Consider the following 72,089-nt stretch of genomic DNA (forward strand, 5'->3'; position numbering starts at 1 on the left):
GGGCAAAATGTAAAGCAACGCGGCCCAAAGTGGCTGCCACTTTGCCATCTTGTGCTTTCCCGAACCCATTTGAAGATACCGTTTTTTAGTAATAGTAATAGTAGTAAAGTTGGAAGGGACCTTGGAGGTCATCTAGTCCAACCCCCTGCTCGGGCAGGAAACCCTACACCATTTCAGACAAATGGCTGTCCAGTCTCTTCTTAAAAACTTCCAGTGTTGGAGCATTTACTGCTTCTGGAGGCAAGCTGTTCCACTGATTAATTGTTCTCACTGTCAGGAAGTTTCTCCTTAGTTCTAGGTTGCTTCTCTCCTTGATTAGTTTCCACCCGTTGCTTCTTGTCCTGCCTTCACTAAAAACTAAGCCCCCAGAAGTTGTGAATGCTCCAACACTGGAAGTTTTTAAGAAGAGACTGGACAACCATTTGTCTGAAATAGTATAGGGTTTCCTGCCCGAGCAGGGGATTGGGCTTAAGGCCTCCAAGGTCCCTTCCAACTCTTTTATTATTATTATTATTATTATTATTATTATTATTATTATTATTATTATTATTATTATTGTTGTTGTTGTTGTTGTTGTTGTTGTTATTATTCAATGAAGATATGGGTGCATATTAACATGACTACATTAAGAAAAATGTGTATTTTAACTAAGAAAACCTTCACATAGTCCTACCGCAAGTTCTCTTGCATTTCTGCTGAGTCTTGGTCCAAGGGTCCCTCTGCCTCCTGAAGCTTGTAACAAGCAGGTAGAATGCCTTGAATTAACTGTGGATCAGGTAACAATACCATATGGGTCACCTTGGTACATTGTGCAAGCATCCATTTAGCAATTCTCTTCTGTTGCAAAGTTGGTCTGTTGCTTAAGGCACCAGGCTACAAAGCGGGAGATGGTGAGTTCTAGTTGCACCTTAGGAATGAAAAGCCAGCTGGGTAACTTTGGGCAAATCACCAGGGGACTGAGAGTTCTAGTCCCACCTAAGCCAGGAAAGCCAACTATGTGACTTTGGCCCAGTCCCTCTCTCTCAGTCCACCCACTTTGTTGCTGTGGGGGGGGGGGGAATAGGAAGGAGTATGATGTGTGTTCACTGCCTTGAGCTATTTATAAAAATGATAAAGGCAGGAGATGATAGATAGATAGATAGATAGATAGATAGATAGATAGATAGATAGATAGATAGATAATTAATTAATAGATGATTGATGGATGATAGATTCGGTAGATGATAGACTGATAGATGATTGATAGATGATAGACGGGTGATGGATTATAGATGATAGGTAGACAGATAGGTGATAGAAATCAAACAGATGATTGATGATGATAAATAGATGGATGATAAAAATAGATTGATAGATAGATGGATGATAGAGATAGACAGACAGACAGACAATAGACAGACAGGTAGATAGTGTGGGCAGGCACCTGTTGAATAGCACCTGCAGCAGGAAGGCCCAAGAAGCGCAGAAGGACCAGGGGAAATATAAAAAGGCCACCCTCCATCGGCCACAAGGCGGGCAAACCATCGTCCTGCACGTCGGCTAGACTTCCGCCCTCCAGGCGCGTGGGACTACAACTCCCATCGTGCCCACCCAGCCCGCCTGCCTGCCTTCCCGCCTTCTTGGGGCGGGAGCTGGCGGGTCCCAGCCCCGCGAGGGGAGGCGCGGCCACCAGAGGCGGCTCCGGACGGCGGCTGGCCTCGTCAGGGCCCGCCCGCCTTCCCTCCTCCTCTTTCGCCCGCCGCGGCCGCCTGCCATTGGGAGCTGCGCCCAGGCAGCCGCTCTTGCTCCGCCGCCGCCGCCGCGCCGCCATCATGAGCTTCTTGTTGTAAGTGCCCGAGACGCGTCCGGCGGAACCGCCTCGGGCTCCGGCAGCCTCGCCGGCGGGGAACAACCCTGAGCCTGGCCGGCCGGGCCCTCAGCAGTAGGCAGCCCGAGGCGCCTCCGCCCGTGGCCGAGGAAGGCGTGAGGGGAGCGGGCGGGCTTCGGGGCAGAAGCGGCCGGAAAGCTCGGTGGGGCCGCCGGCGAGGCACTTCTCTCCCTTCGGCCTGGCCCTTTCCTCCGGCTGGCTTCCTCGGCCCGGTCCTTCCTTCCTTCCTCCCTCCCTCCGTTTCCAATTCTTTCTCCTTCCTTCCTTCCTTCCTTCCTTCCTTCCTTCCTTCCTTCCTTCCTTCCCTTCCTTCCTCCTTTTCCAATTGTTTCTCCTCCCTCTCTCCTTTTCCAATTCTTTCTCCTTCCTTCCTTTCTCCTTTTCCAATACTTTCTCCTTCCTTCCTTCCTTCCTTCCTTCCTTCCTTCCTTCCTTCCTTTCTTTCCTTCCTTTTCCAATTCTTTCTTCTTCCTTCCTTCCTTCCTTCCTCCCTTCCTTTCTCCCTCTCTTTCAAGGCCAGCTGCTTCTTCCGGTCCAGCTTGATTTCCGGAGGGGAAAAAAGCACTTTTATAAAACGTATATTATTTATTTGGGGAAGGGGGGAGAAGGAAGTGGGGTGCCTTGGCTGGCCTTTCTCTCCCCCCATAAATGGCTACCATTGAGGGCCAGGATATTGGGGAGCGGGATCTCCGGGCCCGTAATGGGGAGAATGGGGATTTAGAGGTCCATCCTTATGTGGAAACAGGGCTGGGGGGTGAGTTGCCTTCCCCCACCACCACCAAGGTCTGCTTTGAAAAAGTTTTACGTGTTTTTCTTTCCCAGAAAGCCACTCAAGTAAAATTTGGGTGGGTGGGAGAGAATAGTCCTTATTTTGGGGTGTTCTGTGATCCATATGGTGGTGGGGGAGTGTATGCGGGTGTGGGTGTGTGTGAAGGGTCTTGTGTCAACTGGAGCTGGGTAGCCGATAAATCTAAATAAATGAACTCCCTGCAGTTAAATTGGGGCAGGATAATGGTTCAGCACGCCCCCCCACTTTATGTCTTTGCTTCCCTCTGTCCCCCTTCCCCATCTCTGCTTGACAGCAGCTGGGTGGCTCCCCAGGGGTCTCCTTTTGCAGCCATAAAATGGAATGGCATCTCCCACCCTTGTCAAGGGGTCCTGTAATCAATCATCCTTTCTTTACAAGAGTCTTTTCAGCCACCCTGGTGGCTTTTTTTTTTTTTCTGGGTTCATCCGATGAAGCGACGGAGATGCCCAATTTAGAAACGTTTTGTGTACATGTGCATTGTTTGGGTTTTTTGCCCTTTGAAATCCAGATTGGCAGCTTCACCCAGTTGGTGCTGTGATATAGAGATGGCCTTCCTCCCCCTTTCACATATTGGCTGTTGATGGCAGCTGTGCGGGTTGCACTGTTCTGGTTTTTCTTAATGATCTTTGACAAATTCTGGCTGGTTTTTCTTAATGATCTTTGACAAATTCTGGCTGTAGAGAGAAGCAAGTTTATGATCGAGTTAAAAAGATAATCCTTTAAAAAATATGTATCTAAATTTAGAAGACAGTTGTGTGGTTCTTAATAGCTCGATGGGCCTTTCTAGAATATCTAGAGGAAATGCACTGTGCAGCTTTCCTTTACAGTAATATAATGTACGTCCTCAGAATTTTGTATTTTGCTTCAGATTGCAGTGGAACAGACATGGTTTTTTACACTGATTTTTTTTTATTGTTTGGGAGAGTAAATTTTACAACCGTGCTAATAAAAATGATGTCCCTACTTCCACTATTGACCTTTGAGAACTGCTGGGAGAACATCTATTAAAGATTGTTACATCCTTTGTGAGGAGTTATATATGTTGCCTTGAACTCATGAATAAATTTTTAACAATAAATAACAGTCCTTACTAAATTCTCTGATGTTAACTTTTGAGGAAGCAGCGTTTATAAATACGGTTTTACTCCTAAAATAGCACACAAGGAACAACAAATTATGAATTTTATTAAACCTATGGAATAATAAATATCTCAGGGGTATGATCCATATTTATTAAATCAATTTTTCTAACAGTATTGGTATCAGTTCCAAAATTCAAAAAGTTGGCTCTATTAATTTGGAGATGTTTTTATGCCCAGTCATGACTAGCACATACATATGTGCAGCCTTTTTTTTTTTTTTCAATTTGGTTTTCTAGTTCAAAAGCAGAAACTAAAGCTCTACAGGACTGGAGACATTGTAATTGTGATAAAAGATATTAGTTAAACGAATTACCATTTAAAGCAGTGGTTCTCAACCTGTGGGTCGGGACCCCATTTGGGGTCGAACGACCATTTCACGGGGGTCGCCAAACAAGGCTGTCCGCCATTTTTTCCCCCTTTTCTTTGGCCAAGCCCCTGGCACCCGGTGATTATAAGTGGTTGGGGGTCACCACAACATGGGGAACTGTATTATGGGGTCGCGGCATTAGAAAGGTTGAGAACCACTGATTTAAAGGGTAAATACCAAGGGATATCCTGGGGCCTTCAAGGCTTAACAATTCTTAGCACTTTATTGAAGACCAAGACTGAGTTAGTGAAAACTGATGGCAACATGGCTATGGAGATAGTATTGAACTGTTGTTATCCTGGCTAATTGTGAGAACGGAAGTATTGCAGTCTGACCACATTTGATCACTGCAAGCTGAAAAATGTAACTTGTGCAACAGTTCTTGACTTACCACCATTCATTTTGTGGTCCTTTGAAGTTATAATTATATTTTTAAAAAGTGACATGTGTTCTTATGACTATTGCAGCATCCCCATAGTCAGGTGATCACAATTTAGGATGGTTGCTGCATCCTGGGGCTAGTTCAGGGGCAGGCAACCTTGGCTCTTTTATGACTCGTGGACTTCAACTCCCAGAATTCCTGACCAGCCATGCTGAGGGGAAAGGGAGAGGTTTTCAAGCTGAGCTATGCTGGCTCAGGAATTCTGGGAGTTGAAGTCCACGAGTCATAAAGCGACCTAGACATAGGCCAGAGGTAGGCAACCTTGGTTCTTTTATGACTCGTGGACTTCAACTCCCAGAATTCCTGAGCCAGCCTAGCTCAACTTGGAAACTCTCCCTTTCCCCTCAGCATGGCTGGCTCAGGAATTCTGGGAGTTGAAGTTCACAAGTCATAAAAGGGCCAAGGTTGCCTAACTTTGGGCTAATTGATTACCTTCTGGCCTTCCTAGCCAGCTTCCAATAAGAGTCAATAGGGAAAGCTAGATTCACTTAACAACCACATGTGTCACTGAACAACTGTTGTGATTTGCTTAACAACCAATGGGAAAAATGCTCTTAAAATTGGATGCAAATTACTTTGATTAGCAGCGGGAATTCTGATCCCAATTGTAGCAGTACGTTGAGGACTACAGGTAGTCCTCAATTTACGACCACAAATGATCCCAAAATTTCTGCTACTAAGTGAGACATTTGTTAAGTGAATTTTGCCCCATTTTGCGACTTTTCTTGCCACAGTTGTTAAATGAATCACCACAGTTGGTAAGTCAGTAACACAGTTGTTAAGTGAATCTGGCTTCCCCCATTGACTTTGCTTGTCGGAAAGTCACAAAAGTCGCAAAAGGGATCACATGACCCCGGGACACTGCACCGGTCATAAATATGAGTCAGTTGACAAGCATTTGAATTTTGATCACGTGACCATGTGGGTGCTGTAGCAGTCATAACTATGGAAAACGGTCGCAAGTCACTTTTTTCAGTGCCGTTATAACTTTGAACAGTCACTAAATGAACTGTTGTAAGTCGAGGACTCCCTGTACTTCTATTCTCAACTGTGGAGCCAGTCCTTTCTCACCTGTTTTCCCTAACGTTACTATCATCTTGTGCTTTCTGGTTAGCGGAAGTATAAATCTACACACAGCTAGATTTGGTTACTGTGGCTAAAGTAGGTGACCCAGCTTTTGTTTCTACTGGCAGTTCTACAAGGGATCTCCTGATTTGCCTACTCTGACGAGTCCTAGTAATAAGATGAATAGTGTATATTGATCCCCGTTTTTAATATTGTTCCATACAATATTAAAAACAAGGAGACTATACTCTGACATGTGCAGATTGATTGCTTGTAAAACTGTTGTTCCCAGACAGGGAAGCACATGCCAAACCCTTGGCTATGTGCTGTGCACTAGTATTATTTCCCTGTTGTTTTATTTTGCTTGCTCAAACCCACACAAGAGAAACAAGCAAAGATCAGATAGATGAAAGCAACCTCGTGGCCTTGTGAACTCTGTCCCTTTTCCACGTGGGGTGAAATTGAAGCCATATTCAAAAGGTGTGGAGCATGTAGCCCAGGGCTGCTATGCTGCTTTCACCCTCCTGATAAAAAAAACAGCAAAATTGCTGTCTGGTACTTCTTTTTGGCCCCTAAGTCTCAACACCTGGAAATTGCAAGAAACTTTTGATGTCTTAGGACTGACAATAGAAATGTAATAAGCAGATAAACCTGGAATTAAGGATGAGGGGAATGCAGCTTTTCTCTATTTGTTTTGGGCTCTTAACAAATAGGAGATGCAAACATGCAATTCATGTGTGTGTGTGTGTGTGTGTGTGTGTTTTCTGAGGTTTTCGCGGGTGTTTGTATGTAGGTCTTTGGTTCGGGTTTTCTCCCGCGTAAAATTGGAAGTGTCTTGGTGATGTTTCGACGAAGTCCCATTCGTCATCTTCAGGCTGGTGTTTTCAGCTTCGTGCTCCTCGAAGCACGAAGCTGAAAACACCAGCCTGAAGATGACGAATGGGACTTCGTCGAAACGTCGCCAAGACACTTCCAATTTTACACGGAGAAAATCCGAACAACCAAAGACCTACATATATATATATGTAGGTCTTTGGTTGTTCGGGTTTTCTCCCACGTCAAATTGGAAGTGTCTTGGCGACGTTTCGACGAAGTCTCATTCGTCATCTTCAGGCTGGTGTTTTCGGCTTCGTGCTTCTAGGAGCAATGTGTGATCATAGAATGTGTGATCCTAGAAGTACAAAGCCGAAAACACCAGCCTGAAGATGACGGATGAGACTTCGTCAAAACATCGCCAAGACACTTCCAATTTGATGTGAGAGAAAACCCGAATAACCAAAGACCTACATACACACACCCGCGAAAACCTCAGAAATATATATATATTCAGGTGTTTTAAGTTAATTTCTGTTGTGGCAATTAGAGTTGGTGCTGGAAATTAAACATCTTGAATTAACAAGAGAAAAGCTGTGTTCTTGTTCTCCAGTAGAGAGAACAGGAATTCCCAAGTATTTTAGACAAATTACGGCATATGGCATATACATGCCCAGTTTATTTCTTTCTGATCTCTGGAGTTGGTGTGGCTGGTTTGTACACCAGAATTGTGGGTTGTGTGCTCATAAGATTCTGGATGGTTAGACAGTCATGAATATTTTACTGGAAATCTGAGACCGAATCTTCAAGTTGGCAGTGTTTTTTTAAAAGAACAAATTGCTGCATAGTGACAAAAACCCACCCTGCAATTCCCAGGAAGATGTTAAAGATAGTTCTTGTGGGCGTAGTAGCATATGGCAACACACCACTGCTTTTATTTGGATTATTTAAATCGCCTAAGAAAGAATGCTTGAGGGGGGGAGGGGGAACATGCTGTTGAAATTTTATTTTCTCAGTTCCTCTTGATTTAGCTGAGTTAGAGTCAATTACAAAATTGCCAGCAGAATTGTTTATTTGCAGAAAAAAATCATATTTAAAAAATAAAGTATGCTTCTTATCCAAGATTTTTGCTCTCATAGCACCTGTGTTGTTTTATATCCTTCATTTAGGAAATGAAGAACGCCCCCTCAGCATTTTCAAACTATCTGTTAGAGGTCTTATCCCTAATTCTTTTTCTAGATTTCATAAACCAAAATTGTTTGCATAATAGAATTTAGAAACGGTGTCCTTATGTAGCACACACATACACATACAAACACAAATATACAGACAAAAGTTTTAGGCAGTAACTGAACATATGAGAATCTTAAAATTAGTCCAGATTCATCTCCTGGTAAGACTTGCATGTTATCCCAAATTCATAAAAATCCAGGTATATTTCCTTCCTTCTAGCTACAAAAAAATCTATTTGGTGGATTTTCTATATATACAAAACACAGTTTAAAAAAAAAACCTCCCTCCATATGCCTTGATAGAACAGCAGCAGCTTGTATGTGTCCTTCTGAAAAATAGAAGTATGACGGCATCAATAAACAATCAAACAACAATTACATGATAGCACTCGTTATCAGTTGTAACTTTATGATCTGGACAAAGGACAGAGAAAGGTTCCAACAATGTCTACCCGTCAAAGAAATAAATATTGCATAAGATGCATTGGTTAATCACATTTAGCAGTATGGAAGATCTTATTCTCCGATGTCTTCCTTACCATTGAGAACATCAGAATGAATTATTTTAATAGCAAATTCATTGGCTGCTTCTATGTCAGACACGTCAAACACAAGGCCCGGGGGCCGGATGCGGCCTGTGAAGTGGTTTCATATGGCCCGTGAAGTCATCCTGGAAACAGTGAGGGAACAGCCCCCGTTGCCTTGGCCATGGCCCAGGCTGGCCGGAGCCAATGTACAATTTTGTGGTGGCCATCTTGGCACTTTCCCTGGTCCCACCCCCCCTTCTGCCAGAGACCCTCAGATCTGTCCCACTCCTGCCCAGGCCCCCACAGGCCTCCTTGATGCGAATGATGTAGAACTGGCCACGCCCACCCAGTAGGCCACACCCACTCCATCCACACCCACCCAGTAGGCTGCACCCACTCTGGCCACACACACACCCCCCAGGGCAACCGCAATGCTGATGTGGCCCTCAGTGAAATTGAGTTTGACACCCCTGTTCTAAGTTAAAAGTAAAAAACCTTCCTACGGCAAACAGAGAAATATGAGGTATGCTCGGCAAATAACTTAAGACACATCTGATTTTATTAAAAATATTTTTTGAAAAACAAATTTTGGCCAAGTATTTGTGATATCCAAATTTATTATAAGAGAACGAGTTTGTTATAGTAGATAAGGTACCAGACTAGAAGCCAGGAGACCGAGAGTTGTATTCCTGTTTTAGGCATGAAAGCTGCCTTAGTGACTTTGGGTCAATCACTAGGAGGTTGTGAGTTCTAGTCCCGTCTTAGCCATGAAAGCCAGCTTTGCAAATTAGGGCTAGTCCCTCTTTCTCAGCCCAACTCCACTGTACAGGGATGTGGGAAACCAGGAGGAGGACGGAGTTCGTTTGTTGCCTTGAGTTATTTAAAATATTTATAAATTTATAATGCCACCCATCTTGCTTTGAAGCAATTATGGGCAGCTTATACCAGGGGTGTCAAACTCAATTTCATTGAGGGCCGCATCAGCATTGTGGTTGCCCTTGGGGGGGCGGGTGGGTGTGGCCAGGGTGGGTGCGGCCTACTGGGTGGGCGTGGATGGAGTGGATGTGGCCTACTGGGTAGGCATGGCCAGCTCTACATCGTTCGCGTCAAGGGTGCCTAGGGGGGGCCCTGGGCAGGAGTGGGACAGATCTGAGGGTCTCTGGCAGAAGGGGGTGGGACTGGGGCAAGCGCCAAAGCATGGTGCATTTCTTCATTCCTCAGAAAGGGTGACACCTCCCCAGCATGCACCCAGGGGGCGGGGCTGACGCAGCAGGGGCTGGTTCCTCACTGTTTCCAGATGGCCTTGTGTAGCTAAGACTGAATGCGTTTCAGCATAGATGGCCACCACAAAATTGTACATTGGCTCCCGGCCGGCCTGGGCCAGGGCCAAGGCAGCGGGGGCCGTTCCCTCACTGTTTCCAGGATGGCTTCGCGGGGCACATGAAACCACTTCGTGGGCCGCATCCAGCCCCCGGGCCTTGTGTTTGACATGTCTGGCTTATATGGTAGCATAGAATTTTTTAAAAATCTGCAATCTAAAAGGCTCTGGTTCACTCAACCCACTTTTCTGAATACCGTAAAAGAGAAATTAATTAAGGTTTATTTCATTAAAAGGTAAATGGAGTCATTCACACAGTTTTGTACTAGAGCTTGGCAATAAAGCACAACTTTCCAGGTTTTATTTAGCATTTGGCTTTATAGTGCTTGGCAAAAGATTCTTTGACATAGCGGGGCTAGATTAGAATTTTCATCCCAGATAAGAATGACGCTTTAAGCAAAACAGACTGCGCTGGGTGATCAAAAAAGCCAGTTTTCATAAATAGGACGTTCCAGAGTTTAAGCTCGTTTTTTTTCTAAAGGCTGGTACGGTCCCGTTGAGCTTCTGTGTAGGCTAACATTTCAGAATAAGAACCACATCGTGCATTTTTTTGATAGCTGACTAAGCTGGGTAACCAAAATAACTTCTCATTGCTTGAAGCTATGTTAAATTTCTAGAACAACTGTCCTATCTTACACATCTCTGAGAAAGGAAGGGCTTATTTGGGTGCTCATGTTATGACTACAAAGGACACACAGACGTCCCTGAATCAAGCTAATAGGATGCCTGCTAGACATTATTTACACTAAACAAAGGTCAAGTTTGAAGATTGGAGATCTGCTTACTGTTTATCTTGAGAAAGTATTTCCCTACCAAGGTCAACACTAATTTTGTTGAATATAAGAAACTCACCTTGTTCCCCTCACCTCCTCCTTCCGCAAGAGAAAGCTGCATGCAGAATCAAGACTTAGCATATCAGCTTAGTGGAAGAAGGTAACATTCAGCTTAGTTATTTCTTCCCTACATTTTTAAAATCCAAAAAGCAATGGTAAAGATTCTCTTATGTTGGCGCGATGAGAGGTAATGTAGTGGTATGGTTAAGATGTTGAGTTAAATCAAGAAGCCCAGGTTCAAGCTGTGGAAAGTTGCTGGATGATTTTTGGTTAGAGATTCGTAGCACACTCAACTTCAATTAGTTGGTATTCGGGGATACTGATAATGTAATAATAATAATAATAATAATAATAATAATAATAATAATAATAATATGAAGAAGAAGAGAAGGAGAAGGAGAAGGAGAAGGAGAAGGAGAAGGAGAAGGAGAAGGAGAAGAAGAAGAAGAAGAAGAAAGAAGAAGAAGAAGAAGAAGAAGAAGAAGAAGAAGAAGAAAGAAGAAGAAGAGAAGAAGAAGAAGAAGAAGAAGAAGAAGAAGAAGAAGAGAAGAAGTTGGAAGGGACCTTGGAGGTCATCTAGTCCAACCCCCTGCTCAGGCAGGAAACCCTATACCATTTCAGACAAATGGCTGTCCAGTCTCTTCTTAAAAACTTCCAGTGTTGGAGCATTCACTGCTTCTGGAGGCAGGTTGCTCCACTGGTTAATTGTTCTAACTGTCAGGAAGTTTCTCCTTAGTTCTAGGTTGCTTCTCTCCTTGATTAGTTTCCATCCGTTGCTTCTTGTCCTGCCTTCAGGCGCTTTGGAGAATAGCTTGACTCCCTCTTCTTTGTGGCAGCCCCTGAGATATTGGAAGACACACTAAGAGTGATCTCCATGAAATACACATCAGCCTCCTGGAAAACCCATCAACCCACCCATCCATCCCCCCATCCATCCATGACACTTGAATGTCTCCTGGAATTTTCTGAGTGAATTTATTTGAGCCTCAAGGAATCTATTTTGGTATCTTTTCAGTTTGCATCACATCACCAGCAGTCCTGGAGACTACAGATAGTCCTCCAGATAGTCCTTTCATTTAGTGACCAACACTGAACAGCACTGAAAAAAGTGATTTGTGACCGTTTTTTACACTTACAGCATCCCTGTTGTCACGTGATCAAAATCCAGACACTTGGCAACTGCTTCATATTTATGACAGTTGCGCTGTCCTGGAATCACGTGATCCCTTCTTGCGGCCTTCTGACAAGCAAAGTCAATGGGAACATTAGATTCACTTAACAAACCGTGTTACTAACTTAACAACTGCCGTGATTCACTTAACAATTGTGGCAACTTGTAAAATGGGGCAAAACTCACTTAGCAACAGAAATGTTGGCCTCAATTGGGATCATAAATCAAGGACTATCTGTATTTATGTTCCCTTATTGTCAACCTCACTACGTAGATCAGTCAGCAAATCAACTACAGGTAGTCCCCAAGTTGCCCCCTAGTTCTTACAAGCATGTCCCAAAATTACGAATGTTGCCGCACCTTAGTAGTCGTTCACACTTGACGAGCGACCGCAGTGGCAGTGCAACATTCACCCTGGTTATTCAGATCCAGGTGGCAATGACCTGGAAAAGGCCTCAGGTGCCCGAATCCAACCTCCGGAGGCATATGGAAGTGACCCCAGCCTCAGATCCAGGCGGCAGCAGGAACCGCGGCAGAGAGGAGATAGATGGAAACTAACTAAGGAGAAACTTCCTGACAGTGAGAACAATTAACCAGTGGAACAACTTGCCTCCAGAAGTTGTGCATGCTCCAAAACTGGAAGTTTTTAAGAAGAGATTGGACAGCCATTTGTCTGAAATGGTATAGGGCAGTGGTGGCAAACCTATGGCACAGGTGCCAGAGGCGGCACTCGGAGCCCTCTCTGTGGGCACACGCACCATCGCCCCAGCCCCGCCTTCTCCCACAGCCCCCTCCTCATCTGGAGGAGAGTCGCCCCTGGGCATGGCCAACATGAAGCAGCGCAGTCAAGGACATGGTAGCCGGACAGCAGGGACAAGACTCTGCCCTTGCGCCCCATCGCACACAGATGCTGCTGTGGGACACAGGCGGAGGGCGCAGCCGCCATGGCGCTGCTGGGCTACCTGGGTGTCTGTGGTAGGCCGTGGAGGTGATGGGTGGCCCAGTGGGCACAGCGGAGCGGGGACGGGTGGGGGGGGCGTTTTGGGGCACTCGGTCTCTAAAAGGTTCGCCATCACTGGTATAGGGTTTCCTGCCTGAGCAGGGAGTTGGACTAGATGACCTCCAAAGTCCATTCCAACTTTATTATTATTATTATTGTTATTACTATCTTTTCCAGGTGAGTTGATGCAGCAGGAAGGGAGGGGGAAACATGAAGTATCTTATTGGGTCAGGGAGGCCTTGAGGGCCTGTTCCATAACTAGGCCCTCTATGGCCTTCCCCACCCTGAAATACCTCATGTTCACTTAACGTTCCAGGTATGAGATTCACTCCCATGAGTTTTCGAGTTACGAATGGAATGGGCAGGCTCCATTACACTTGTAACTGGAGGACTATCTGTAAACTTCCTTTTATTGAGATTGTTTATACCAGGGGTCTCCAACCTTGGCCCTTTTATGACTTGTGCCTGGCTGAGGAATTCTGGGAGTTGAAGTCCACAAGTCATAAAAGGGCCAAGGTTGAAGACCCCTGGTTTATACCAACACAATTGTGCAAGTCTGATTGTGTAGTATCTCCTCCCTCTTCTTACTGTAGTGGACAAAATTGTGGAAACCTTTTGGGAAAAGCGTATTTTTGAGGTTTGATGGCTAATAACACCGCTTTTTTTTTTTGGAGTAGTACCATAAAATTATATTATCAATGGAAAGATAATTTAATCAAGAACGTAATGCAACATAGTTTGTTCAATTATCTGTACTGCATGCATTCTATGAAAAGATATAGCCAAATAACCAGAAAAAGGAAGCACAACTTGCTTAGGTTGATATCAGATAGCTTTCCTTCCTCTGATTGTAGCCAATGAGCATGAGTGTTTAGAGAGCCAATCGGGTGTCATCTTGTTTTGGCAATGGGCCAATCAGATCACAGTAGGATTCAGTTATTGATGTTCTGTATTGAAGCTGAGAGGAGGACATTTGTCAGTGTGTTATGTGATCGCTATCCAGTTGGTTGGGTTTTTTTGTGTTCTTTCATTGAGTGAACTTGTAAAACGTAATAAAATTAAAGTAATGGTGCAAAGACTTGACTGGTCGCCCAGAAAGTGATGTAAAATAGTATTATTAAGTGAACAAGGCTACAGTTATAAAAAAATTAGAAGAAAAAAGGGTGGAAACTTAACCAAAGGTGGCATTTCTGCTGTACACTTTTCCCAAAAGGTTTCCACAATTTTGGCCACTACTGTATATTATTCCAATGAATCAGAGAGGCATCTCTGCCTGAGCCCAGCCATTGCTCATTGCTCTAGACCAGTGGTTCTCAACCTTTTTAATGCCGCAATCCCCAACCGGTCGTAAGTTGAGGACTACTCAACCGGTCGTAAGTCGAGGACTACTCAACTGGTGCAGCACCGTTTGCAGAATGGGACTTTTGGCGGGCTCAGCAGGGCAGAGACAGCCTGGACAATTCCTATTGGCTTTTGAAAGCCAATAGAATTAGACTCTATTCAAGAGAGTCTATTGGCTTTCAAAAGCCAATAGAATAAAAGGGAGTAGCACAGCTAAGGAAAAGGGGGGGGGGGGAAATGGCGGACTGCATTGTTTGGCGACCCCCTGAAATGGTCGTTCGACCCAAATGGGATTCCGACCCACAGGTTGAGAACCACTGCTCTAGACTTTAAAAAAAAAAATCAGTCTCTTTTGCTTAACTAACAGTTCTCACACATTTCTGCCGAATCATCTTCCTTATTCCCTACAGTATACATTGGATAAAAACATGGTTGTTCTTTGTCAAGCTGTTACTTTATGTAATCACTGAACTGCAGCAAATATCAGCAATGAAGTGACAGCTGATAAGATTATTTCCTGTGTAGAAAATTAGGGCTGGGTGTCTTCTTTATAACAAACTCAGGCTTTGTGGAATCCCCATTTTCTTCAAAACACTGACATGGGACACCCTTCCAAATCCCTGGAATATAGCAATCTGCATTCTCCAAATAATAAGAAATTCTCCCTGCTCTTTCAGAAGAATGACAGAAGTGGCTTGCGGTAATTGGCATAGGATCAATACAGGGTAGAGCTGTCAAACCCTTTGCCGAAGTATCCCATAACTAACATTTTTGTATTAGCTTTAGAAATTTAAATATTTGGCCTGGAGTTGGAAGGTTTAGAAATTGAAAATGAAGCATTAAACGTTTTTACTTACTGATATCATTTATTTATTTTTTACAATGCTGTAATCTGCATATCCTTTTCATATCTCTTCAAATCTGTTTTTCCGTTTTTAAGAAGAGATTGGACAACCATTTGTCCTGAAGCTTATAGGTTTCCTGCTTCGGCAGGGGGTTGGACTAGAAGACCTCCAAGGTCCCTTTCAACTCTGTTATTCTGTTCTGTTATTCTGTTTTGGAATCATGCAAGGCTGGCTTGCTGGCAGGACATTGCCTTCGTGTTAACTGTAATTAGCTGTCCTTATTTATTTAATTAATAAATTGATATAGCTGCCCATCTTTCAGAAGGAGTTTTGAGTAGTGAACAGATAAAAATCACAACGCCCTAAAAAATACTACTGATATTTTAAACAACAAACATGGTTGCAAGCCCTGATAAAATTCACATTCATCCACCCATCATTTCAAGCCAGGTCCTTCAAGATCCTGGCTCTAGTGCCTGAAAGAAAAGCCACTTATCTTTGCTAATCTCTTTACTCTGTGCTTGCTGAGAATAGGTCACCCCATCTTCAGTTTGCTCAAGCTGCTGTATATTTAACCATGGGGGGTGGGGGCGCGATGGCTCAGCGGTTAAAGAAGCTGAATTTGTCATCTGGAAAGCTGACGGCCTGGGTTCAAGAACCGAGCGCCGCGTGACAGGGTGGGCTCCCACTACTTAACCCAGCTCCTGCCCACTTAGCAGTTTGAAAGCATGCAAATGCGAGTAGATAAATAGGTACCACTTTGGTGGGAAGGTAACTGTTCTGTATGCCTTGACATATAGTCAGACTCGCTATATGACCACAGAAGCGGTCTTTGGACAACCCTGGCTCTCTTGGCTACGAAACAGAGATGAGCACTGCCCCCTAGTGTTGGATATTACCAGACGGGGAAACTTTTACCGTTATTTAACCATGATTGTGACCTTTAAAGTGGCTTGGGATCTTTGTTATAGAGCAGAGGCCCCCAACCTTTGGGGCATCAGGGACCGGTTCAATAGAGAGAGTTTTTCCACGGACTGGAGGGGGGGCGTGGTTTCATGTGCTGCCTGCATCCCATGGATGGGCTTTGCTTGTTTGCGCGGACTGGATTCTGGCATGTCATGGACTGGTGCTGGTCCACGGATCAGGGGTTGGGTACCCCTATTATAGATTATCACTGGTTAGTGTTAATGGCTCATAATGTTCATGAAAAACTGAATTTGAGGCCGATTCATTACAGATAATAATAATAATCCAACCCCCTGCTCAGGCAGGAAATTCTATACCAGTGATGGCGAACCTTTTAGAGACCGAGTGCCCAAACTGCAACCCAAAACCCACTTATGCATCGTCAAGTGCCGGCTGGGCGTGGCCCATTGGGTGGGTATGGCTGCGGTGGTAACGGCAGACTGGGTGGGACTAAAAAGTTCAATCAATCAATTCCAACTTTGCAAGATCTTTTTTTTTCCTGTGAGAAGTTGAAATTGACTGATTGAACTTTTTTTTTTTTTTTTTGCACACGGCAGCGGAGGCCTAAAGCGAAAAGGTTTTATAAAACCCAGCTGAAGGCCTAGGACTGGGGCAACGGCGCGCGTGCCCACAGAGAGGGCTCTGAGTGCCGCCTCTGGCACCCGTGCCATAGGTTCGCCACCACTGCTCTATACCATTTCAGAGAAATGGCTGTCCAGTCTCTTCTTAAAAACTTCCAGTATTGGAGCATTCACGTCTTCTGGAGGCAGGTTGTTCCACTGGTTAATTGTTGTAACTGTCAGGAAGTTTCTCCTTAGTTCTAGGTTGCTTCTCTCCTTGGACAGTTTCCATCTGTTGCTTCTTGTCCTGCCTTCAGGGGCTTTGGAGAAGAGCTTGACTCGTTCTTCTTTGGGGCAGCCCCTGAGATACTGGAACACTGCTATCATGCCCCCCCTCGTCCTTCTCTTCATTAAACTAGACATACCCAATTCCAGCAACCGTTCCTTATATGTTTTAGCCTCCAGACCTCTAATTGCGGGATCGACTTTTAAGCCTTTTCCTGATTCACATATTTATAAATTATTACGTTTATTTGTTGCAGCTTGTAATGAGAGCGGTACAGTCCTTGAATAGAGAACTCTTATCAGTGGCTGCTTCCCATAGTGACAACAGTCCAAGCCCAGATTTGGGAACAGCATTTCTGATTATAAAATAGCATAGACAATCAGGAGAACTGTTGTTTTTGGAAGCTTGTATGAGGCTGCCTGATTAGAATGGATGATTATTTTTGTTCTAATTTGGCAAGACTGTTCTCGTGTTGAAACTTGGCTTGTGTTGAAATAACAAGTTGCGTAGCTGGTAACGTACCCAGGTTGGTAGGAAAAAGAATTTCAATTTAACGTGGGCTATTTTGACTTCTGAGCAACGCAAAGCAAGAAATTTTATGCTGCCACGAAAGTTAGGTCCCACAATATGATTCGCTTAAATAATATTCCAGTAAAAGTTCACATCTAAAATAGTCCGTTGTGTTAAAGTTAACAATTCATCTGCAATTTTAGTTGCTTGTTTTAGCATGGGATATCCACTTTCAGAATTGTCAGTTATTTTGGTTTTTATCTGCTTACTCTGCCTCTTTGGGTTTTGTGGAACAGAAATAAAATGAGCTTATTTTTGATTAGACTATGTATAGTACAACTGGAGCAATGAAGAGTTTTTGCAAATGATGACAAAGAATTTCAGTGAATGGGGATCTGAGAGGGCTGTGAGAGATTAAGCTATTGATTAAAGCAAATTGTGTTTTTAGTATATTTCTTTGGAGTGGTTTATAAGTATTTAAACTGATTTATAGAGGTGGTAGTCTACAAAGGCCTTTGGGGATTAATCCGCTTAAATTTGTGTTCCAGACAAGATAGCAAATTAACAATTAACCAATGGAACAACCTGCCTCCAGAAGCAGTGAATGCTCCAACACTGGAAGTTTTTAAGAAGAGACTGGACAGCCGTTTGTCTGAAATGGTGTAGAGTTTCCTGCCTGAGCAGGGGGTTGGACTAGATGACCTCCAAGGTCCCTTCCAACATTATTATTATTATTATTATTATTATTATTATTATTATTATTATTATTAATTGTGTCCATCTGCAGTTTGCCACCCCTCGCCAGTGTTGGCCAGTATCCCAATCATATCAGCAGTGGCCATCCGGAAGCCTGACTTCTTTAGTTGAAAAATTATAAATAACAGCAACCACTTCCTGTTCTTTAGAAAGCTTCTAGGTCTTGTTTCGGGTTTTTTTTTTTTTTTAAAGGATGCAATGCAATACTCCATATTTCAATATGAAAAATAAGGGATCTTTTAATAGCATAAGTTTTGTAAAATTATCTGTTCAGTATTTCTAATATAGCCCCTCCTATACAGAGAAAGGCACCTAATTGATCCAAGTAAAGACTGGTGCTTGAAGACTTGAGGTGCTGGGTGCATTTATTCGCAAGAGGCATTTTGGTTATGGAAAAGGGAAATGTGATTTCTGTGGCTTTATTCTGTTCCCTTTGGTTAGGTACGGAGAATAAAAGAGCACAAAAGAGCACTGAACGTTCACCGCATTTCAGTGTAGCTTTTTGCACATCTATCTCGTACAGCATTTCCGTTTAGATGACTGTAGCCACATGCCTCTATTACGAGAATATTTTAATTTGCTTTCTTCCCTTTTTAGTTCCTTCTCGTGTTAATCGCCATTTTCAGGGTTTCCTCCCGAAGGCTGATGTGTTTTCATTTCACCGCTGCTTTATAACAGGAAACTAGCCTTTGTTTCTCAGATTCTCTTGTGCCAAGATAAGAATACGTCTTTCTCACATCACAGCATATTCTGAGTTTACTATTTCAGTCCTGGATTTAACTTGGGCGATTAACTTAACACCTGGCTACACACGAAAAGATCCAGGGGTGTTTTAACTTTACCAGAAACAATCTTAAGTAATCCAGGGGCCGGTTATAAAACATATTTCTTGTTCTTTGGATAGAGTCTGTATCTCAGTTTATAGTGTTAAATACACAGCGCAGTTAAACCCAGAAAGGTTTTAAGTCTGTTTATGCAGTCATAAAATTCAGCAGTTAGTATGTGTTTCTGGAAAGTGTCCTGAGTAAATTTTATTTGAATCCTTAGCTCCTTGCATGGCTTCGACCTTGAAACAATTTCTGGTTGTTTTCTGTTTAAATATCTTCATTAGCCTTTCTCCCCATTCCTTTTGTCTCTGATTCTTTCCTTCCTTCGTCTTAGCTGTTACTGTTTTGTCTATTTCCTTTCCGTAAATATTTTCTGTAAGATCCCATCTTTGCCTTGAAATTTCTTCCAGCAGCCTCCCTTCAGCCTCCTCCAGGGTTTATCCTGTGTGAATTGATAGTCAACACTGAACGAATCAGCAGTTTAATTTATAAAGGATCTTAAGGGATTCAATATAAATTGGAACGTGTTTATTTACAGTGCAGTAATTTCTACTTGCGGCTGTCTATCTCTGTGTTAGATTGTCCAATATTGATAATCGAGTATCCATGCCGTACAGGGAGAGAATGTGAATTGTGCAAAGTAAAACACTGTGGTGTTTACTCTGTGCTGGCCAAAAAGAGACTCTTAGAAAAGCTGGGAAGATTTAAAGCTTTACCTCCCTTTGCTTTCCTGTTTAACATACCCAGACATCATTCAGGGTTTCCCAGTGACTGCCCACTTTTAAGTCTTTTTGGATGTATCGAGTCTCCTCAAGGGGATATAAAAGGGAATGTATTGTGAATTCACGTCAAAGTTGATTTGATTTATTTTTATTTACTCATCAAACTTATATGGCTGTCCATTCCAATCTAGGTGACGTACAGCAGTCCAGTGAAAACTATAAATGAATGAAACAATCATCACTTGAGCATTATATAATTATTTTTAAAGAATTAAAAATTATAGAAGCTAAAACAGGAAAAGGGAATATAATAGAAGGACAGATGCTAATAATAAGTTATTCTGTCCCCTGAGGTCCCCAGACCTGCTGGATTGTAACCACATCTTGAGAGACCTTCAGAAGCTCATAGGTCAGTGATGGCAAACCTTTTAGAGACTGAGTGCCCAAAAACTGGCCCCGCCCCCACTCCACCCCTGCTCCGCCTGCCTGCGGGGCCACTTACCGCCTCCAGGGCCCGCCGCAGATTGCCCAGGCAGCCCAGCAGCGCTATGGCGGTCACGCCCTCTGCCCGCACCCTGCAGCATCAACTGTGCACGATGGGGTGTGAAGGCAAATTCTTGTCTTTGCTGCCTGGCTGCCATGTCCTTGGCTGCGCTGCTCTGCGTGGGCCACGCTCAGGGGCGACTCTCCTTCGGGGGGGCTGCTGGAGAGGAGGGGGTCGCGGGGGGAGGCAAGGCTGGGGGAACGGCACGTGTGCCCACAGAGAGGGTTCTGAGTGCCACCACTGGCACCCGTGCCATAGGTTCGCCACCACTGGTATAGGTAGTCCTCAACATATGACCACAATTGGAATCAGTTGGAATTTCCGTTGCAAGGTAGGGTGATTGTTAAGTGAGTTACGCCTGATTTTATGACCTTTTTTTCCCCCCGTGGTTGTTAAGTTCATCTGACTTCCCCCATTGACTTTGCTTGTTGGAAGCCAGCTGGGAAGGTTGCAAATGGCGACCACATGACCCCCAGAACGCTTCCAACTGTCATAAGTACACGCCAGTTGCCAAGCATTCAAATTTATCATCACATATCTATGCGGCTGCTGCCATGGTGATACGTATAAGGAATGGTCCTAAGTTTAATGAAAAGAAGGACTAAGAGTGACATGATAGCAATATTCCAATATCTCAGGGGCTGCCCCAAAGAAGAGGGAGTCAGGCTATTCTCCAAAGCCCCTGAAGGCAGGACAAGAAGCAATGGATGGAAACTAATCAAGGAGAGAAGCAAGCTGGAACTAAGGAGAAACTTCCTGACAGAACAATTAACCAGTGGAACAACCTGCCTGCAGAAGCTGTGAATGCTCCAACACTAAAAGTTTTTAAGAAGAGACTGGACAGCCATTTGTCTGAAATGGTACAGGGTTTCCTGCCTGAGCAGGGGGGTTGGACTAGATGGCCTCCAAGGTCCCTTCCAACTTTAGGAGGAAAAAAAAAAGCTTTTTTTCGCTGCCACTGTAACTTTCAATAGTCATAAATGAATAGTTGTTAAGTGGAGGGCTACCTGTAATGGGCCAACCTTGTGTTTTCTTATTTTGGTACTCTTTGCAATTCTTGGCTTCCAATCCAAGCATCATCTTTGATTTTTTTGGTTGCATATAGTGTTTCTTAAACTCCGGTTTTGCCTTTTGGGTTGATCTGATCAAGCTCTCTTTATCCAGTCATTTTCCCTGTATGCCTTACATAATGTGTGATCCCTTGCATAAAGCTAGTCTTTGGATTGAAATTTTAAGACCTCGTGTATTACATGGAACGGCTGAGAGAAAAATCAGTAATACCTCTGGATTTTCTTAAATTCTGCTCTTAGATGTTCTTTCCATGGGTGTGGGAGAAACATCCCTCCGTTTCAAAACAAAACCTTTTCATTAAGTTTGTAAGGAAGCATGGATGTTTTGTTATTACATCCAACAATTATTTCAGAGGCATTTGATCCCTTCAGTGTTGTTTTAGCCTTTGCAATCACATACCAATATATTGTACACTCGTGAGATCTCATTTACCAACTTTATGGACACTCTTTTAGTTCCTACCCTTTCTAAATGGATTTTGTGTGGGGTTTTTTTTTTTCCTTTCAGGGGTGTAATTTTGGCTCAGTCAGGGAATATTGAGTTATTTATAAAAGTAATAGAAGTATATAAAAATGACAGTTTTTAAAAAATAAATTATTTGAGGGAAACCTAATATTTTTAGGGTAAATATGGCATAATAAGTAATGAGGTTGTTATAAAATTTATGGATGACACTGAGAAAGTATATGGTCAGCTATTTTTCTCCCTGGATTAATTAAAAGGTTTAATTAAAAGGTGACCGGCAGACAAATAGCATATTTTTTATAATGTTTACCAATTCACATAATTCACTGCTGTAATAGTCAGCAGCTTAGAGAATTTTAAAAAGGGATTTGACAGATTCACTATGAACCAGTTTATGGACTGTTTTCCCAAGTTGTCTAAGTAAGATTGTATTTTATCTTGTTTCTCCTTGATTTTTTTTAAAGAGAGGTTTGCAGCCATAGATGAAATAATTACTACTTACTCAACTCCCTTTCCTTATCTTGGATGTTCTCCAGATGTTTCGATTTTAGTCTCCAGATATCTCAGCATTAATTCTGGGAGTTGAGGTCAGCATATCTGGATATTGCTTAGATGAAGGCTGAATTCAGTAGGCCTTAAAGGTACAGCAATGTAGAATTTCAGACATATTTTCATTCTTTAGTGATAAATTACTTTTTGTTCAAAACAAGTAACAATATTTTATAGTCACCTTGCTATAAAAGCTTAATGTTGCTTTTTTTAGTTTTGGAGGCCACACTATTACTTATATAATAGTTCCGTTATGTCTTACTTTTTGTTGGATTGCATGTAATTTTTTTTTTGAAGTGAACCTGCCTGCTCATCAGAGGAAGTTTTCTGTCTTTACCTGTATATGAGTGATGAAGTAATAAGAAAAAATACATGACCACAGACATGTGAATTTTCATAACTGGGATTTAAATGAAATTCTGAATGCATTTTTTACCTATTTTATGTCTGGAAGCCGAATAGACTGGAATGTGCCATAAGCCGCTAAATATATGCACAAACTTTGTGCTGAAAAATGTGTTTTCCTCATAACTTGCTTTAAAGTGTCAGCCCAAAAGTGGAAGTATGGCTTTGAATATGTAATCTAGGAAGGGGAGAGTAAGCAGTGGGGAGGTACAAGTTCCTGTTATCCGTATGGTAAAAGAGGAAGTAGACAACATTGCTTTAACAAACATTTCAGACCTTCAAAAAATGTTGAAGGACCCTGCATTTGTCATTTCGCTGGGAATGAGAATAAAACTGACACTTTCTTGAAGATTTGGCTTCTGTTAAAAACTAAAAATAAGATACTCCAGCTGAAATAAATCTGCATTTCTTACTTGCTTTCAACAGAAAAGCAAAGGTCTAGAACAGTGGTTCTCAACCTTTTTAATGCTGCGACCCCCAACCGGTCATAAGTCAAGGACTACTCAACCGGTCGTAAGTCGAGGATTACTCAACTGGTGCAGCACCGTTTGCAGAATAGGACTTTTGGCGGGCTCAGCAGGGCAGAGACAGCCTGGACAATTCCTATTGGCTTTTGAAAGCCAATAGAATTAGACTCTATTCAAGAGAGTCTATTCTATTGGCTTTCAAAAGCCAATAGAATAAAAGGGAGTAGCACAGCTAAGGAAAAAGGGAAAAAAAATGGCGGACTGCGTTGTTTGGCGACCCCCGTGAAATGGTCGTTCGACCCCAAATGGGGTCACGACCCACAGGTTGAGAACCACTGGTCTAGAAACATATAGTCTCCATATATTGGACAGATAACCTAAAATACATCTCCTATCTAGAATCATAGGAAGTTAAACCTGCCTATAGTTGTTTTCTTTCAGAAATGATTTGGATAAGCCTGTTAACCCAGCATTTATGGGGTAAGCCCTTGTTCAGAATAAGATTATATCTCAGAATGCCTATTACAGTGCCTTTTTTTCCTCCCTTTTAAATAAACCCTTACCTTTTTTAAATTGGTTCTGAAGCCTTATTGATTTTATTGTTTCATACTTAAAGCCTATTGTAAAAAATGTTCTGTAAATCACTCTAGATTTTCCTAGCAGCAAGAAAGGTGTGGAAATGAAATGAAATAAATAAATAAATTATACATACATACATACATACATACATACATACATATATATATCTTTAAATAGTGCTACTGTGCTCCTCAACTCTAATAACTATTCTCAAAATTAAACACAATAACAGAGTTGGAAGGGACCTTGGAGGTCTTCAAGATCAAGCAGGAGACCCTATACCATTCCAGACAAATGGCTGTCCAGTCTCTTCTCAAAAACCTCCAGTGATGGAGCACCCACAACTTCTGAAGGGAAGCCATTCCACTGGTTAATTGTCCTCACTGTTAGGAAATTTCTCCTTAATTTCAGGTGACTTCTCTCCTTGATTAGTTTCCATCCATTGCTTCTTGTCCTGTCTTCATATGCTTAGGAGAATAGCTTGACCCCCTTCTTCTTTGTGGCAGCCCCTCAAATATTGGAAGACTGCTATCATGTCACCCCTAGTCCTTCTTTTCATTCAACTAGACATGCCCGATTCCTGCAACTGTTCAGCATATGTTTTAGCCTTCAGTCCCCTAATCACTTTTGATCCTCTTCTCTGCACTCTCTCCTGGGTTTCAACGTGCCCAGTGCCCAGTTGCTTTCTCTTCTATCAACGTGCCCAGTTGCTTTCTCTTCTCAAGTGTCTCCAGTCATTCTTATCAATCTTCTTCTTGTGTGTGCTTCATTTTTGTTCTAAAAGCATTCAAGCTTTAGGAAACATAATTTGAGAAGGAGGTACCCATTTTTAGGGGGATAAGAAGCTTTCCTCTTCTAATAATGCTGTTTTGATCTACAGTTGGGGTTTTTTTAAAGCATAGGTGGTAGTAGTCTTCAGCTTACAATGGTAGTCCTGTGGTAGTCCTCAGCTTACAATCATTTGTATAATGGCCATTCAAAATTACAATACTGAAAAAAAAAGTGTCCAGTTTTCAGACCTACAATCATTGCAGCATTCCCACAGTCAGGTGATCAAAATTTTGGCTTCCAGCAATCAAGGTCAATAGGAGAAGCCAGATTCGCTTAGTGACAACACCGTTCACTTAACAACCGCAGAGATTTGCTGAACAACTGTGATGAAAAGATGGTAAAATGGGGCCATACTCACTTAACAACCTGCTTAGCAACGAACATTTTGGGCTCAGTTGTGGTTGTAATTTAAGGCCATGTGTTTCCAGGCAACAAAATATTGCCATCTCAGAACATTGAAATCTTGAGGGGATTTGACAATCTTACGGATAATTGTTTTAATCAGGTTTTTTTATTATTATTTAATTGGGGGGGGTTGTGGGTGCCATCTAGGTTGGATGCAACAATGCTGACCTCTGGGGGGGGGGACATTAATCCTATTTATCCACATGTAACTCTTTATAATGCTTGGGGGGTGGGAATGTTTTTTTAACCAAGAACGTGTGAGACTAGAACAGGGGTCTTCAAACTTGGCTCTTTCCTGACTTGTGGACTTCAACTCCCAGAATTCTTCCGCCAGGCACGCTGGCTGAGGAATTCTGGGAGTTGAAGTCCACAAGTCATAAAAGGGCCTGGACTAGAACGAATGTCAAATTATTCCTCTGCTTCTAGTGCTCAGCATTCTCTGAAGCCAAAATATCCTTCTCCCTTTGCAGTGGTAGCCGCTCTTCTAAAACTTTTAAACCAAAGAAGAACATTCCGGAAGGCTCCCACCAATATGAGCTGCTGAAACATGCAGAGGCAACTCTTGGGAGTGGCAACTTACGGATGGCTGTTATGCTGCCGGAAGGCGAAGATTTAAATGAATGGGTTGCTGTGAACAGTAAGGAGTCTGCCTTAGTTCTGTATATGTTTTCAGCACTGATGCATGAGGAAAGCATGTTTTTTTTTTTTTTTTTTTTGTCTTTAATGGAATCCATTTCTCCTGGAATTGGTCAACCAGGCATGCAAAGAACTTAAAAATTTGACTAAAGGACAGAAATACAAATTGGGAATAACCACTTCCATTTTAAACATTCTTTCAGCTGTATCTGCTCATCCCACCATTTGCAGTTTGGGAGCTGCAGATCCATTAAATGGCTATTGTACAGGATATTGTATAATATAAACCAGGGTAGGCAACCTTGGCTCTTTTATGACTCGTGGACTTCAGTTCCCAGAATTCCTGAGCCAGCATGGCTGAGCTTGGAAACTCTCCCATTCTCCTCAGAATGGCTGGCTCAGGAATTCTGGGAGTTGAAGTCCACGAGTCATAAAAGAGCCAAGATTGCCTACCCCTGATATAAACGAATCAGTTGAGAATATTGATAAATCGTTATTGTTTTCCTCTAATGTAAGGCCGCAGTAATAATGGGGTGACAATAAGGACATTTTCCCAAGTCATGGGATGTTTGCATAGAAAGGAGTTTTTTTTTTCCACAGAAACAACCTATATGTCTGCCACACTAAGAAACGTTCAGTCCGCGTGTTAATAGTCTTCTCTGTCATTTTGAATAACAGGTTGTGCATGAAACAGAACATTTATTTTGTTTTAAAAGTCAGAACAAAACTGCCTCGCTCAGTTCTTTCCAGCGCAGTGATTGAGTTGGTTGTGTTTTATTGGGACAAAACTCGAAGTGACTTAAAGCTTTTCAGTCGTGGAATATGTCCATTTGGCTTTGTGCACAGATCACTTAAAACAAGTCACTTTTAAGGATGGTCTACTCATTTCAAGCTTATTTTCTATGGCAGACACATTATAAATACTGAGATTTGAAACGACTTTGGTTCTGACATTGAAATTCTTGGAAGATCTGAGCTTGAACTCAGAACATTTACAGTGGCTGTGTTGAGCTCAACTATTAGTAACTCAGAATGCTTGCACAGCAATTCATTCAGCTTCAGATTAAATTTCTACAGGTACTCCTTGACTTACGACTACAATAAAGCGCAACATTTCTGCTGCTAAGTGAAACGTTTGTTAAGAGTTTTGCCGCATTTTATAACCTTTCTTGCCACCGTTAAGTGAATCACTGCAGTTGCTAAATTAGTAACACAATTCAGCCCAAAATTTCTTTTGTTAAGGGAGACATTTCTAAGTGAATTTTGCCCCATTTATGATCTTTCCTTGCCACGATTGTTAAGTGAATCACTGCACTAATTTAGCGACACAGATGTTAAGTCTTTGCGTGCCACAAGGTTGCAAAAGATGACCCCGGGACGCTGCGACCTGTCATAAATATGAGTCAGTTGCCAAGTCTCCGAATTTTGATCACGTGACCCTGAGGACGCTGATATGGCTGTAAGTGTGAAAAATGATCATAAGTCACTTTAGTGCCATTATAACTTTGAACGGTCTCTAACTGAGCTGTTGTAAATCGAGGATCACAAGCCTGTAATCACAAAATGATTCTTCTCCAACTAACTAAACTGCCAAATAAAGTATTCTCCTTCCCTCCCAGTATAAATGAGCCCTCCCTTTTTTTTTATTTTACAACAGTGTTTCTCAACCTTGACAATTTTAAGGCATGTGGACTTCAACTCCCAGAATTCCACAGCCAGCATTGACGAACAATCTAGCACAGGGGTAGGCAACCTTGGCTCTTTTATGACTCATGGACTTCAACTCCCAGAATTCCTGAGCCAGCCATGCTGAGGGGAAAGGGAGAGGTTTCCAAGCTGACCATGCTGGCTCAGGAATTCTGGGAGTTGAAGTCCATGAGTCATAAAGCGACCTAGGCCTAGGCTAGAGATAGGCAACCTTGGCTCTTTTATGACTGGTGGACTTCAACTCCCAGAATTCCTGAGCCAGCCTAGCTCAACTTGGAAAACTCTCTCCCTTTCCCTCAGCATGTCTGGCTCAGGAATTCTGGGAGTTGAAGTTCACAAGTCATAAAAGGGCCAAGGGTTGCCTAACTTTGGGCTAATTGATTACCTTCTGGCCTTCCTAGGCCAGCTTCCAATAAGAGTCAAGGGAAAGCTAGATTCACTTAACAACCACATGTGTCACTGAACAACTGTTGTGATTTGCTTAACAAACCAATCGGAAAAATGCTCTAAAATTGGATGCAAATTACTTGATTAGCAGCGGGAATTCTGATCCCAATTGTAGCAGTACGCTGAGGACTACAGTAGTCCTCAATTTACGACCACAAATGATCCCAAAATTTCTGCTACTAAGTGAGACATTGTTAAGTGAATTTTGCCCCATTTGCGACTTTCTTGCCACAGTTGTTAAATGAATCACCACAGTTGGTAATCAGTAACACAGTGTTAAGTGAATCTGGCTTCCCCACAGTGACTTTGCTTGTCGGAAAGTCACAAAAGTCGCCAAAAAAAGGGATCACATGACCCGGGACACTGCACCGGTCATAAAATATGAGTCAGTTGACAAGCATTTTGAATTTTGATCAACGTGACCATGTGGTGCTGTAGCAGTCATAAACTATGGAAAACGGTCGCAAGTCACTTTTTTTCAGTGCCGTTGATAACTTTGAAACAGCACTAAATGAAACTGTTGTAAGTCGAGGACTCCCTGTACTTTCTATCCAACTGTGGAGCCAGTCCTTTCTCACCTGTTTCCCCTAACGTTACTATCATCTTGTGCTTTCTGGTTAGCGGAAGTATAAATCTACACACAGGCTAGATTTGGTACGTGGCTAAAGTAGGTGACCCAGCTTTTGTTTCTACTGGCAGTTCTACAAGGGATCTCCTGATTTGCCTACTCTGACGAGTCCTAGTAATAAGATGAATAGTGTATATGATCCCCCCGTTTTTAATATTGTTCCATTACAATATTAAAAAAAGGAGACTATACTCTGACATGTGCAGATTGATTGCTTGTAAAACTGTTGTTCCAAGACAGGGAAGCACATGCCAACCCTGGCTATGATGCTGTGCACTAGTCTTATTTCCTGTTGTTTATTTGTGATGTGCCACTAGTATTATTTCCTGGTGTTTATTATTTTGCTTGCTCAACCACACAAGAGGAAACAAGCAAAGATCAGATAGATGAAGCAAACTCGTGCCTTGTGAACTCTGTCCCTTTTCCACGTGGGGGTGAAATTGAAGCCATATTCAAAAGGTGTGGAGCATGTAGCCAGGGCTGCTAATGCTGCTTTCCCCTCCTGATAAAAAAAAAACAGCAAAATTGCTGTCTGGTACTTCTTTTTGGCCCTAAGTCTCAACCACATGGAAATTGCAAGAAACTTTGATGTCTTAGGACTGACAATAGAAATGTAATAAGCAGATAAACCTGGAATTAAGGATGAGGGGAATGCAGCTTTCTCTATTTGTTGGGGGCTCTTAACAATAGGAGATGCAAACATGGAATCATGTGTGTGTGTGTGTGTGTGTGTGTGTTTTTCTGAGGTTTTCGCGGGTTTGTGATGAGGTCTTTGGTTCGGGTTTTCTCCCGCGTAAAATTGGAAGTGTCTGGTGATGTTTCGACGAAGTCCCATTCGTCATCTTCAGGCTGGTGTTTTCAGCTTCGTGCTCCTCGAAGCACGAAGCTGAAAACACCAGCCTGAAGATGACGAATGGACTTCGTCGAAACGTCGCCAAGACACTTCCAATTTTACACGGATAAAATCCGAACAACCAAAGACCTACACTATATATATATGTAGTCTTTGGTGTTCGGGTTTTCTCCCACGTCAAATTGGAAGTGTCTTGGCGACGTTTCGACGAAGTCTCATTCGTCATCTTCAGCTGGTGTTTTCGGCTTCGTGCTTCTAGGGCAATGTGTGTGATCATGAAATGTGTGATCCTAGAAGTACAAAGCCGAAAACACCAGCCTGAAGATGACGGATGAGACTTCGTCAAAACATCGCCAAGACACTTCCAATTGATGTGAGAGAAAACCCGAATAACCAAAGACCTACATACACACACCCGCGAAAACCTCAGAACTATATTATATTCAGCGTGTTTTAAGTTAATTTCTGTTGTGGCAATTAGAGGTGGTGCGGAAATTAAACATCTTGAATTAACAAGAGAAAAGCTGTGTTCTTGTTCTCCAGTAGAGAGAACAGGAAATTCCCAAGTATTTAGACAAATTACGGGCATATGGCATATACATGCCCAGTTTATTTCTTTCTGATCTCTGGAGTTGGTGTGGCTGGTTTGTACACCAGAATTGTGGTTGTGTGCTCATAAGATTCTGGATGGTTAGACAGTCATGAATATTTTACTGGAAATCTCAGAGACCGAATCTTCAAGTTGGCAGTGTTTTTTAAAAGAACAAATGCTGCATAGTTGACAAAAACCACCCCTGCAATTCCCAGGAAGATGTAAAGATAGTTCTTGTGGGCGTAGTAGCATATGGCAACACACCACTGCTTTTATTGGGATTATTTAAATCGCCTAAGAAAGAAATGCTTGAGGGGGGGAGGGGAACATGCTGTTGAAATTTTATTTTTCTCAGTTCCTCTTGATTTAGCTGAGTTAGAGTCAATTACAAAATTGCCAGCAGAATTGTTGATTTGCAGAAAAAAAACATATTTAAAAATAAAGTATGCTTCTTATCCAAGATTTTTTTCTCTCATAGCACCTGTGTTTTGTTTTATATCCTTCATTTAGGAAATGAAGAACGCCCCCTCAGCATTTCAAACTATCTGTTAGAGGTCTATCCCTAATTCTTTTTCTAGATTTCATAAACCAAAATTGTTTGCATAATAGAATTTAGAAACGGTGTCCTTATGTAGCACACACATACACATACAAACACAAATATACAGACAAAAGTTTTTTTAGGGGGGGGTTTTTGGGCAGTAACTGAACATATGAGAATCTTAAAAATTAGTCCCTTGATTCAATCTCTGGTAAGACTTGCATGTTATCCAAATTCATAAAAAAATCCAGGTATATTTCCTTCTTCTAGCTACAAAAAAAATCTATTTGGTGGAATTTTCTATATATACAAAACACAGTTTAAAAAAAAAAAACCTCCCTCCATATGCCTTGATAGAACAGCAGCAGCTTGTATGTGTCCTTCTGAAAAATAGAAGTATGACGGGCATCAATAAACAATCAAACAACAATTACATGATAGCACTCGTTATCAGTTGTAACTTTATGATCTGGACAAAGGACAGAGAAAGGTTCCAACAATGTCTACCCGTCAAAAAATAAATATTGCATAAGATTGCATTGGTTAATCACATTTAGCAGTATGGAAGATCTTATTCTCGATGTCTTCCTTACCATTGAGCACATCAGAATGAATTATTTTAAATAGCAAATTCATTGGCTGCTTCTATGTCAGACACGTCAAAACAAGGACCGGGGGCCGGAGGCCTTGGCCTGTGAAGTGGTTTCATATGGCCACGTGAAGTCATCCTGGAAACAGTGAGGGAACAGCCCCGTTGCCTTGGCCATGGCCCAGGCTGGCGGAGCCAATGTACAATTTTGTGGTGGCCATCTTGGCACTTTCCTGGTCCCACCCCCACTTCTGCCAGAGACCCTCAGATCTGTCCCACTCCTGCCCAGCCCCCCACAGGCCTCCTTGATGAAATGATGTAGAATGGCACGCCCACCCAGTAGGCCAACACCCACTCCATCCACAACCCACCCAGTAGGCTGCACCCACTCTGGCCACACACACACCCCCCAGGGCAACCGCAATGCTGATGTGGCCCTCAGTGAAATTGAGTTTGACACCCCTGTTCTAAGTTAAAAGTAAAAAATCCTTCCTACGGCAACAGAGAAAATATGAGGTATGCTCGGCAAATAACTTAAGGACACATCTGATTTTATTAAAAATATATTTTGAAAAAAAAAAATTTGGCCAAGTATTTGTGATATCCAAATTTATTATAAGAGAACGAGTTTGTTATAGTAGATAATGGTACCAGACTAGAAGCCCAGGAGACCGAGAGTTGTATTCCTGTTTTAGGATTGAAAGCTGCCTTAGTGACTTTGGGTCAACACTAGAGGTTGTGAGTTCTAGTCCCGCTTCTTAGCCATGAAAGCCAGCTTTGCAAATTAGGGCTAGTCCCTCTTTCTCAGCCCCAACTCCACTGTACAGGGATGTGGGAAACAGGAGGAGGACGGAGTTCGTTTGTTGCCTTGAGTTATTTAAAATATTTATAAATTATATGCCACCCATTCTGCTTTGAAGCAATTATGGGCAGCTTATACCAGGGGGTGTCAAACTCAATTTCATGAGGGCCCCGCATCAGCATGTGGTTTGCCCTTGGGGGGGCGGGTGGGGTGTGGCCAGTGGGTGCGGCCTACTGGGTGGGCGTGGAGGAGTGGATGTGGCATACTGGTAGGCATGGCCAGCTCTACATCGTTCGCGTCAAGGGTGCCTAGGGGGGGCCCTGGGCAGGAGTGGGACAGATCTGAGGGTCTCTGGCAGAAGGGGGTGGGACTGGGCAAAGCGCCAAAGCATGGTGCATTTGCTTCATTCCTCAAGAAAGGGTGACACCTCCCCAGCATGCACCCAGGGGGCGGGGCTGACGCAGCAGGGGCTGGTTCTCACTGTTTCCAGATGGCCTTGTGTAGCTAAGACTGAATGCGTTGCAGCATAGATGGCCACCACAAAATTGTACATTGGTCCCGCCGGCCTGGGCCAGGGCCAATGGCGCGGGGCCAGTTCCCTCACGTTTCCAGGATGGCTTCGCGGGGACATGAAACACTTCGTGGGCCGCATCCAGCCCCGGGCCTTGTGTTTGAAATGTCTGGCTTATATGGTAGCATAGAATTTTTTAAAAAAAAAATCTGCAATCTAAAAGGCTCTGGTTCACTCAACCCACTTTTCTGAATACCGTAAAGAGAAATTAATTAAGGTTTATTTCATTAAAAGGTAAATGGAGTCATTCACACAGTTTTGTACTAGAGCTTGGCAATAAAGCACAACTTTCCAGGTTTTATTTAGCATTTGGCTTATAGTGCTTGGCAAAAAGATCTTTGGACATAGCGGGGCTAGATTAGATTTTCATCCCAGATAAGAATGACGCTTTAAGCAAAACGACTGCGCTGGGGTGATCAAAAAACCAGAGTTTTCATAAATAGGACGTTCCAGAGTTTAGCTCGTTTTTTTTCTAAAGGCTGGTACGGTCCCGTTGAGCTTCTGTGTAGGCTAACATTTCAGAATAAGAACCACATCGTGCATTTTTTTGATAGCGACTAAGCTGGGTAAACAAAATAACTTCTCTTGCTTGAAGCTATGTTAAATTTCTAGAACAACTTTCCTATATTACACATCTCTGAGAAAGGGAAGGGCTTATTTGGGTGCTCATGTTATGACTACAAAGGACACACCAGACGTCCCTGAATCAAGCTAATAGGATGCTGCTAGACATTATTACACTAAACAATGGTCACGTTTGAAGATTGGAGATCTGCTTACTGTTTATCTTGAGAAAGTATTTACTACCAAGGTCAACACTAATTTTGTTGAATATAAGAAACTCACCTTGTTCCATCACTCCTCCTTCCGCAAGAGAAAGCTGCATGCAGAATCAAGACTTAGCATATCAGTTGTGAAGAAGGTAACATTCAGCTATAGTTATTTCTTCCCTACATTTTTTAAAATCCAAAAAGCAATGGTAAAGATTCTCTTATGTGTGGCGCGATGAGAGGTAATGTAGTGGGTATGGTTAAGATGTTGGCGTTAAATCAAGAAGCCCAGGTTCAAGCTGTGGAAAGTTGCTGGATGATTTTTGGTTAGAGATTCGTAGCACACTCAACTTCAATTAGTTGTATATTCGGCGTGATACTGATAATGTAATAATAATAATAATAATAATAATAATAATAATAATAATAAATAATAGAAGAAGAAGGAGAAGGAGAGAAGGAGAAGGAGAAGGAGAAGGAGAAGGAGAAGGAGAAGAGAGAAGAAGAAAAGAAGAAGAACGAAGAAGAAGAAGAAGAAGAAGAAGAAGAAAGAAGAAGAAAGAAGAAGAAAAGAAGAAGAAGAAGAAGAAGAAGAAGAAGAAGAAGTTGGAAGGGACCTTGGAGGTCATCTAGTCCAACCCCTGCTAGGCAGGAAAACCTATACCATTTCAGACAAATGGCTTCCAGTCTCTTATTAAAAACTTCCACTGTTGGAGCATTCAATGCTTCTGGAGGCAGGTTTGCTCCACTGGTTAATTGTTCTAACGTCCAGAGTTTTCTCCTTAGTTCTAGGTTGCTTCTCTCCTTGATTAGTTCCATCCGTTGCTTCTTGTCCTGCCTTCAGGCGCTTTGGAGAATAGCTTGACTCCCTCTTACTTTGTGGCAGCCCCTGAGATATTGGACGGACACACTAAGAGTGATCTCCATGAAATACACTCAGCCTCCTGGAAACCATCAACCCCCACCCATCCCCCCATCCATCCATGACACTTGAATGTCTCCTGGAATTTTCTGAGTGAATTTATTTGAGCTCAAGGAATCCTATTTTGGTATCTTTTCAGTTTGCATCACATCACCAGCAGTCCTGGAGACTACAGATAGTCCTCCAGATAGTTCTTTCATTTAGTGACCAACACTGAACAGCACTGAAAAAAAGTGAATTGTGACCGTTTTTTACACTTACAGCATCCCTGTTGTCACGTGATCAAAATCCAGGACACTTGGCAACTGCTTCAATATTATGACAGTTGCGCTGTCCTGGAATCACGTGATCCCTTCTTGCGGCCTTCTGACAAGCAAAGTCAATGGGAACATTGATTCACTTAACCAACCGTGTTACTAACTTAACAACTGCCGTGATTCACTTAACAATTGTGGCAACTTGTAAAATGGGCAAAACTCACTTAGCAACAGAAGTTGGCCTCAATTGGGATCATAAATTCAAGGACTATCTGTATTTATGTTCCCTTATTGTCAACCTCACTACGTAGATCAGTCAGCAAATCAATACAGGTAGTCCCCAAGTTGCCCCCTAGTTCTTACAAGCATTCCCAAAATTACGAATGTTGCCGCACCTTAGTAGTCGTTCACACTTGACGAGCGACCGCAGTGGCAGTTGCAACATTCACCCTGGTTATATGGTTATGCAGATCCAGGTGGCAATGACCTGGAAAAAGGCCTCAGGTGCCCGAATCCAACCTCCGGAGGCATATGGAAGTGACCCCAGCCTCAGATCCAGGCTGGCAAGCAGGAACCGCGGCAGAGAGAGATAGATGGAAACTAACTAAGGAGAACTTCCTGACAGTGAGAACAATTAACCAGTGGAACAACTTGCCTCCAGAAGTTGGCATGCTCCAAAACTGGAAGTTTTAAGAAGAGATTGGACAGCCATTTGTCCTGAAATGGTATATAGGGCAGTGGTGGCAAACCTATGGCACAGGTGCCAGAGGCGGCACTCGGAGCCTCTATGTGGGCACAACGCCACCATCGCCCCAGCCCGCCTTCTCCCACAGCCCCCTCCTCATCTGGATGGAGAGTCGCCCCTGGGCATGGCCAACATGAAGCAGCGCAGTCAAGGACATGGTAGCCGGACAGGCAGGGACAAGACTCTGCCCTTGCGCCCCATCGCACACAGATGCTGCTGTGGGACACAGGCGGAGGTGGAGGGCGCAGCCGCCATGGCGCTGCTGGGCTACCTGGGTTGTCTGTGGAGGCCGTGGAGGTGATGGGTGGCCCCAGTGGGCACAGCGGAGCGGGGACGGGTGGGGGGGGAGTTTTGGGGCACTCGGTCTCTAAAAGGTTCGCCATCACTGTATAGGGTTTCCTGCCTGGAGAGGGAGTTGGACTAGATGACCTCCAAAGTCCATTCCAATCTTTATTATTATTATTATTGGTTATACTATCTTTTCCAGGTGAGTTGATGCAGCAGGAAGGGAGGGGGGAAACATGAAGTATCTTATTGGGTCAGGGAGGCCTTGAGGGCCTGTTCCATAACTAGGCCCTCGCTATGGCCCTTCCCACCCTGAAATACCTCATGTTCACTAACGTTCAGGTATGAATTCACTCCCTGAGTTTTCGAGTTACGAATGGGAATGGGCAGGCTCCATTACACTTGTAACTGGAGGACTATCTGTAAACTCCTTTTATTGAGATTGTTTATACCAGGGGTCTCCAAACCTTGGCCCTTTATGACTTGTGCCTGGCTGAGGAATCTGGGAGTTGAAGTCACAAGTCATAAAAGGGCCAAGGTTGAAGACCCCTGGTTTATACCAACACAATTGTGCAAGTCTGATTGTGTAGTATCTCCTCCCTCTTCTTACTGTACGTGGACAAAATTGTGGAAACCTTTTGGGAAAGCGTATTTTTGAGGTTTGATGGCTAATAACACCGCTTTTTTTTTTTGGAGTAGACCATAAAATTATATTATCAATGGAAATAAATTTAATCAAGAACGTAATGCAACATAGTTTGTTCAATTATCTGTACTGCATGCATTCTATGAAAAGATATAGCCAAATAACCAGAAAAAAGGAAGCAACTTGCTTAGGTTGATATCAGATAGCTTTACTTCCTCTGATTGTAGCCAAGAGCATGAGGTGTTTAGAGAGCCAATCGGGTGTCATCTTGTTTTTGGCAATGGGCCAATCAGATCACAGTAGGATTCAGTTATTGATGTTCTGTATTGAAGCTGAGAGGAGGACATTTGTCAGTGTGGTATGTGATCGCTATCCAGTTGGTTGGGTTTTTGTGTCTTTCATTTGAGTGAACTTGTTAAAACGTAATAAAATTAAAGTAATGGTGCAAAGACTTGACTGGTCGCCAGAAAGTGATGAAAATAATATTATTAAGTGAACAAGGCTACAGTTATATAAAAAAATAGAAGAAAAAAGGTGGAAAACTTAACCAAGTGGCATTTTCTGCTGTACATTTTCCCAAAAGGTTTCCACAATTTTGGCCACTACTGTATATTATTCCAATGAATCAGAGAGGCATCTGCCTGAGCCCAGCATGCTCATTGACTCTAGACCAGTGGTTCTCAACCTTTTTAATGCCGCAATCCCCAACCGGGTCGTAAGGAGAACTACCTCAGGTGCGTTAAGTCGAGGACTACTCAACTACTCAACTGGTGCACACCGTTTGCAGAATGGGACTTTTGGCGGGCTCAGCAGGGCAGAGACAGCCGGGGACAATTCCTATTGGCTTTTGAAAGCCAATAGAAATTAGACTCTATTCAAGAGAGTCTATTGGCTTTCAAAAGCCAATAGAATAAAAGCGAGTAGGAGTAGCACAGCTAAGGAAAAGGGGGGGGGGGGAAATGGGACTATCGCATTGTTTTTGGCCCCCCTGAAAATGGTTCGTTCGACCCAAATGGGATTCCGACCCACAGGTTGAGAACCACTGCTCTAGACTTTCAAAAAAAAAATCAGTCTCTTTTGCTTAACTAACAGTTCTCACACATTTCTGCCGAATCATCTTCCTTTTGCCCTACAGTATACATTGGATAAAAAACATGGTTGTTCTTTGTCAAGCTGTTACTTTATGTAATCACTGACTGCAGCAATATCAGCAATGAAGTGACAGCTGATAAGATTATTCCTGTGTAGAAAATTAGGGCTGGGTGTCTTCTTTATAACAAACTCAGGCTTTGTGGAATCCCCATTTTCTTCAAAACACTGACATGGGGACACCCTTCCAAATCCCTGGAATATAGCAATCTGCATTCTCCAAATAATAAGAAATTCTCCCGCTCTTTCAGAAGAATGACAAGAAGTGGCTTGCGGTAATTGCATAGGATCAATACAGGGTAGAGCTGTCAAACCCTTATGCCGAAGTATCCCATAACTAACATTTTTGTATTAGCTTTAGAAATTTAAATATTTGGCCTGGAGTTGGAAGGTTTCAGAAATTGAAATGAAGCATTTTAACGTTTTTACTTACTGATATCATTTTATTTATTTTTTACAATGCTGTAATCTGCATATCCTTTTCATATCTCTTCAAATCTGTTTTTTTCCGTTTTTTTAGAAGAGATTGGACAACCATTTGTCCTGAAGCTTATAGGTTCCTGCTTCGGCAGGGGGGTTGGACTAGAAAGACCTCCAATGGTCCACTTTCAACTCTGTTATTCTGTTCTGTTATTCTGTTTTGGAATCATGCAAGGCTGGCTTGCTGGCAGGACATTGCCTTCGTGTTAACGTAATTAGCTGTCCTTATTTATTTAATTAATAAATTGATATAGCTGCCCATCTTTCAGAAGGTTTTGAGTAGTGAACAGATAAAAATCACAACGCCCTAAAAAATACTACTGATATTTTAACAACAACATGGTTGCAAGCCCTGATAAAATTCACATTCATCCACCCATCATTTAAGCCAGGTCCCTCAAGACCTGGCTCTAGTGCCTGAAAGAAAAGCCCTTATCTTTGCTAATCTCTTTACTCTGTGCTTGCTGAGAATAGGTCACCCCATCGTCAGTTTGTCAAGCTGCTGTATATTTAACCATGGGGGGTGGGGGCGCGATGGCTCAGCGGTTAAAGAAGCTGAATTTTGTCATCTGGAAAGCTGACGGCCTGGGTTCAAGAACCGAGCGCCGCGTGACAGGGTGGGCTCCCTACTTAACCCAGCTCCTGCCCCACTTAGCAGTTTGAAAGCATGCAAATGCGAGTAGATAATAGGTACCACTTTGGTGGGGAAGGTAACTGTTCTGTATGCCTTGACATATTAGTCAGACCGCTATATGACCACAGAAGCGGTCTTTGGACAACCTGGCTCTCTTCGGCTACGAAACAGAGATGAGCACTGCCCACTAGTGTTGGATATTACCAGACGGGGAAACTTTTACCGTTATTTAACCATGATTGTGACCTTTAAAGTGGCTTGGGATCTTTGTTATAGAGCAGAGGCCCCCAACCTTTGGGGCATCAGGACCGGTTCAATAGAGGGTTTTTTTCCACGGAGTGGAGGGGGGGCGTGGTTTCATGTGCTGCCTGCATCCCATGGATGGCTTTGCTTGTTTGCGCGGACTGGATTCTGGCATTAAGGACTGGTGCTGGTCCACGGATCAGGGGTTGGGTTACCCCTATTATAGATGATCACTGGTTAGGTTAATGGCTCATAATGTTCATGAAAAACTGAATTTGAGGCCGATTCATTACAGATAATAATAATAATCCAACCCCCTGCTCAGGCAGGAAATTCTTTATACCAGTGATGGCGAAACCTTTTAGAGACCGAGTGCCCAAACTGCAACCCAAAACCCACTTATGCATCGTCAAGTGCCGGCTGGGCGTGCCCATTGGGTGGGGAGGTCTGCGGTGGTAACGGCAGACTGGGTGGGACTAAAAAGTTCAATCAATCAATTCCAACTTTGCAAGATCTTTTTTTTTCTGTGTGAGAAGTTGAAATGACTGAGTGAACTTTTTTTTTTTTTTTGCACACGGCAGCAGCGAGGCCTAAAGCGAAAAAGGTTTATAAAAACCCAGCTGAAGGCCTAGGGAACCTGGGGCAACGGCGCGCGTGCCCACAGAGAGGGCTCTGAGTGCCGCCTCTGGCACCCATGCCATAGGTTCGCCCACCACTGCTTATACCATTTCAGAGAAAAGGCGTCCAGTCCTCTTAAAACTTCCAGTATTGGAGCATTCAAGTCTTCTGGAGGCAGGTTGTTCCACTGGTTAATTGTTGTAACTGTCTAGGAAGTTTCTCCTTCGTTCTAGGTTGCTTCTCCTTGGACAGTTTCCATCTGTTGCTTCTTGTCCGCCTTCAGGGGCTTTGGAGAAGAGATTGACTCGTTCTTCTTTGGGGCAGCCCCTGAGATACTGGAACACTGCCATCATGCCCCCCCTGTCCCCCCTCGTCTCATCATTAACAGACATACCCAATTCCAGCAAACCGTTCCTTATATGTTTAGCCTCCAGACCTCTAATTGCGGGATCGACTTTAAGCCTTTTCCTGATTCACATATTTTATAAATTATTACGTTTATTGTTGTTCAGCTTGTAATGAGAGCGGTACAGTCCTTGAATAGAGAACTCTTATCAGTGGCTGCTTCCCATAGTGACAACAGTCCAAGCCAGATTTGGGAACAGCATTTCTGATTATAAAAGCATAGACAATCAGGAGAACTGTTGTTTTTGAAGCTTGTATGAAAGGCTGCCTGATTAGAATGGATGATATTTTGTTCTAATTTGGCAAGACTGTTTGTCGTTTGAAAACTTGGCTTGTGTTGAATAACAAGTTGCGTAGCTGGGGTTAACGTACCCAGGTTGGGTAGGAAAAAGAATTCAATTTAACGTGGGCTATTTTGACTTCTGAGCAAACGCAAAGCAAGAAATTTTATGCTGCCAACGAAGTTTAGGTTCCCACAATATGATTTGCGCTAAATAATATTCCAGTAAATTCACATCTAAAATAGTCCGTTGTGTTAAAGTTAACAATTCATCTGCAATTTAGTTGCTTGTTTTAGCAAGGGATATCCACTTTCATGAAATTGTCAGTTATTTTGGTTTTTATCTGCTTACTCTGCCTCTTTGGGTTTTGGTTGGAACAGAAATAAAATGAGCGTATTTTTGATTAGACTATGTATAGTACAATGGAGCAATGAAGAGTTTTGCAAAATGATGACAAAGAATTTCAGTGAATGGGGATCTGAGAGGGCTGTGAGGATTAAGCTATTGATTAAAGCAAATTGTGTTTTGAGTATATTTCTTTGGAGTGGTTTATAAGTATTTTAAACTGAGTTATAGAGGGTAGTCTACAAAGGCCTTTGGGGATTAATCCGCTTAAATTTGTGTTCCAGACAAGATAGCAAATTAACAATAACCAATGGAACAACCGCCTCCAGAAGCAGTGAATGCTCCAACACTGGAAGTTTTTAAGAAGAGAATGGACAGCCGTTTTGTCTGAAATGGTTTTGTAGAGTTTCATGCCTGAGCAGGGGGTTGGACTAGATGACCTCAAGGTCCCTTAAACATTATTATTATTTATTATATTTTATTATTATTATTATTATTATTATTTAATGTGGTCCATCTGCAGTTTGCCACCCCTCGCCAGTGTTGCCAGTATCCCAATCATATCAGCAGTGGCCTCCCGGAAGCCTGACTTCTTTAGTTGAAAAAATTATAAATAACAGCAACCACTTCCTGTTCTTTAGAAAGCTTCTAGGTCTTGTTTCGGGTTTTTTTTTTTTTTTTTGTTAAAGGATGCAAGGCAATTACTCCATATTTCAATATGAAAAATAAGGGATCTTTTAATAGCATAAGTTTTGTAAAATTTACTTCAGTATTTCTAATATAGCCCCTCCTATACAGAGAAAGGCACCTAATGATCCAAGTTAAAGACTGCGTGCTTGTAAGACTTGAGGTGGGTTTGCATTTATTCGCAAGAGGCATTTTAGGTTATGGAAAAAGGGAATGTGATTCGTGGCTTTAGTTCTGTTCCCTTTGGTTAGGTACGGAGAATAAAAGAGCACAAAAGAGCACTGAACGTTCACGCATTTCAGTGTAGCTTTTTGCACATCTATCTCGTACAGCATTTCCGTTTAGATGACTGTAGCCAAATGCCTCTATTACGAGAATATTTAATTTGCTTTCTTCCCTTTTAGTTCCTTCTCGTGTTAATCGCCATTTTCAGGGTTTCCTCCCGAAGGCTGGATGTGTTTTCATTTTCACCGCTGCTTATAACAGGAAAATAGCCTTTGTTTCTCTCGAGATTCTCCTTGTGCCAAGGATAAGAAACGTCTTTCTCACATCAACAGGCAGGCCTATATTGTGAGTTTACTATTTCAGTCCTGGATTAACTTGGGCGATAACTTAACACCTGGCGGTACACACGAAAAAGATCCAGGGGTGTTTTAACTTTACCAGAAACAATCTTAAGTAATCCAGGGGCCGGTTATAAAACATATTTCTTGTTCTTTGGATAGAGTCTGTATCTCAGTTTATAGTGTTAAATACACAGCGCAGTTAAACCAGAAAGGTTTTTTAAGTCGTTTATGCAGTCATAAAATTCAGCAGTTAGTATGTGTTTCTGGAAAGTGTCCTGAGTAAATTTATTTGAATCCTTAGCTCCTTGCATGGCTTCGACCTTGAAACAATTTCTGGTTGTTTTCTGTTTAAATATCTTCATTAGCCTTTCTCCCATTCCTTTTGTCTCTGATTCTTCCTTCCTTCGTCTTAGCTGTTACTGTTTTGTCTATTTCTTTCCGTAAAATATTTTCTGTAAGATCCATCTTTGCCTTGAAATTTCTTCCAGCAGCCTCCCTTCAGCCTCCTCCAGGGTTATCCTGTTGTGAAGTGAAGTCAACACTGAACGAATCAGCAGTTTAATTTAATAAAGGTCTAAGGGATTCAATATAAATTGGAACGTGTTTATTTACAGTGCAGTAATTCTACTTGCGGCTGTCTATCTCTGTGTTAGATTGTCCAATATTGATAATCGAGTATCCATGCCGTACAGGGAGAGAATGTGAATTGTGCAAAGTAAAACACTGTGGTGTTTACTCTGTGCTGGCCAAAAAGAGACTCTTAAGGAAAAGCTGGGATTTTAAAGCTTTACCTCCCTTGCTTTCCTGTTTAACATACCCAGGGACAATCCTTCAGGTTTCCCAGTGACTGCCACTTTAAGTCTTTTTGGATGTATCGAGTCTCCTCAAGGGGATATAAAGGGAATGTATTGTGAATTCACGTCAAAGTTGATTTGATTATTTTTATTTACTCATCAAAACTTATATGGCTGTCCATTCCAATCTAGGTGACGTACAGCAGTCAGTGAAAACTATAAATGAAATGAAACAATCATCACTTGAGCATTATATAATTATTTTTTAAAGAATTAAAAATTATAGAAGCTAAAACAGGAAAACGGGAATATAATAGAAGGACCAGATGCTAATACTAAGTTATTCTGTCCCCGAGGTCCCAGACCGCTGGATTGTAACCACATCTTGAGAGACCTTCAGAAGCTCATAGGGTCAGTGATGGCAAACCTTTTAGAGACTGAGTGCCCAAAAACTGGCCCCGCCCCCACTCCACCCCTGCTCCGCCTGCCTGCGGGGCCACTTACCGCCTCCAGGGCCGCGCCCAGATTGCCCAGGCCAGCCCAGCAAGCGCTTATGGCGGTCACGCCCTCTGCCCGCACCCTGCAGCATCAAACTGTGCACGATGGGGTGTGAAGGCAATCTTGTCTTTGCTGCTGGATGCCATGTCCTTGGCTGCGCTGCTCTGCGTGGGCCACGCTCAGGGGCGACTCTCCTTCGGGGGGGCTGCTTGGAGAGGAGGGGTCGCGGGGGGAGGCAAGGCTGGGGAACGGCACGTGTGCCCACAGAGGGTTCTGAGTGCCACCACTGGCAACCCGTGCCATAGGTTCGCCACCAATGGTATAGGTAGTCCTCAAACATATGACCACAATTGGAATCAGTTGGAATTTCCGTTGCAAGGTAGGGTGAATTGTTAAGTGAGTTACGCCTGATTTTATGACCTTTTTTTCCCCCGTGGTTGTTAAGTTCATCTGACTTCCCCCATTGACTTTGCTGTTGGAAGCCAGCTGGGAAGGTTGCAAATGGCGACCACATGACCCCCAGAACGCTTCCAACTGTCATAAGTACACGCCAGTTGCCAAGCATTCAAATTTATCATCACATATCTATGCGGCGCTTGCCATGGTGATACGTTATAAGGAATGGTCCTAAGTTTAATGAAAGAAGGACTAAGATGACATGATAGCAATATTCCAATATCTCAGGGGCGTGCCCCAAAGAAGAGGGAGTCAGGCTATTCTCCAAAGCCCCTGAAGGCAGGACAAGAAGCAATGGTGGAAAACTAATCAAGGAGAGAAGCAAGCTGGAACTAAGGAGAAACTTCCTGACAGAACAATTAACCAGTGGAACAACCTGCCTGCAGAAGCTGTGAATGCTCCAACACTAAAAGTTTTTAAGAAGAGACTGGACAGCCATTTGTCTGAAATGGTCAGGGTTTCCTGCCTGAGCAGGGGGGTTGGACTAGATGGCCTCCAAGGTCCCTTCAAACTTTAGGAGGAAAAAAAAAGCTTTTTTTCGCTGCCACTGTAACTTTCAATAGTCATAATGAATAGTTGTTAAGTGGAGGGTACCTGTAAGGGCCAACCTGTGTTTCTTATTTTTGGTACTCTTTGCAATTCTTGGCTTCCAATCAAGCATCATCTTTGATTTTTTTGGTTGCATATAGTGTTTCTTAAACTCCGGTTTTTGGCTTTTGGGTTGATCTGATCAAGCTCTCTTTATTCCAGTCATTTTTCCCTGTATGCCTCTACATAATGTGTGATCCCTTGCATAAAGCTAGTCTTTGGATTGAAATTTTAAGACCGGTGTATTACATGGAACGGCTGAGAGAAAAAATCAGTAATACCTCTGGATTTTCTTAATTCTGCTCTTAGATGTTCTTTTCCATGGTGTGGGAGAAACATCCCTCCGTTTCAAAACAAAACCTTTTCATTAAGTTGTAGGAAGCATGGATGTTTTGTTATTACATCCAACAATTATTTCAGAGGCATTTGATCCTTCAGTGTTGTTTTTAGCCTTTGCAATCACATACCAATATATTTACACTCGTGAGATCTCATTTACCAACTTTTTATGGACACTCTTTTAGTTCCTACCCTTTCTAAATGGATTTTGTGTGGGTTTTTTTTTTTCCTTTCAGGGGTAATTTTGGCTCAGTCAGGGAATATGAGTTATTTATAAAGTAATAGAAAGTATATAAAAATGACAGTTTTTAAAAAATAAATTATTTGAGGGAAAAACCTAATATTTTTTAGGGATTGCTCAGTGGTAAATAGGCATAATAAGTAAACCTGAGGTTGTTATAAATTTATGGATGACACTGAGAAAGTATATGCGTCAGCTATTTTCTCCCTGGCTAATTAAAAGGTTTAATAAAAGAGTGACCGGCAGACAAACTAGCATATTTTTATAATTGTTTACCAAATTTCACATAATTCATGCTGTAATAGTCAGCAGCTAGAGAATTTTTAAAAAGGGATTTGACAGATTCACTCAGAAACAGTTTATGACTGTTTTGCCAAGTTGTTAAGTAAGAATTGTAAGTTCTATTCTTGTTTCTCCTGATTTGTTTTTATAAAGCAGAGGTTTGGCAGCCATAGATGAAATAATTACTACTTACTCAACTCCCTTCTCCGTATCTTGGATGTTCTCCAGAGTTTCGATTTAGTTCCAGGAATCTCGCATTATCTGGGAGTTGAGGTCACATATCTGGTTTGCTAGATGAAGGCTGAATTCAGTAGGACTTAAAGGTACAGCAATGTAGAATTTCAGACATATTTTCCATTCTTTAGTGATAACTTACTTTTGTTAAAAACAGTAACAATATTTATAGTCACCTTGCCTATAAAAGCTTAATGTTGCTTTTTTAGTTTGGAGGCCACACTATTACTTATATAATAGTTCCGGTATGTCTTAATTTTTGTTGGATTGCAAGGTAATTTTGTTTTGAAGTGAACCTGAATGCTCATTCAGAGGAAGTTTCTGTCTTACTGTTATGAGGATGAAGTAATAAGAAAAAATACATGACCACGACATTTGAATTAAGAACTGATTTAAAATGAAATTCTGAATTTGCATTTTTACCTATTTTATGTCTGGAAGCCGAATAGACTGGAATGTGCCATAAGCAGCTAAATATATGCACAAAAACTTTGTGCTGAAAAATGTGTTTTCCTCATAACTTGCTTTAAGTGTCAGCCCAAAAGTGGAAGTATGGCTTTGAATATGTAATCTAGGAAGGGGAGAGGAGTAAGCAGTGGGGAGGTACAAGTTCCTGTTCTCCGTATGGTAAAAGAGGAAGTAGAAACATTGCTTAAACAAAAATTTAGAACTTTCAAAAAATGTGGAAGGACCCTGCATTTGTCATTTCGCTGGGCGAATGAGAATAAAAACTGACACTTTCTTGAAGATTTGGTTCTGTTAAAAAACTAAAAATAAGATAACTCCAGCTGAAATAAATCTGCATTCTACTTGCTTTCAACAGAAAAGCAAAGGCTAGAACAGTGGTCTCAAACCTTTTTAAGCTGCGACCCCAACGGTCATAAGTCAAGGACTACTCAACCGGTCGTAAGTCGAGGATACCAAACTGGTGAAGCAACGTTTGCCGAATAGGCCCTTTTGGCGGGCTCACGCAGGGCAGAGACAGCCCTGGACAATTCCTATTGGCTTTTGAAAGCCAATAGATTTAGACTCTATTCAAGAGAGTCTATTCTATTGGCTTTCAAAGCCAATAGATAAAAAGGGAGTAGCAACAGCTAAGGAAAAAGGGAAAAAAATGGCGGGACTGTCGTGTTTGGCGACCCCCGTGAAATGGTCGTTCGACCCCAAATGGGTACACGACCCACAGGTTGAGAACACTGGTCTAGAAAATTATATCTCCATATATTGCGACAGATAACCTAAAATACATTCCTATCTAGAATCATAGGGAAGTTAAACTGCCTATAGTTGTTCTTTCAGAAATGATTGGATAAGCCTGGTTAAACCCAGCATTTATGGGGTAAGCCCTTGTTCAGAATAAGATTATATATCAGAATGCCTATACAGTGCCTGTTTTTTCATCCCTTTTAAATTAAACCCTTACCTTTTTTAAATTGGTTCTGAAGGCCTTATTGATTTTATTGTTTCATACTTTAAGCCTATTGTAAAAAAGGTTCTGTAAATCACTCTAGATTCCTAGAGCAAGAAAGGTGTGAAATGAAATGAAATAAATAACTAAATTATACATACATACATACATACCTAATACATACATCTATATATCTTAACTAGTGCTACTGTGCTCCTCAACTCTAATAACTATTCTCAAATTAAACACAATAACAGAGTTGGAAGGGACCTTGGAGGTCTTCAAGATCAAGCAGGAGACCATATACCATTCAGAAAATGGCTCGTCCAGTCTCTTCTCAAAAACCTCCAGTGATGAGCACCCACAACTCTAAGGGAAGCCATTCCAATGGTTAATGTCCTTCACTGTTAGGAAATTTCTCCTTAATTTCAGGCTGACTTCTCTCCTTGATAGTTTACATCATTGCTTCTTGTCCTGTTTCATAGTTGGAGACTAGCTTGAGGCATTGAACCCCTTCTTCTTTGTGGGCCGCCCCTAAAATATTGGAAGGACTGCTATCATGTCACCCCTAGTCCTTCTTTTCATTCAAACTAGACATGCCCGATTCTGCAACTGTTCAGCATATGTTTTAGCCTTCAGCCCCTAATCACTTTTGATCCCTTCTCTCACTCTCTCCTGGGTTTCAACGTGCCCAGTGCCAGGCTTTCTCTTCTATCAACGGGCCAGAGTTGTTCCTTTATCAAGTGCTCCAGCATTCTTATCAATCTTCTTCTTGTGGGTGCTTCATTTTTGTTCTAAAAGCATTCAAGCTTTAGGAACATTAATTGAGAAGGAGGTACCATTGTTAGGGGATAAGAAGCTTTCCTCTCTAATAAGCTGTTTTGATCTACAATTGGGGTTTTTTTAAAGCATAGCGTGGTAGTAGTCTTCAGCTTACAATGTGGTAGTACTGTGGTAGTCCTCAGTTCAATCATTGTATTAATGGCCATTCAAAATTACAATACTGGAAAAAAAAAGTGTCCAGTTTTCAGACCTACAATCATTGCAGCATTCCACAGTCAGGGATCAAAATTTTGGCTTCCAGCAATCAAGAGGGCAATAGGGAGAAGCCAGATTCGCTTAGTGACAACACCGTTCACTAACAACCGCCAGAGATTTGTGAAACAACTGTTGATGAAAAGATGGTAAAATGGGGCCATACTCACTTAAAAACCTGCTTAGCAACGAACATTTGGGCTCAGTTGTGGTTGTAATTAAGGCCATGTGTTCCAGGGCAACAAAAATATGCCACTCAGAAACATTGAAATCTTGAGGGGATTTGACAATCTTACGGGTAATTGTTTTTAATCAGGTTTTCTTTATATTATATTAATTGGGGGGGTTGTGGGTCGCCATCTAGGTTGGATGCAACAATGCTGAACCTCTGGGGGGGGGAATTAATCCTATTTATCCACATGTAAACTCTATCAATGCTTGGGGGTTGGGAAATGTTTTTTAACCAAGAAAGTGTGAGACTAGAACAGGGGTATTCACACTTGGCTCTTTCCTGACTTGGGACTTCAACTCCCAGAATTCTTCCGCCAGGCACGTGGCTGAGGAATTTGGGACGTTTTTTTATTTTGAAGTCCACAAGTCATAAAAGGGCATGGCTAGAACGAATGTCAAATTATAATCTGCTTATAGTGCTCAGCATTCTCTGAAGCCAAAACTATCCTTCTCCCTTTGCAAGTGGTAGCCGCTCTTCTAAAACTTTTAAACCAAAGAAGAACATTCGGAAGGATCCCACCAATATGAGCTGTGAAACATGCAGAGGCAACTCTTGGGGCAGTGGCAAACTTACGGATGGCTGTTATGCTGCCGGAAGGCGAAGATTTAAATGAAGGGTGGCTGTGAACAGTAAGGAGTCTGCCTTAGTCTGTATATGTTTTCAGCACTGATGCATGAGGAAAGCATGTTTTTTTTTTTTTTTTTTTGTCTTTAATGGATCCATTTCTCCTGGAATGTGTCAACCAGGGCATGTCAAAGAACTTAAAAATTTTGGACTAAAGGACAAGACATACAAATGGGAATAACCACTTCCATTTTAAAACATTCTTCGCTGTAATCTGCTAATCCCACCATTTGCAGTTTGGAGCGCAGATCCCATATCAAATGGCTATTGACAGGATAGGTAATAATATAAACCAGGGTAGGCCAACCTTGGCTTTTTTATGATCGTGGACTTCAGTTCCCAGAATTCCTGAGCCAGCATAGGCGGAGCTTCGGAAACTCTCCCATTCTCCTCAGAATGGCTGGCTCAGGAATCTCGGGAGTTGAAGTCCACGAGTCATAAAAGAGCCAAGATTGCCTACCCATGATATAAAACGAATCAGTTGAGAATATTGATAAATCGTTGATTGTTTTCTCTAATGTAATGGCCGCAGTAATAATGGAGGTGACAATAAGGACATTTTCCACAGTTCATGGGATGTTGCCATAGAAAGGAGTTTTTTGGTCCACAGAAAAAACCTATATGTTGCACACTAAACAACGTTCAGTTCCGCGCTGTTATAGTCTTCTCTGTCATTTCTGAATAACAGGTTGTGCATGAAACAGCAAATTTATTTTAGTTGTAAAAAGTCAGAACAAAACTGCTCGCTCAGTCTTTCCAGCGCAGTGATTGATGGTTGGTTGTGTTTATTGGGACAAAAAATCGAAGTACTAAAGCTCAGTCGTGGAATATGTCCATTTGGCTTTGTTGCACAGTTCAACTTAAAAAACCAAGTCACTTTTAAGGATGGTCTACTCATTTCAAGCTTATTTCTATGGCAGACACATTATAAAATACTGAGATTGAACGACTTTGGTTCGACATTGAAATTCTTGGAAGATCTGAGCTTGAACTTCAGAACATTTACAGTGGCTGTGTTTGAGCTCAACTATTAGTAACTCAGAATGCTTGCACAGCCATTCATTCAGCTTCGATTTAAATTTTACAGTACGCCTTGACTTAAGACTACATATAAAGGCAACATTTCTGCTGCTAAGTCGAAACGTTGTTAAGAGTGTTGCCGCATTTATAAACATTTCTTGCCCCCGTTAATTGATCACTGCAGTTGCTAAATTAGGAAACACAATTCAGCCCCAAATTTCTTTTGTTAAGGGAGACATTTCAACGGAATTTGCCCCATTTATGATCTATTCCTTGCCACGATTGTTAAGTGAATCACTGCCACTAATTCTAGCGAACACAGATGTTAATTAAGTCTTTGCGTGCCACAAGGTGCAAAAGATGACGCCCCGGGACGCTGCGACTGTCATAAATATGAGTCAGTTGCCAAGTCTCAGAATTTTGATCACGTGACCCTGAGGACGTGGATATGGCTGTAAGTGTGAAAAATGATCATAAGTCACTTTAGTAGCAATTATAACTTGAACGGTCTCTAAACTGAGCTGTTGTAATCGAGGATCACAACGCCTGTAATCACAACAATTTGATTCTTCTCCAACTAACTAAAACTGCCAAATAAAGTATTCTCATTCCTCCCAGTAAAATGAGCCCTCCCTTTTTTTTTATTTTACAAAAGTGTTTCTCAACCTTGACAATTTTAAGGCATGTGGCACTTCAACTCCAGAATCCACAGCCAGCATTGACGAAAATCTAGCACAGGGACTTGGCTCTTTTTTGACTCATGGACTTCAACTTCCAGAATTCCTGAGCCAGCCATGCTGAGGGGAAAGGGAGAGGTTTCCAAGCTGAGCCATGCTGGCTCAGGAATTCTGGGAGTTGAAGTCCACGAGTCATAAAGCGGCCTAGGCCTAGGCCAGGGGTAGGCAACCTTGGCTCTTTTATGACTCATGGACTTCAACTCCCAGAATTCCTGAGCCAGCCATGCTGAGGGGAAAGAGAGAGTTTCCAAGCTGACCCATGCCGGCTCAGGAATTCTGGGAGTTGAAGTCTACGAGTCATAAAAGAGCCAAGGTTGCCTACCCCTGACCTAGCACAAAGGTCCCCAACCTTTTGGGCACCAGGGACCCGTTCCGTGGAGAAAGGTTTTTCCACAGACCAGAAAGTGTGTGGTTTTGTGTGCTGCCTGCTTCCCATGGATGGGGCTTTGCTTGTTTGTGCGGCCCGGTTGCTGGCATGCTGCATCCCGGTACTGGTCCACGGGCCGGGGGTTGGGGATCCCTGACCTAGCAAACTGTAATGGAATAAAAGCACTATAGCCCAAAGCAGAAAGTTGGTTTAGAAAACAGTTAAAAGTAAACAGGAAACTAAAACGAAGGCTATTCAGGTGGCCTTCAACAACAGAAATGTTGTTCTGCTTTAAATTTGTGGCAGGAGAATTTGATAAGGCACATTTGCACAGCAAAGATTAAGCTTCTCCTTTCTCAATTCTGCTGGAAATGAAGCTGGCTTAAGAAACGGTGGTCTGGATTCGATCTGTTCCTTGGTTTTGGCAGCAATGCCAGCCAGATGTTCTGTCTGGACCAATGTTACCATGGTTCCTGACGTAGTTATTTTTAGCTGAAATATACCAAAGGAAATACAATAAACAGAAGTAATATTAATAATGTACCGATTCTACAGCAAAAAAAAGAAAGAAAAGAAATCAACACGAGTCCATTCATTTAAATAAAACTAAAAAAAAAGGCCCATATAATATAATTTGATTTCCCAGTTGGTGAATTCCCCTCGTTTCCCCCCCTTCCTACTCATGCTTTTAAAGCAAGGATTAGTCATGTTTCTTTGTGGACATGTGGTCTCCATTTACTTGTTTCCACCATGGTTTACTAGTCTCACAAAAGACGGTAGGCAGTTTTACCATTCTTGCTTTCACTTGAGCTTCGCGCTTTCACTGAGTAGGCCGTCCTCAAAGCTGACTGTTTTAAGGGCTCTGTCTACAAAGCCAAATGGGTATTTTCCACGAGCGAAAACCTTTGAAGTCACTTTGAGTTTTGTTCCAATGAACTGGAACAGGTCTGTTCAGGTTTACCACTTTTCCTATTCCATCATCATCGGATTGACGAAAGGGAAATGCAAAGACTATTCAACCACGTATTGGTCATCACTTTTATTTTGGGGGAAAAAATAAGGGTTAATCACTTCTTAATTTATAAGCCTTTTTTCTTTATTACAAGCCAGGTGCTTCCCTTGCTTGTCGCTTACAAAAACAGCCAACTTGCAGGGGACCATCACATGAAAAGAACAAACTTCGTTATCGCAGGATAGAATATTATCCCTGTCGTTCTTATTTTTCCTTAGCTTCTGTACTTTCAAAATGGGAATGAGAGAGAGAGAGAGAGAGAGAGAGAGAGAGAGAGAGAGAGAGAGAGAGAAGATCAGAAGTGAGGAGGTGATAAGCTGCCTGGAAAAGCCAAGGGAAATCATCAAAACAATTAAAAAATGAAAATTAGAATATTTCAGACATGTGATGCGACACTCAGAAAAATACGGCATACTCCATTTAATCTCCAGGGAAAGATTGAAGCAAATGAGGTCTAGGCAGAAGAAGAACATCATAGCTTCAAAATCTAAGGGACTGATTTGAACAAAACTCAGCAGCACTTTTTCGTGCGGCTGCTGATAAAAACAGGATCGCCAACATGATCGCCAACGTCCTATAACGGATATGGCACAAGAAGAAGATATAGATAGAGAGAGATACTCAGTTAACGCATTAATTGATGCAAGGCTCCATTTTGCAACGGTTTTGTAAGCACCGGTTCTTCCAAAAAACAAATGGAAAATTTGCAAGAGCAAAACGAGGGCAAGCCACTCTGTTTAATATCAATAGCTTTCTGCTTGAGTGATAGAGGAGTAGAAAGCATGAAGGATCTCTGGCAATTTTAGAAAGGATTTGCTCGGCCTATGCCAATGTGAATTCAATCAGAAATTTTGGGTCTTTAATGTCCAAGTAAAACATTCATTCCAACCGGCTTCATTAATTTATCCTTGGTTTGCTAACTTCTTGAAGAGACGCAACCACAACCTGAATTACATGCCAGCAAAAATACACTTTGGGATAGAGCTGCAATGTCTGCTTTGTATTGTGGTGGGTTTTTTTTTCCTCCTCTTCCCCTGAAAAAAACTTTTAGAGTACACAACTCAGATAATTACCACTGGGCCAATGTGAGGAGAAGGGAGTTTATGGACAGGACTGGAATTTTGGAGAAATCTGTTACAAGCACTTTATTTTAAGCAAATCTCAATCTTGTACTCGCAATCCTGTGAGGAATTATATCCCGATTCTTCAGCTTTCTAAAAACATGGGGTGTATTTCAGACGACCATTGCCTGTGGACTCTGTGGTGATCAGTTCTGCTGAAAAAGACACAGGATATTGTCTAGTTTGCGCGGGGTGGTGGTGGTGGTGGATTTTCCCCTCGTTAGTAGTTGCTTGCTAAATGGAATGTTCTTTTTTCTTGGATAGCTGTGGACTTCTTTAACCAGATCAACATGCTTTATGGGACAATTACAGACTTCTGCACAGAGGAAAGCTGTCCAGTGATGTCTGCAGGGCCAAAGTAAGAACGTCATCCATACTTAACTTCTGGCAGTCAAAATAGCTGTGTTTTCCTGAAAATAAGACCGGGTTTTTTTTCTTTTCTTTTTTTGCCTCCAAAAGAGGTACCAGGTTTTATTTTCAGGGGCATGTCTTACCTCAGGCACCGACAGCCCCGCCCAGCCGGTCCACTTCTTCTGCGGCCAAAGGAGCAGCTTCATTCGGGCCTGCATTTTGCAGTCAGGTCTTTCCGGAAGGCCTATGCAGCTGAGTACTGAGCTATGGATTCAATCCATAACTCGGTTCTGGAAGACCTCTGCAGCCGAGGACTTCCAGAACCAAGCTATGGATTCAATCCATAGTTCGGTTCTCGGCTGCAGAGGCCTTCCAGAACCGAGCTATGGATTCAATCCATAGTTCGGTTCTCGGCTGCAGAGGCCTTCCAGAACCGATCCATGGATTCAATCCATAGCTCAGTTCTCGGCCGCAGAGGCCTTCCAGATAGGCCTGTGACTGAGAAATGTAAGCCTGGCTGCAGAAGATGTTGCAGAAGAAGTGGGCCAACGAGGAGAGACCTGGCTGCAAGGTGAGTGGGTGTGGGGCACATAGGACAGATCCACACACCCCACACACACCCTAGCTTGATTTTTAGGTCTGTGCCTCGCCCCAAAACTAGGGCTTATTTTGCGGGTAGGGCTTATATTAGGCCCACCCCCCAAAATCAAGCTGGGGTTTATTTTTGGGGTAGGTCTTACTTTCGGGAAAACACAGCAGGCGAAACCAAATATCTTACCATTTTATCAAATAATAGTATTAAATATATTCTAATCAAGAACACATTTTGTGCTTTTCATTGCTACTAAAGGCTGAGAAACCTGAAATTTTTTTGGCTTCAAAAATGGTGTGCATGTCAGGCAAGGGTGTTCTATATTGTGTGGTTTTTGTCTCTCCTGACATTTGCTGGGAGTGGGTGGGGTGGAACAAGACTCTTTGTGCCAGAACAGCACCCAGCCTTTCATCTCTTCAAGAGAACAACTTATTCTTATTTTAAAAGGAAGAAATCAAACCCAAAATCAAACGCTCGTATCCCAGCCCCCCTTCAAAGCACGACAATGTAAGTGGAGATCTAGGATTATTTAAAAGGAACCTTATGTAAAAAAGGCTAAATCATGGCAACTGCACCAAAGTTGATTAAATTGAGATGTTTCGTTAATCATCCAAATAACTTCTTCAGTTAAAATGAAAATTTTTGGTTAGGCAGAGAGTCAGAGAGCTGTTGGGACAAACTAATTCTTGTTGGGGTTTCTCCCCAAAATGAAGTGCAATATCTCAAGATATTAAGACTCTAGAACAGCGATAGGCAACTTTGGCTCTTTTATGACTCGTGGACTTCAACTCCCAGAATTCCTGAGCCACCATGGCTCAGCTTGGAAATTCTCCCTTTCCCCTCAGCATGGCTGGCTCAGGAATTCTGGGAGTTGAAGTCCACGAGTCATAAAAGAGCCAAGGTTGCCTACCCCTGCCCTAGAAAGAGTACAGAGAAGAGCAACAAAGATAATCAGGGGACTGGAAGCTAAAACATGTAAGGAACCGTTGCTGGAATTGGGTATGTCTAGTTTAACGAAGAAAAGGATGAGGGTAACATGATAGCAGTGTTCCAATATCTGGGGAGCTGCTATAAAGAAGAGGGAGTAAAGCTATTCTCCAAAGCACCTGAAGGCAGGACAAGAAGCAACGGGTGGAAACTAACCAAGGAGAGAAGCAACCTAGAACTAAGGAGAAACTTCCTGACAGTGAGAACAATTAATCAGTGGAACAACCTGCCTCCAGAAGCGGTGAATGCTCCAACACTGGAAGTTTTGAAGAAGAGACTGGACAGCAATTTGTCTGGAATGGTGTAGAGCAGGGGTGTCAAATTGCTGTGCCCACCCAATTGCCGGCAGTGGAAAAAAAAGTCGTGATATGTCATGACACGTCACGTGATGTTGCGAGTTTGACACCCCTGGTATAGGGTTTCCTGCCTGAGCAGGGGTTTGGACTAGATGACCTCCAAGGTCCCTTCCAACATTATTATTGTTATTGTTAATGTTATTACTATTATTATTATTATTTATTTAAATGTAGAGTTAATCATCCAAGCCATGCTTTTTACCTGCTTTTGGCCTGGATGGTTGAGCTTACATTTACCTATTAAAAGGAACCTATTTCACTTTCCTTCCATTCCAGATATGAATATCATTGGGCAGATGGGACCAACATAAAGAAGCCAATCAAGTGCTCGGCACCAAAGTACATCGATTACCTTATGACCTGGGTTCAGGATCAGCTGGATGACGAGACGCTATTTCCATCTAAAATCGGTAACTCTGAAGTGTGGGCTTTGGGACTATACTAACTTAAAAAATGGGGTGGCATTTATGTTATTTCTGAAAGTATGGAAGGAAGCAAAAACTTCAGGCACAAAAAAAAGTAGCACACAAAATTCTGAAGAAAACATAATATATTTAGTACTGGTGACATTTGGGTGGTTTACAGGAAGCCAGTTTGAGCATCCTCAAAGCTGACACCAGCCAGAGCAAAGAACAAGAAGAAGGAGGGCAAGATTGGAAGACCTGGCCCACAGACTCGCCAAGAGTCGGACATGTCTAAATGGATATCATCATCATCATCATTAGTTTTTTGCATGACATCAAAAAGATTTACACGAGGACTATACACATATAGATACATACATATATATCTTATCTGTTGGGTGAGGCACTTGGTCTACCAAATATAAATCAGTCTGTTCTGTGTTCTGTGACTAGCTCGTGAGGGCAAAATGAGCCTGAAATAGATATACTAGTCTCCCACTAACTTTTTGCCAGCCACAAATTTTGAATTTATAGTGCTCACAGTATGTGAGGTCTGCCTGCAAAACATGCTCCTAGATTGGAGCTAAACGCAGAACAGACTGATTTATTATATTTGGTAGACCGGGTGCCTCACCCAACAGATAAGATATATATCCTCCCTGGTTTCTGCTGACAAGAGTAAGGGGGAACCTGTGACTCAAAAGGGTAATACAGCTGCCTAACTTGCAAGCTGCCCAGGTTCGAATCCCTGAAGGGTGTGACTAGCTGATGAGGGCAAAATGAGCCTGAAATAGCTATACTAGTCTCCCACTAACTCTTTGCCAGCCACAAGTTTTGAATATGTGTGTGTGTGTGTGTGTGTGTGTGTGTGTGTGTGTATTCAGGTTTCATATATATTCAGGTTTCTCAACCTTTAGTAGTGCACACACTCTCTCTCTCTCTCTCTCTCTCTCTCTCTCTCTCTCTCTCATACATATACATATACATACATACATACAGTAATTTGATTGGTTTGATTGACTGATAGATTGACTACGTGCCATCACGTCAGTGTTGATTCTTAGCAACCCCACAGATAGGTTTTCTCCATCATGATATGTCCTTCCATGGACTTCAGGTTTTCACAATGCCCCTTATCAATATGAATTTTAATAGCTATCATTCAATGATTTCATGGCAACTCTCCCTAACCTGGACCAAACCTTTATTTAATCTGAGATGTTTCGTTGCTCATCCAAGCAGCCTCATCCGTCAGAGCAAAATTAGCTAGGTAGAGAATCAGAGAGTTGTTGGAATATACCAACTCTTGCCACACCAACTTCAGGGGTTTTCTCCCCAAAACGGCTTGCAATACGTCAATTAAAATTCAGTCGTCCAGGCCAAAGGTATCTAAAGGTTGAATGGTGGCAACTGGAGCAAACTTGGTTAATCTGAGATGTTATATTAGTCATCCAAGCAACTTTGGGTGCCTTTGAAAGTTCCCAGGCATCTGTGCTGATTGGAGAACTCAGAGTTGTTATCTCAGTGTACTAGATTGGAGAAGACTTGTCCATTTCATTCAGGTCAGACACTTAAATAAATTCACTGGATAGTTTAAACCAGGGGTCTTCAAACTTGCCCCTTTTATGACTTGTGGACTTCAATTCCCAGAAGTCTGGGAGTTGAAGTCCACAAGTCATAAAAGGGACACGTTTGAAGATCCCTGATTTAAATATTTTTGCTGGGACAAACCTGTATTTGGATAGTGCTTTTCCGATGAATCTGGTCCTCACATTCTGGCAACGTTGAATAGCTGTTTAGTAGAATGGGAATGATTTATATTTTGCTTGATTTCCAGGTGTTCCTTTCCCAAAGAATTTCATGTCCGTAGCTAAGACCATCTTAAAGCGTCTCTTCAGAGTTTACGCTCACATATATCACCAGCACTTTGATCCGGTTATTCAGCTTCAAGAAGAGGCACATCTCAACACATCCTTCAAGCACTTTATCTTTTTTGTTCAGGTAAACAAACACAGCAATGGCTGTGATTTAATTTTGTACGTACAAAATAATTTTTGCAGCTTTCTGCCACTTTGAGGGGAATATATCTTGGGATTCTCAATAGCTGAAAAACTATTTCCTATAATCTTGACTTTTGTGGAAACCTTTTGGGAAAAGTGTACAGTAGAAATGCCACTTTTGCTTAAGTTTCCACCCGTTTCTCATTTCTTTATCACTGTAGCCTTGTTCACTTAATAATACTATTTTACATCGCTTTCTGGGTAAGCAGTCAACTCTTTGCACCTTTACTTTAATTTTATTATGTTTTACAAGCTCACTCAATGAAAGAACACAAGAAAAACCCCAACCAACTTGATAGCGATCACATAACACACTGACAAATGTCCTCCTCTCAGCTTCAATAACTGAACCCTACTGTGATCTGATTGGTTCATTGCCAAAACAAGATGACACCCGATTGGCTCTCTAAACACTCACGCTCATTGGCTACCATCAGATGAAGGAAAGCTACCTGATATCAACCTAAGCAAGTTGTGCTTCCTTTTTCTGGTTATCTGGCTACAACTTTTCATAGAACACAGTACAGATAATTGAACAAACTTTGTTGCATTACGTTCTTGATTAAATTATCTTTCCACTGATATATAATTTTATGGTACTACTCCAAAAAACAAGTGGTGTTACTAGCCATCAAACCTCAAAAATACACTTTTCCCAAAAGGTTTCCACAATTTTAGCCACTGCTGTAGGTAGGGCAGTGAAACTTAAATCTATTTCTCTTCACTGATTTTTGTCTGCTTTGGTTAGAACAGGGTGGAAACTGCACCAGATATTTAGAGGCATTGGTGGGTTTTAGCTAGGGAACTCCTGAAACCACAAGAGGTAATTTCTGGCCATGCATGCCACAAAAGATGGGTAAAGTACATTCCTGAGAAGCAGGAAATCCCTTCCTTCCTTCCTTCCTTCCTTCCTTCCTTCCTTCCTTCCTTCCTTCCTTCCTTCCTTCCTTCCTAGGAGACCTGTCTTTTTCTCCCTAATCTCCTCATAAAGTGATTTGCTTTCAGCGATTTAATATCTTCCCTTTAAGCATCTGATTTGAGATGTTGATTTTATTTCTCCCTCCCACAGGAATTTAATCTTATAGACAGAAGAGAACTTGCCCCGCTCCAAGAACTGATTGAAAAACTCACTTCCAAGGATAGATAAGCGAAAACGAAATTATGGAAATCTTGTTTTGTTTTCTTTAAGCAGGCATGTGGGGTTTTTTAAGGGATTTGGGTTTGAAATTCTCTACCGCATTTAAGTTCCAGGGGACTTTTAACTCCCGAGTAAGTGTGTGGAGGTTTGCAACCTTTTGTTTGTTTGTTTTAGAAAGGAAAGGAAACTTCTGTTTTACTTCAGGCAACCTAGATCCATTCTCTGTGCTTTTTCTTAGTGAAAACCTCTTTCACTTAGTGAGATATACACACACACAGTAAATGGTTTTCTGTTCTTGTTCATTGTTCTTGTTCATTTTTAAGCAGATGTTGTGTGTTAATAAAGGAAAAAGACATGCTTGTTGGGAAATGTGACACACTGCTAGTTGGAAAGTGCAGGATTGCCAGTTGTACATCTTTTCTCAGAAGGTCCTTAAAAAGAGATTTAATCTTCTCTAAGTGCCTTGGTAGATTCTCTTCTGGGGTACAAAGCACATACAAAGAACATTGCTGGAAACAGAAAACACAAATAGCTACCCAGGACATTTATTAATACTTGTTATATGTAATAAATATGTGCAAACCTTTTCTAAAAGCCATAACGTCTGTCAGTGATCTCCAATCTTTAAGAGAAAGCAATGACTTTAGAAGCGAACATAGTTTGGGGAAGAGAAGTCAATGAGTGGCTCATTTTTTCATATATATTTTTTAAATAACATACTGAGCTACCCATCTAATACAGGAGTCTCCAACCTTGGCAACTTTAAGACTTGTGGACTTCAACTCCCAGAATTCCTCAGTGAGGAATTCTGGGAGTTGAAGTCCACAAGTCTTAAAAGTTGCCAAGGTTGAGGACCCCGATCTAATACATCTCCAATATTGTAGGGGCCAAGAATGATACTGGATACATTACTTTTGACAATATACATTCTGCCAAGATTTTAACTCATTCTGATCTACCGGTAGGATTATTTTTTTCAATCAGTGCTTTATCAAATTGAACTAGAAAAAAATTCAGTCTTTTCAATTGAAATCCTGCAGTGGCATCTAGTCAAAATAAAAGGGAAGCCGTTTCCAAGGAACAGTAATATTAATAAAGGAAATATTTATAAATCTACCTTGGTTATTTTTAAAAAATGGGGACAAAGCATCCTAGTGTTTCAACTTTTAATAAAGAGAAATTGTCTCAGTCTACTGAGCAGTTTACTTTTCCATTTCACGCATCCTAAATCCGCAGCCCCTTTGTAGTCTCAATTGAACAAGAATGCTATAAGGGAAAGCATTTATCTCTTGTAACAAAAGTACAATGGTGTTTTGGAATTTTGAGCGGGTGGTCATTTAAGATAATTGGAGACGCACCCATTTTGATAACATTTTCAGTGTTGTTTTGCTGATTTTCCTCTCTCTTTATATCCTTTATCATAGAATGTTTAGAATTTGGGATAATTCCTTTTGAGGAATTCAAAAATGAGAAGCCAATTTCTGATTTCATGACCTGGGATCATCCGCTATTGTTCTAAATGCCAGGGCAGCTGAAACTTGCCAGTGGTTTGAGCATTAAATCCAAAATATCTCCCCTTTTTTTTTTAACTTTTCTGGAATGTCACACATTTTGTCTGCTTCCCCACCGTTTCCATGGATTGACTGACACACAAAATTACTCCATGTATCCTTAGATCAGTGTTTCTCAACCTTGACAATTTTAAGGCATGTGGACTGCAACTCCCAGAATTCCACAGCCAGCATTGCTGGCTGTGGAATTCTGGGAGTTGAAGTCCACATGCCTTAAAATTGTCAAGGTTGAGAAACACTGCCTTAGATCCTAACCTTGAAGCCCACTTTTCACATTATCATTGGGGTTAGCTAAAATCACACGAACATGTACTGTGTGTCCATTAAACTAATAATATTTAAAACCCATGAATATCTTAAAAGTCTAATGTACACAACAGTTTCTTTTATTATATCTTCGAGATTATATATACCTTTCAGATACTTTTAAGAACTGAAGTGATAAAAGGCATACAGGATGTCTTTTGCCTGAGAAGTAGATAATTAAACATAGTCATATGAGGGGAAAAAATACAAATTTACTGTGGTTACATTATCTAGCTGTATTCTTGACCCTTATAACCTGATAGCCATTAATAATGATGGTTCTTCCGATGGATCTACTAAAAAATGAGTACCGTAATCAAACTCTTGGCAATGTTTCATAACCAGTTTTGAGCCTGATGTTCATAATACGTTTTGTCAATATTTAATTTTAGAAGTCAGATTCACAGTCCTGATTTGCTGAACCTTGAATTTGAAAGTTTACATTGCTAATGGAAAAAAAAAATTGTTCAAAGCTGGGATGCTGAAAGCAGTTTAGAGGTTAGAATTTTAAATATCCCCAATTTTCATCTAGCAATTTTAAACCACCCCTAAAAGATATCTGTTAAAAATAAAAGAAGAAAAATGCTAGGTGTCCTCTAAAACCTGTTTGGATCTTGAAATGTGTAAGACCTCAACATAAAGTTTAATTCGAATCAATATAGCTTGGCCATAGTAATTATCTCCCATAATTTTAGTCTTAACATTTAAGGGACTCATTGAAAACAATGATGATAAAGGTGGACTCCATTCATTGCCAATTTCCTTCTTAAATGATAAACACTTGGAGATGGTTGACAAAGAGGGCTGTTGGTTCAACTCTTCTTATTGCCTTGAAGATTGAAGCATTGACAGTATTAAGACGGTGATTATTCTGAATTTGATTAGCACTAGACGCTTTTAGTGGGATTGCTCTGGTGGTCTTGGAAAATACTGTTTAAAAAGTGTGTTACAACGCAAAAAGAAAAGCTTCCTTGATCTTTCAGTTGAACACAGATTTTGAAAATTGAACATTGTAGTATTATTAAAAAAAAAAAAAAAAGGTCACAGCCTGGAATCTAGCCTTTTCATTTTAAAAGGACGCTGTGTTAGAAATCGTATGCCTTTGCAGACACTTATTTTTTTTCTTTATGACCAGCCATTGACAAACACTTGTGTTCCTTCCATGAAGAAGGAATAGCCTTAAAACGGGGGTCCTCAAACTTGGCCACTTCAAGACTTGTGGACTTCATCTCCCAGAATTCCCTAGCCAGCCATGGCTCACTGGGGAATTCTGGGAGTTGAAGTCCACAAGTCTTGAAGTGGCCAAGTTTGAAGACCCCTGCCGTAAAATGTCAGAACTGGCTCCATTCTCTGTATCACCTGTCAGTCTGCTCTTTTCTCTTGGTTACCCACCTGCACAGGTAACCTACCTTAATTAGATGAGGCTGACCAAGATGGATGGTCGTAAGCATAGATCCAAGTTCCTAAAAACCAGCTGTGTTGTGTTTTCTTGAGCCAGTGATTGATTTAATCCAGAGAATTGACATTAATGGGAGAAGTTTTATTATCCTGGCCCTAAAAAATTACAAGCCTACTTCACACATCCATGTTAGGGATTCATGCTAATTGTGCAAGTATAAAGGTATCCTACTTTTTCTCCAGTAGTAGTTAGGTGGGCTTTAAAGAAATAACTTTCAAAAGGGAAATTCCCATTTCTTTAACAGCTTACTATGCAAGAGAGAATTTTGAATATTCACTGGTAATCTTACAGAATCAGAAAAATTCTGATTACAAATTCTGATTACAAATTCTATTAAGAATTTAGAATTGACACCATTCTCTCAAACTTATCCCATAGGCAAAAAGCCAATGCTGCTATATACTGGTCTTATTTTGTTTTTTATTCCCATGACCGAAGGCCTTTTCTTAGATTTCCATATAAAGATTATTTTTCTGAAGGGGGGGAGCGGAAGTGTGTGTGTTGATTTATTTGGAAAATAATTTAAGACATGTATTTTTCTCCCCATATACTAAAGGATAGGTAAAATGCCAGAATGTCCATTTTAAAACTGTAATATGAAGTTGGACCTATCCATTTTTCAACTGCAATGCTCTCATATTACTTAATGCATTTTATGCAGGGAAGGGAGGGATAAATTTCATTTCTGAATAGGCAAGAACAATTTGGGTTTTCCTAAACTGCATTTCTAGAGCCAGTAGCCACTTTAGAGGTATATTTCCATTTATGTCTATTGCACACGTGTGCTTCCTTTTAAAAACACGATTCTCTCCTGCGGTAGCAGAATAACTCCAGTTTTAAGACGCTTTATTTGCTAATTTTCTTTCCCAAGAGCACTGTCCTTTCAATAGTTTTTTCATAGATTAATGTATTTTTAGGGAAAATTAATTTTTTATAGCCACTAAACTGTACTCATTATTTTTGTACACTTATTACTAGGTTATTTGGAACACAAAATCTTTTGAAATGTCATTTGGTTCCATTTTTGAATTTTACTCACTGATGTCGTGTTGCTAAATATTGTCATGAGAATCAACGCTTTTGAATATGTAGTGAGGGGGAAAACAGATTTGTGAAGAAACTTACTTGCTGGTCCCTTCCAGTACCTAGATCAGCGGTAGGCAACCCTGGCTCTTTTATGACTGGTGGACTTCAACTCCCAGAATTCCTGAACCAGCATGGCTCAGCTTGGAAACCTCCCTTTCCCCTCAGCATGGCTGGCTCAGGAATTCTGGGAGTTGAAGTCCACCAGTCATAAAAGAGCCAAAGTTACCTACCTCTGGCCTGGGCCTAGGCCGCTTTATGACTCCTGGACTTCAACTCCCAGAATTCCTGAGCCAGCATGGCTCGGCTTGGAAACCTCTCCCTTTTCCCTCAGCATGGCTGGCTCAGGATTTCTGGGAGTTGAAGTCCACAAGTCATAAAAGAACCAAGGTTGCCTATTCCTGACCTAGATAGATCTACCCAGGTCCTTCTTTGTGCAGCATATTAGAAAAATATAGGAGCAATTTTTTTTTCTGTGCTCTCTTGGTAAAGAGTAGAGAAAAATCCCAGAGAAGCTGGTCATTCCTTAGTATACCCTTTGAAAAGGATCTATAGTGGCGATTGCTTCCTGCCTGAGTGAGAATATTTACAACCAGCAGAATCAACCTGAAGCTTTTCTGAATTTGCATCTCTGGGCAACTCAAAATTTGAACACATTTCTGTAGACGCAGGAAGTTTTTGGTTAACATTCCATGTTTCCGGCAAGGAAACGTAATTACATGGGCAAAAATCTTGCAGCTTTGGAAAAAAGCTTTGCCATTTGATTCTGCTGATGAAATTAAGCGGATCCTGTGTGCTACAATTTATGCTGTATTAGGGATAGAAATTTGACCTGCCTCGGTGACACCCTCTCTATTAAAAGAAGGAAAAAAAAAGGTAGCTGCTTATCAGAGAGAGAAAGGTAATAGCAGATGCTGGACACACAAAAAAAATCATTTAAAAATATAAAATGCAACATAATATGTACTGTAAGCAAACTGTGCCAATATTACTTCAGTTTGTAGTCACTAAATCAGTACTTGTTCTACCTGAAAAAAATGGCTTTTTAATGAAAAAATAGTAAAAAAAAAAGTTGGATGTCTGAAATTCTGCAACACATATATTGGAAAAGATGTAAATAATGTATACATATTGTTGTAAGTGATGGGATGAAAAACTATATAAATTCTAGGCTTTTTTCAGTAAGGAAAATGGATGCTGTTTATAAGAAAAATAAATAAATAGCTATGTTTGACATGAGTGCTTTTTTCCCTTCTCGTACTTATAATTTTTAATAGATGAGATTCGTATGTATCTGTACATTGTGCACATCTGATCCTTCCTCAGCAAAGGTGTCCTGCAGTTACGTCAGATGGATTTGTTAACTGTTTGTACTGCGAGCAAGTCAAATGGCAATAAAATGAACCCATGTCCATCCAGATCCGTAACTCAGGTTACCAAAAGGTTGATGAAGTTTTTGTATAAAGGAGGTTGTGTGGTTGTTTTTGCCTACACATAACAGACCCGGACTTGAACCTCATTCATTTTGGATAACGATTGGATTCTTTTTATTCAGTATACATAGAATACTTTCACTTTTGATTTAGAAGCAGTTTTCAGTACCGTATAGAATGAAAGTTTTAGTAGAATTCCTTTAGATGGAGATGATGATGATGATGATTCTTCCCCCAGCTAGTTCTGCCTGGATCAAACAGCCCCATTTTGTTCCATACAGGAATCAACACTTTTGGGGTTGAGTCTGGACCACCCAAAATTCAAGACATTTTACAGATTTTTAGTATATTTGTGGATGTGTTCTCCAGTCTGGAAAGATGTTTGATAAGAGTTGAATGCATGACTACATTAGAAAACCCTAAACCAGGGGTCTTCAAACTTGGCCCTTTTATGATTTGTGGATGCCTTTGCTGAAGAATTCTGGGAGTTGAATCCACAAGTCATAAAAGGGCCATGTTTGAAGACCCCTGCCCTAAACCTTCCCCAAATCATTAGCTAAGGGTGTCTCTTTCTCTCACACACAGACACAGACACACACATATATAAACAATGTTAATTATAGGTAGTCCTTGACTTAACAATCATTTGTACAATGATTGTTCAAATGACAGTTGCACTGAAAGTATTTATGACCATTTTTCACACTTACGACTGTTGCAGCATCCCCACATAATTAAAATTTGGACATTTGGCAAATAGTTCATATTTATGATGGTTGCAGTGCCCCAGGGTCATGTGATCACCTTTGCGACAAATCTGTCAATGGGGAAGCCAGATTCACTTAACAACTGTATTACTAACTTAATACCTCTAGTGATTCACTTAACAATTGGGGCAAGAAAAATCATAACATGGGGCAAATCTGAATTCACAACTATCTTGCTTAGCATCAGAAATTATGCCCACATAATCGTTCAGGTAAAAATATCAGTTCAGCTCATATTCTGGGGAAAAAACATATTAGATCAGGGGTCTTCAAAGTCGGTCCTTTTATGACTCATGGACTTCAACTCCCAGAATTCCTCAGCCACCTTGGCTGGCTGAGGAATTCTGGGAGTTGAAGTCCACGAGTCATAAAAGGACCGAGTTTGAAGACCCCTGCATTAGATCCTCCTCCTTATCACACCTTTTCACTTACTCCTCTCTTCATCCAAGTTGCAGTTTTCCACATTTATTTGATTTTTATCCTGCCTTTATTATTTTATAAATGCCATGGTCAGGACAAGATGGACTCCTAGAACAGGGCTTTTCAACCAGTGGTACAGGTACCACCTGTGGTACATTGGCACCTGGCAGGTGGTACGCGACCATCCTAGAAAAGTGGTAGCCGGGGAGGGGAATGAGCTGAACTGGTAGCAGCACCGCACAAGCCTGAGTGAGAGATGGCTGGAGCTGAAGGGCTGTCAGGGCTCTGCGGAAGCCCCAGGATCAGTGCTGCTTTCCAGCTGACCAGCGCTTCTTCGGGACTGTCAGGGCTCAGTGGAAGCGTCAGGCTCAGTGTCAGGCTCCAGCTGGAGCTCGGCGCTGATCCTGGTGCTTCTGCTGAGCCCTGAAGAAGCACCAATCAGCTGGAATGTTGCCTTATCTCCAGGGTCTTGTGATTTACATTCAGATGCTTGGCAACTGATTCATATTTATGACAATCACAGTGTCCCAGGATCATGTGAAGTGACCAAAACCTGCTGCAACCACCCAGCAGATGGGGGGAATAAAAACCGCACACACCCCCACCCCATCCCCGCTGCCAATCCTCAACAAAAATGCTCACAACAATGGAAACCTCGGACAGGAGGAAGAGCGCCGCCAGGTGGGGAGGCAGGTGTCTTGCTCGGCTGTGGCTTGGGGGGCACTTTTTTCAGTGCCATTGTAACTTCGAACAGTCACCAAGAGAACTGTTGTAAGTCGAGGGCTACCTGTACTTCATCACTTTTTTCCTTTTGGGGGGGGGGTCATCAAGTTTTTGACACCTTGCTAGGCAACTGGTGATACTCGGATATTGCCATATCTGAAAAGTGGTACAATGGGTGAAAAGGTTGAAAAGCCCTGTCCTAGACGATACTACGATGATGATGATGATTGGTCACACAGTCAGCCGGATTAGATTTGGCCTTTTTGTCCATCTCTTTGGAGTTTGAGAAAGATCTGGAATAGGTAGATAAATCAGTATTTCTCGATACATGCTGGCTGGGGAATTCTGGGAGTTGAAGTCCACCCCTCTTAAAAGTTGCCACAGCTGAGAAACACTGGAGATATTATAGTTTAATACAATCAAAGGTATCATTGCAGAATGTTATTTTTCTCCACTATTCCAGTCTGAGGCTTTAAGATAATGCTGCTTAGCAAGACAGAGGAGATATCTGCCATGTACTACATTCCCCACCCTTAATAATGACCAGTTTGGAAACATGATAATGGAGACAAACTCAACTCAAACCCAGTTTCCCTGCAGCAGTCTCATGCTGAAGGAAGCTAGCATCCCACTCTCTGAGACACTGTTTTTCAACCTTGGCATCTTTTTTCACTTGAAGTCCATATATATCTTAAAATTGTCCTGAAAAGTCCATGAATTGCATTGACATGCTCAGGCTGCTTAAGTTGGTCCCTGGACGTGGTGGAAACAAAAACACACACAACTAAATGCAGTTTCTCCCATTCTTCGCAGTGGACGCAAAGCTGCCTAGACCAGGGGTCTTCAAACTTGGCCCTTGCATGACTTGTGGACGTCAACTCCCAGAATTCCTCAGCCAGGCAAGCTGAGGAATTCTGGGAGTTGAAGTCCACAACTCATGCAAGGGCCAAGTTTGAAGACCCCTGGCCTAGAGACAGAATAATGGTTTTAAAAAAGAAAAACTTCCCCGTTTTGCAGGGAAATAATTTTATCCGGGTTGGAAAGGGTGTCTGGTTCCAGACAACCTCATCCCAATAGATGTGATCGATGCGCTCGGAGCTCCAACTTGCCTCCCTTCCGGCTGAATCCGTTTTTCGGCGTGCGATTAAGCTTCCCTTTCGCTTTGGAAGCCGGCATCGGCACCTGGCGGGCGACTCCCCCATTTAGCAACGCTGGGCTCTTTATTCTTCAGCCGCGCGCTAAGCTGACGGGCGTTCGCTTTTCCACCTCACCTTTTCTGTCCCTCTCGGGCCCCTGTAGCCGAGCCAAGAAGCGATTGAAAGAGGTCGCAGCCTCAAAAGGCAGGGGGACGCGGCAACTTGGGCCAAGCTGGGCGGAGCTTTCGTGTGACGTCACTGGTTACGTAACCTCGATCGATCCCGCGCCAAATTCGAACGCCGGCGGGGAAGAATAAAGCGGCGTTTGGCATAGCCGCCGAAGTGCGTTCCCGCGCTTTTTGTCCTTCCTGCGCTGCCGTTTCTTTCTGAGGGGGAGCTCCGTCTTTCGAGACCGGCCGGCCGTTTCCATGGCAACTCCACCCAAACGAAGCCGGGCCAGCGTGAAGAAGATCGCCATTGAGGGCAATATAGGTAAGCCGTCGGGGGGGAGAGGGGAAAGGCTCGCTCTCCAGAGGGCGGCTTGCTCGGTAGATGACGCGGGAAGGCTGGAAGCGTAATATATCTTGATTTCAGTCAATTCCTCAGTCTGCCTGGCTATTTTGTACTCGCCGCTGTTCCTGAATTATGAACTGAAGTAGCAAATTAAGTCGATGGGGGTGTTTTTTTTTTTTTTCAACTAAGTTATTATTGTTATCATTTTTATTATATTTTTATTTTGGTCATGTTTATGCATTCTTTATTGGAGGTGGTTACCCTTTGAGAGCTGTATGCAACAAAATCTCATTGCAATGTACGCTGATTATTGTACATTTAAAGTGACAATAAAGTTATTCTATTCTATTCTATTCTATTCTATTCCCTAATAATTCTTATTTCTATTCTATGTCTAAGTTACACCCAACTCATACATAGGGGACTCAAGGTGGCTTACAACGTTAAAAAAAAATCCACCATATAATAAAAAAACCTGGAGAACCAGTGCTTTTTTTGTAAAAAGAAAAGGTGCCTTGCCTACCCTACAAGGTTCCATCCAAAAAAGGTGCTGGAACTCTGTTCTGGGCGTTCTATGAGGAAAAAAAAGCCATGCGGAGAACCATACACACACACACACACACACACACACACACACACACACACACACACACACACACACACATATACACACACACACATACAGAGTAAAGCTTGGAGCTGAAAATGAGAAGTGGTCAAGACGACCACAGAAATATTCCAGCTCAGCATAATAGAATAACATTCTATAATATTCTATATTCCAGCTCAGTTTTGCTCTAAACTCATATTTTTAACTTTTGAAGTAGGTGTCTGAGAAATAAATAATGCACCTTCTAAAAACCTACGTCACTTTTTGTTTGTAAATTTCTATATCTGCCAACCTCACTATTGTACCTTTGGGTTGGCTTACGTTACAAGTCCAGAAAAACAATATAAGATCGGTGAAAGAATAATGGCAAAAAAATTGCTAAAACAAACTATTAAAGCCTAAGGAGCTGGACAGCATCATTCATTTTCCTAAGAGTATCACTTGCAAGCTTGACTATGAATGTCAAAGTTTGGGAGACGTTTACCTAGTGCAGTGGTGGCTCTGTGGGTACCTGCGCCATCGCCCCAGTCCTAGGCCTTCAGCTGGGTTTTATAAAACCTTTTCACTTTAGGACTCCGCTGCCGTGTGCAAAAAAAAAAGGTTCAATCAATCAGTCAATTTCAACTTCTCGCAGAAAAAAAAAGATCTTGCAAAGTTGGAATTGATTGATTGAACTTTTTAGTCCCACCCAGTCTGCCGTTACCACGGCAGCCACGCCCATCCAATGGGCCACACCTCCCCAATTGGCCGCACCCAGCCAATGGGCCACACCCACCCGGCACCCGACAATGCATAAGTGGGTTTTGGGTTGCAGTTTGGGCATTCGGTCTTTAAAAGATTCGCCATCACTGACCTAGTGGAACCAGCAAGGCTTACAAAGTCTTATATTGTTGTCAGCGTTAGCACCTCTTTTGAAATTTAAGTTAAATTGAAAAGCAAGCTATAGGTCTATACAAGGGACTATCTTGTATACAGTATATAAATAGCGTCTCCTGGGTACTAAACAAAGGCTAATTTCTGATGCTGTCCTCTGCTGTAGACCCTGCCCTTTTGAATATCTTTTCTTCAGAATTTATTACATTTTTAATCCCATTATAGAGCTGGTTCATATCCATCTTAGAATGGCCTTGACCCTGTTGGCCTTTTGTACGGCTTTAAAAATCTAGTTTTTATGTTCTCAGGCCTAGAGCCGGAAATGTGTTAAGTTCTTGGCTTTGGTGACAATTACAATAACTTTCTCGGCTGCTGTATATATTTATTTTGTACTGTTTTGAACTGTTTTAATTGTTTTAGAATTCTTCGCCACCCAGAGTCACTCAGTCGAGATCGGTGGCTATAGAAATTAAATAAACCATTCCTTTTTTAAAAAACTGGTAGCAAGTTCTAAAGACAACTGCAGAATCTTACTGGTTTGATGAGTATCTTTTCTATTCCTTAGCCGCAGGCAAATCTACCTTTGTGAATATTCTCAAAAAAGCCCGAGAAGAATGGGAAATTGTTCCAGAGCCAGTGGCAAAATGGTGCAATGTTCAGGACAGCCATGATAACTGTGAGGTATGATAAAATATTGATTATATGAATTGGGCATAATAAGAAATAGATTTTTGAGACCAAACGGAGGAGGAACAAGACACTGCATGGGGCTACATGCCATATTAGATAGGTTTGATGACGTGGATAGGCAACTCTCACATTTCAGGGTGTGTCCAGAATTGGAGAACATGCAAATCAATTATTAAAGCAAAGCCATTTTTAATTCTCATGTAATTTTGATGAACGTTTAAACAGGAGCTGACGGCCTCACAAAAGAGTGGTGGAAACCTTCTTCAGATGATGTATGAAAAGCCGGAGAGATGGTCCTTTACTTTTCAAGCCTACGCCTGTCTGAGCAGAATCAGGGCTCAGCTCAAATCTCTTGAAGGGAAACTAAAAGAAGCTGAGAATGCTGTGGTTTTCTTTGAGCGATCAGTTTACAGTGACAGGTATCCATGTGATTCTTGATAACCGTCTTTTTAAGTCACCTCTCCTCAGTTTTGCATCTCATCCTCCTTTCAGTTTTTGGAGAAATTGAAAAGTTTCCCCCTTTTCAATCATGGAATTGGTTTCTTGACACTAGGCTGGGTTAGAACAATTCACCTCCAGTTATCTGAAGTTCAGCTTCCAGCATTCTTGGCAATGGCTATTTTAACTAGGGAATTCTGGGAGATGAATTCTGAAGGGTACATACATACTTTGGGGAAGGTTGGACTGAATCTAGACCAGTGATGGCAAACCTTTTAGAAACCCGAGTGCCCAAAAACCGCCCCTGCCCTGCCCCACACCTGGCCGCAGGGCCACCTACTGCCTCCATGGCCCGCTGCAGCAGATCGCCCAAGCGGCTCTGCAGCGCTGTGACAGCCATGCCCTCCGCCCGCGCCCCACAGCATCATCTACGCGTGATGGGGCGCAAGAGCGGAGTCTTGTCCCTGCAGCCTGGCTGCCATGTCCTTGGCTGCGCTGCTCCGCGCGGGTCACACCCGGGGCGACTCTCCTCTAGGGGGGCTGCTGGTGAGGGGGCCATGGGGGGAGGTGGGGCTGCGGTGACAGTGCATGTGCCCACAGAGAGGGCTCTGAGTGCCGCCTCTGGCATGAGTGCCATAAGTTCACCATCACTGATCTAGACTATAGGAGAGAGACAGTGTTGAGGTGTTGGCTTCTGTCTTATTTCTTGTTCTTTTTCTACAGAGAAGGCAGTATGCACAAAATATACATTTAGCCTGTGTGCATATACAGGTAGTCCTCAACGTATGGCCACAATTGAGCACAACATTTCTGTTGCTAAGTGAGACATTGGTTAAGTGAATTTCATCCCATTTTGCCACAGTGGTTAAGTGAATCACTGCAGTTGTTAAGTGAGTAACAGGTTGTTAAATGAATCTGGCTTCCCCATTGACTTTGCTTGTCAAAAGGTCGCAAAAGGTGATCACATGACCCCGGGCCATTGCAACTGTCATAAATGCGAGTCAGTTGCCAAGTGTCTGAATTTTGATCATGTGACCCTGGGGAGGCCGCAACCGTCGTAAGTGTGAAAAACGGTCATAAGTCACCTTTTTCAGTGTAACTTTGAACAGTCACTAAATGAACTGTTGTCAGTCAAGGACTATCTACATAAATTACTTTTATGTAGCTACCTTTGAATGTTTATGCAGTTGCCAGCTCTTAGCTAGGATCCTGTCTTTATAGCAGTTTATTTATTCTATCAATTTAGATAGCCACCCATCTCACAGTTGCAGCTGGCAGTGAAGGACTGGCAACGGTTAAACTGGCTGTGAGAATGATTTTGTTTTTCGGAATTATATTTTGTTCCAGGTCCAAAATAAAATGATTCCGCCGTTTTGGGATAATTGAAACTAAATTGAATTCTTTTTTTTTTTTCTGGAAAGGTACATCTTTGCATCCAATTTATATGAATCTGATTGTATGAATGAAACGGAATGGACTATTTATCAAGACTGGCACAACTGGATAAATCAGCAGTTTGGATCAAGCCTGGAACTGGATGGCATTATTTATCTCCGAGCTACTCCTGAAGTAAGAAATAAAGCTTTATGAATACACTGGACATTAGAACAAGGGTCCCCAACCCCCAGTCTGTGGACCAGCACCAGGCCACAGCATGTCAGAAATTGGACCACGAAGCCCCATCCGTGGGATGCAGGCAGCGTGCAAAACCACACCCCCTCCAGGCTGCGGAAAAACCTCTTTTCATGGAACCGGTCCCCAGGGCCCAAAAGGTTGGGGGCCACTGCATTAGAGTACAATCCTTTGCAGAGTTTTGGTTCTTACCTCATTGATTTTATAAGTATTTAAACACTGGTTTTTAAAGGTGGCATTTTATAATAATAGTAGTAGTAGTAATAGTAATAGTAATAGTAATAATAATAAAGTTGGAAGGGACCTTGGAGGTCATCTAGTCCAACCCCCTGCTCAGGCAGGAAATCCTATACCATTTCAGACAAATGGCTGTCCAGTTTCTTCTT

At 42.0% G+C, this 72,089-nt stretch overlaps 2 protein-coding genes across 2 annotated transcripts in view; both read left to right on the forward strand.

The window, feature by feature from the left end:
- The first annotated feature begins 1,667 nt into the window (after window positions 1–1,667).
- Window positions 1,668–59,200, forward strand: MOB1B (MOB kinase activator 1B). Its single transcript, XM_039350337.1, has 6 exons — window positions 1,668–1,825; window positions 25,245–25,411; window positions 52,426–52,519; window positions 54,724–54,857; window positions 56,689–56,852; window positions 57,981–59,200. Exons 1-6 carry the CDS (start codon window positions 1,812–1,814, stop codon window positions 58,056–58,058), a joined length of 651 nt encoding a protein of 216 aa, XP_039206271.1. The 5' UTR covers window positions 1,668–1,811; the 3' UTR covers window positions 58,059–59,200.
- A 7,706-nt stretch (window positions 59,201–66,906) lies between these two features.
- Window positions 66,907–72,089, forward strand: part of DCK (deoxycytidine kinase) — an 8,273-nt gene continuing 3,090 nt past the window's right edge. The window contains exons 1-4 of the mRNA XM_039350338.1: window positions 66,907–67,439; window positions 69,509–69,624; window positions 69,859–70,052; window positions 71,493–71,640. Of these exons, the coding sequence (XP_039206272.1) occupies window positions 67,376–67,439; window positions 69,509–69,624; window positions 69,859–70,052; window positions 71,493–71,640 (522 nt within the window). The 5' untranslated portion in view covers window positions 66,907–67,375. The remainder of the gene's footprint in view (window positions 67,440–69,508; window positions 69,625–69,858; window positions 70,053–71,492; window positions 71,641–72,089) is intronic.

The sequence above is a fragment of the Crotalus tigris genome, unplaced genomic scaffold, assembly GCF_016545835.1.
Source record: "Crotalus tigris isolate CLP2741 ecotype Arizona unplaced genomic scaffold, ASM1654583v1 scf7180000018322.853269, whole genome shotgun sequence".
In the NCBI taxonomy this organism is placed as follows: Eukaryota; Metazoa; Chordata; class Lepidosauria; order Squamata; family Viperidae; genus Crotalus; species Crotalus tigris.

Bases quoted from the DNA above. Each gene is read 5' to 3' on its own strand.
- MOB1B (XM_039350337.1), top strand. The intron at 25,412-52,425 runs GTAAGGAGTCTG...TTTCTTGGATAG, and splicing joins TGAATGGGTTGCTGTGAACA to CTGTGGACTTCTTTAACCAG. The intron at 56,853-57,980 runs GTAAACAAACAC...TCCCTCCCACAG, and splicing joins ACTTTATCTTTTTTGTTCAG to GAATTTAATCTTATAGACAG.